This window comes from Carettochelys insculpta, chromosome 3 (genome assembly GCF_033958435.1).
Source record: "Carettochelys insculpta isolate YL-2023 chromosome 3, ASM3395843v1, whole genome shotgun sequence".
NCBI lineage: Eukaryota > Metazoa > Chordata > Testudines > Carettochelyidae > Carettochelys > Carettochelys insculpta.
This window is the reverse complement of record NC_134139.1, coordinates 199310721-199382809: the sequence shown is the minus strand read 5'-3', so window position 1 is coordinate 199382809 and position 72089 is coordinate 199310721. Positions and strand designations below refer to the sequence as shown.

At 43.7% G+C, this 72089-nt stretch overlaps 1 protein-coding gene across 1 annotated transcript; it reads right to left on the bottom strand.

The window, feature by feature from the left end:
• Window positions 1-12726: 12726 nt before the first annotated feature.
• TFAP2D (transcription factor AP-2 delta) lies at window positions 12727-70426 on the bottom strand. Its single transcript, XM_074989013.1, has 8 exons — window positions 70388-70426; window positions 69192-69689; window positions 66095-66155; window positions 53066-53231; window positions 49929-50047; window positions 40260-40401; window positions 30241-30354; window positions 12727-12946 (listed from the first exon to the last, which is right to left on the bottom strand). Exons 1-8 carry the CDS (start codon window positions 70424-70426, stop codon window positions 12727-12729), a joined length of 1359 nt encoding a protein of 452 aa, XP_074845114.1.
• Between the last annotated feature and the right edge of the window lie 1663 nt (window positions 70427-72089).

Here is a 72089-nt window from a genome sequence, read left to right as displayed (position 1 = left end):
GGAAGAGGGGTTTAGATTTCTTAGGAACGGGGGACACTTTTGGAGTAGGGGGAGCCTATACAGGAATGATGGGCTCCACCTAAATCAAGGTGGATCCAGACTGCTGGCATTAAACATTAAAAAGGTGATAGAGCAGTTTTTAAACTAAGAGGTGGGGGAAAGCTGATTGGTGCAGGGGAGCACGTGGATTGGATGGAGACTTCTCTTACACGAGGCTCCATAGATAGGGATTCCCTAGAAGTTAGTCAGATAGGGAACGTGGGAAATAATATATGGGCAAGATCAGATGTGAAACAATCGCATATAAAAAAATCCAAGGCGTCTGTGAAAGGCGGACATATAAATAGTGGTAGTTTTTTAAAGTGCTTTTACACAAATGCTAGGAGTCTGTCTAATAAGATGGGTGAACTGGAGTACCTCATATCAAAGGAGGAAGTTGACATAATAGGCATCACAGAAACATGGTGGAATGAGGACAATCAGTGGGACACTATCAGACCGGGATATAAATTATATCGGAAACACAGAAGAGGTCATGCGGGTGGCGGAGTGGTACTATATGTGAAGGATAATATAGAATCAAATGAAGCAAAAATCCTAAAGGAATCAAAATGTTCCATAGAATCATTATGGATAACAATTCATTCCTCTAATATGAATATGGCATTAGGAATATATTACCGACCACCTAACCAGGACAGTGATAGTGATGCTGAAATGTTAAGGGAGATTAGAGAGGCTATCAAAATAAAAAACACAGTAATAATAGGAGATTTCAATTATCCCCATATTGATTGGGTGCATGTCACCTCAGGACGGGATTCAGAGATTAAATTTCTTGATGCCTTAAATGACTGCTTCTTGGAGCAGCTAGTACAGGAACCCACAAGGGGAGAGTCAATTCTCGATCTAGTCCTGACTGGAATGCAGGATCTGGTCCAAGAGGTAACTGTTACTGGACCGCTTGGAAATAGTGACCACAATATAATAACTTTTAATATTCCTGTGTTGGGAAGAACACCGCAGCGGTCAAACACTCCGGCATTTAATTTCAAAAAGGGGAATTACACTAAAATGAGGAAGCTAGTTAAACAGAAACTAAAAGGTAGAGTAACTAAATTAAAATCCCTGGAAGCTGCATGGAAACTGTTTGAAGACACCATACTAGAGGCCCAACTTAAATGTATACCCCAAATAAAAAAAAAACAGTAAGAGACCTAACAAAGAACCACCATGGCTTAACAGGCATGTTAAAAAGGCAGTGAGAGAGAAAAGGGCAGCTTTTAAAAAGTGGAAGTCAAATCCTAGTGAGGAAAATAGAAAGGAACACAAACACTCCCAAATTAAGTGTCATAATGTAGTAAGAAAAGCCAAAAAAGATTTTGAGGAACAGCTAGCCAAAAATTCAAAAAATGATAGTAAAATGTTTTTTAAATACATTAGAAGCAGGAAGCCCGCTAAAAAAGCAGTGGGGCCCTTGGACGATAAAGATATAAAAGGAGCGATCAAGGAAGACAGTGCCATTGCGGAGCGATTAAATGATTTCTTTGCTTCAGTCTTCACGGCTGAGGATGTTACAGAGGTTCCTAAATCTGAGCCAGCCTTTTTAGGTGACAAATCTGAGGAACTCTCCCAGATTGAAGTGACATTAGAGGAGGTTTTGGAGTTAATTGATAAGCTGAATAGTGACAAGTCTCCAGGACCAGACGGTATTCACCCAAGGGTTCTGAAAGAACTCCAATGTGAAATTGCGGAGTTATTAACAGTGGTTTGTAACCTATCCTTTAAATCCGCTTCGGTACCCAATGACTGGAAGACGGCCAATATAACGCCAATATTTAAAAAAGCCTCTAGAGGAGACCCTGGCAATTATAGACTGATAAGTCTAACATCAGTACCAGGCAAATTAGTAGAAACAATAGTAAAGAATAAAATTGCAAGGCACGTAGAAGAGCACAAATTGTTGGGCAAAAGTCAGCATGGTTTCTGCAGAGGGAAGTCGTGTCTAACTAATCTATTAGAATTCTTTGAAGGGGTTAATAAACATGCGGACAAGGGGCACCCAGTGGACATAATATACCTAGATTTCCAGAAAGCCTTTGACACGGTCCCACACCAAAGGCTTTTATGTAAATTAGGCGGTCATGGGATAGGAGGAAAGATCCTTTCATGGATCGGGAATTGGTTAAAAGACAGAAAACAAAGGGTTGGAATAAATGGTAAATTTTCACAACGGAGGAGCGTAACTAGTGGTGTTCCCCAGGGGTCAGTCCTGGGACTGATCCTGTTCAACTTGTTCATCAATGATCTAGAAAATGAGGTAAGCAGTGAGGTGGCAAAGTTTGCAGATGACACCAAGTTGTTCAGGACAGTCAAAACCAAAAGGGATTGCGAAGAACTACAAAAAGATCTCAGCAAACTGAATGATTGGGCAGCAAAATGGCAAATGAAACTTAATGTGGGTAAGTGTAAGGTAATTCACATTGGAAAAAATAACCCAAATTTCACGTACAACATGATGGGTTCAAATTTAGCTACGACAGATCAGGAAAGGGATCTTGGAGTTATAGTGGATAGTTCTCTGAAGACATCCACGCAGTGTGCAGCGGCAGTTAGTAAAGCAAATAGGATGTTAGGAATTATTAAAAAAAGGATAGATAATAAGACAAAAGATATCATACTTCCCCTATATAAAACTATGGTATGCCCACATCTTGAGTACTGTGTGCAGATGTGGTCTCCTCACCTCAAAAAAGATATATTGGCTTTAGAAAAGGTTCAGAAAAGGGCGACTAAGATGATTAGGGGTTTGGAACGGGTCCCATATGGGGAGAGGCTAGAGAGACTGGGACTTTTCAGTCTGGAAAAGAGGCGATTGAGGGGCGATATGATAGAGGTATATAAAATCATGAATGGTGTGGAGAAAGTGAATATAGAAAAATTATTTACCTTTTCCCATAATACAAGAACTAGGGGACACCAAATGAAATTGATGGGTAGTAGGTTCAAAACTAATAAAAGGAAATTTTTCTTCACACAGCGCACAGTCAACCTGTGGAACTCCTTGCCGGAAGAGGCTGTGAAGGCCAGGACTCTATTAGGGTTTAAAAAAGAGCTCGATAAATTTTTGCAGGTTAGGTCCATAAATGGCTATTAGCCAGGGGTAAAGTATGGTGCCCTCGCCTTCAGTACAAGGGCAGGAGATGGATGGCAGGAGATAAATCACTTGATCATTGTCTTCTGTTCTCCTTCTCTGGGGCACCTGGCACTGGCCACTGTTGGCAGACAGGATACTGGGCTGGATGGACCTTTGGTCTGACCCAGTATGGCCATTCTTATGTTCTTATGTTCTAACCCTGATTGTAATGTCTTGGGCCCTTCCTTATCAGGCTCCTCCCGAGGACCGCCCAAACCCTAGGGGGCGCTACAAATATCATGGTGCAGAATGCATGATAAACACTGATCATCATCTAGTAGTCACCCAAATGGTATCGATGACCCATTGAGCAGCTAAGGCCTCTGTGGTGATGAAGTCTGACATTGACATAAAGTTTAGACAACAAGTTTTGTACTGCTATCAGCAACAGATTCTAGTCTCTAGAAGCAATGTCCAGGAAATGTCTTTGTAGAGCCTTTCCTTGTGAGATAGCTAGTGAAACTTTGCAGACCTAAGAACTCTAAATAATTCAGAGAAACTGCTAAGAGAGTGTTGAGCTGAACTAATATATCTGAGAAATTGGGATTTATATCTAGACATGCAATTTTTTACAACACTGGATCTGAACGTATCTCAGAACTCTGGACTTGAATCCAAACTGGAGTTTTGCAGTTTGTGCCCAGTACTAATCCAAACTGTTGATTATCTACCCCAAAGAGAATTTGAGTTTGAGACCTTCAGAGCTCCTCTCATAGGCTATGTCTACACTACAGAGATCTTTTCAGAGAAGCCCTTCTGGAAGATCTCTTATGAAAGAGTGAGTCCCTACACAAACAAGTGGATCAAAAGAGTGATCTGCTCTTTCTAAAGAGACCATCCACACAGCCCCCCACTCTTTTACAAAAACAGGCCAGGGATTGAAAATGAAGACTGTTCTTTTGAAAGAAGGGCCCAGCAGAGTGTCTGCACATGTTTGCTTTCAAAAGAAGATTTTGAAAAGGGGCACTCTTCCTGAAATGGGAAAGGAAGAGTGGTTTAGAAAGGCGTACCACATTCTTTCGGTTTACTTTTGAAAGAATGCTTTTTGTTTGTAGATGCTCCAAGGGCTTTTTCAAAAGTTCCCTCAAAAGAACTTGCTAGCGTAGATGCAGCCATAGACAAAGGACAGTTGTGTGCTCAAGGCATTGGTTTGGGACTCATGAGACCTGGATAAAGCTGATGGTATTGTCACAGACTTACAATATAACAAAGAGCAAACTGCTTAATCTCTCTAGGCCTCAGTTCTCCACCTGTGAAATGGGAATATAAAGCTCCTATTGTCTCACCTGTATGCTGTCTGTTTCATTTATCTAGACAGTCAACTCTTCAAGGCAAGTGTCATCTCTTAGTGTATGTATGTGTCCAGTAAAAGGGATCTCATTCTTAGCTGGGACATCCTGAATACCAGTACACTACAAACACATAATCTAATAATGCTGGTTGCTGTCACATGACCTGTCTTCATAGAGATAAATTTTTTTCCAGCACTAGATGTCGGGTTAAATCAACGTAGATTTTATTGCTGTGAAATGATCACTTGAATGAGGTTGTCATCCTCAGGGACTCATGTAAACCAGACAGGTCATATAGGAAATAGAAATACAAAATATTATGTTTTACCACTGAATTATAAATTAAATTAAATAGAAGAAGAAAACCAAAACCTAATCCCAAAACTATAAATAGGACATTGCTTGTTTGTGACCAAGTGCACAGTTGCATATAATACAATCACAACAGCTGCTGTACAGAATGGAATTCATCAGACAAATTAAATAACATTTTGAAAAAGAATAGCAATAAAAAGGTTGATTTTTTTCAGAGTAGCCTTCACTCAGCAAAGGTAAGTGAAATCATATTCTTCTCCCTCCCAATCAGCTATATGCCTTTTTTATTGAGGACAGAGGAGAAGATATGTTTATAATTACAATCCTGTATCATTAATGTCATTGATTTTCCTTTGTGTTGCATTGGTGTATTGTCCATCAATACAATCTTTTCTCTTCCTTTAAAGTAAATAATGCCAGCAGAGGTGTAGTCTTTGATGGATAAAAGAAAGTCAGATTCTCTGGTATTTAATCACCAGCCAGTTTGGATTGCTGATTTATAAGACCAAAACAAGTCTAATGTGATGAGAAGAAGCTTTCAGAGGCAACAAACTCTCAGGAAATCAAAATGCCATTTCATTAATTAAACACTAGCTTATCCAGGGAGTCCATTTCAAAACGAAGAGACAAGCCAGGGCTCTATTTACACCAAGTTGATGATCTGAGAAGACTATTCAGTGTGTTTGTTTGTGGTACCTTTTTGGAAAAATTGGAGAATAAACTTCAAGGAATGGGCGCCTTGTTGGGTTTGGAGAGCGGAAAGTCTTTTCCCCATGGATATTTGGATTTCACTTACAAGGGTGGGAGCTAGGGGTCAAATTCAATGGTGGTGTCACTCCATCTCCGCAAGGAGTTAGGTCCTAAAGCTGAACAAGGAGTAATGGTCAGAAGCTGAAGAGGGAAAGGTGTAGGTTAAATATTAGGAAAAACTACTTCACCAGGCGGGTGGTGAAGCATTGGAATGCATTGCGTAGAGAGGTGGTGGAGTCTCCATTCCTTGAGGTTTTTAAGTCCCAGCTGGACAAGGTCCTGGCTGGGATGACTTAGTAGGGGTTGATCCTGCTTGGACTAGATGACCTCCTGAGGTCCCTTCCAGCCCTGTGATTCTGTGATTCTGTGAAAGCTGAGGCAATATGCTTGTAAGTATCTCTGCAGTCTTAGAGCTTTAGCTGTTAGATTTGTAACCCACACACATATGTGGTTCACTATAGCCGGTAGTGGCACCTAGACCACTCCACAAAAAAACCCCAATGATTGTCCCCTACAGGCAGCTTTCTTTCAGCTCAAACTGCAGCAGCACCTGCATGAAACTCCAGAGGTTCCAGGTTGGAGTTTACCTGTGGGCAGTTACCTAGTCATGACCATCCATCTGCTGGGCTCACTCACTACAGCACATGTAAAGAAATTCCTCTAATTCTCTCCCTACAAGTGGGCTATGTCTACATTTGCCCCCTTCTTCAGATGGGAGCAAAGGTACTTCGAAGTGCTCACGGCTACGCTGCCTGCTGGCGCTTTGAAGTTTGACACTTTGAAGTTGCCACAGGGAAGAATTTGCCTAATGAATCACAGCATTTCATCACTCATCTCCCATCACCCTGATTATGATGTCCGCTTTGAAGAAGGGGACAAGTGTAAATATAGCCGTGGTGTAAAAAGCATATGTTAGTCCCTCCTTAATGCACATCTGTAGCTCTTAATAATATTGGGGTGCTCCATGTGATCACTGACAGCAGCGCTGAAAGTGCACACGAGGATTTTATTTTCACTTCTGCCACTGATTTACTGTCTGACCTTGGACAAGTGACTTAGGAACAGAGTCAGATCTCCTTACTCTGAAAGAATAATATCCTTAACTCTGTCAGCAAGGCCATCACTATTAGCCAATGGGACTACTCACGGAATAAGCTGCTACTGACTCAAAATAAGAATAGCAATATCTGGTCTTTAATCTCTGTGTCAAAGGGAAAATTAAACTCTTTTATTTGCTGTTTCCTGGATTTTTCAGACTTACTTAACAAAGCTTTGTAGAGCATGTTGGAAGGAAAATACCATGCAAGTACAAAGTATTCTTAATAGTATCATCACTGAGAGCAGATGCTATCAGTGCTACTGAAATGTCAAAGCATGGACAATCTGGTTCAATTAGAATAAGACCCATTCACCCAAAACTTGAGCTACAAATCTATTCTGGGACTTAAAATGTTGGTTCATTTTTTTGCCTCAATTTCAGCCATGAGAAAATGTTTCTAACCTGGGTAGATCAAGGAATTCATGGGTATCTCATGGGAGAGCTTGTTCTAACTTTTATTTCTAGATCAGAAAAGCACACATGTATTTGAGCATATTTTAGATTAAAATCTTCTTCAACTCTAACTTTGAATCATTGTCCACCAGTCAGTCTAATCTAATTTATTATGAATGGGATTGGCTTGTGTTTCACTGGTAGCAAGCTCAAAACAAACGGTAACCCTCAAAAAGCTAAACTGACAAGTAAATTTTGAACCAGTTTCAGGCTACGTCTACACTATGAGATAATATTGATTGTAAGTCATTTAGCCAGATTTTTCCAAGTGCCTGTCTTCACTGTAAATTCCATTAGCTTGATTCATGGAGCACTAAAATTGACATAATACTGATATCATAATATCGTAGTAACCTGACGACTAGAGTGTTCAGTTTGCATTTAAAATTCTGAATGAAGGGTGATGAAGAAGCACCATGTCTTTAAATGAAATTCATTAGCCCCTACATATGTCCTGTATGTGCCCCACAATGCCCCACAGTTCTCTGCTCTGGCCTCTTCCATCTCCACTGCTCTCAGGTGCGGAGGAATTAGGCAACAGGAAGACTGTTTCAATTTCGCACCTGGAAGCCCATGGCTATAGAGTCATGAGAGGCTGAAAAATCTTCGGTCCTTTTGTTTGCTAGTAGTGCAGCTGTGGGGTCTGTGGTTCTGTGTATACTCTGCTAGTTGCCTTTTATTTTCTGTGCTGCCTGGTGCCAGCCACTGCCCCCCGCCCACACCATGTGGCAGCTTGGCTGTGGGTGGGAGTCGTGCTTGTCTGATAGGATGAGAAACTTTTTTCAGCCATTTACATGTTGTCCTGCCCTCCACACCCCTTCCCTCCCCTTCCCAAGATGCACCACACATTCTGGAACTTTACCTCACCCACATCACATGGCACCCTGTCTGTGGGTGGGGCTTGTGCTTTGATGAGAAACTTCTTTTCAGACACTTACATTTTGTCCTGATCCCCACATCCCCTCCCTCGCCTCTCCCCGGAGGTGCCATGCAGCCTGGAACTTTCCTGCACCCAGCCGCATCACATGGCTTGACCCTGAACCAATAGAGGGACGTGCTGTGCAAGGTGCCAGGCAGCTTGTGCATGGTGAGGGTCCTGTAGCCAGCCAGGGGAAGCCTCCCTGGTCAGTCATGATTTTTGGGTAACTGAAGAAAATACTTTGTTACTAGCGTGGCTGTCCTCTGAGAGGAAATTTTTGGATGGCCTTTAGCCAAAGGGCTGGCTGTAGCCTGGGGTCTGTCTCTCGGTGGTCACAATTTTCTGGGCTGGCTGTAGTAAGTGTTCTTTCAGCATCCCGGGGTAAGTCTCCCTTGGTGGTCACAATTTTCAGTGCTGGTTGTAGCTGGGGTCTTTTAGCCACCCTGAGCCGTAACTGTTTCAGTGGTTCATTGCAGTTGCAGTGTAGCACCCGTGTCTACTTAAACATATTCTTCTTTTAAGGGTCTTCGTTCCAGGAGGTGTAAATCCAGATTCAGGTCCAAACCTAGATCCAGGCCTAGGCACACTATTAATAGGGGCAGGTGGTGGGTCTCCCTAGGCAGTCACACTTTTCGGCGCTGGCTGTAGGTGGGGGTCTTTTAGCTAGCTTCTTCTGAGGGTCTTTGCCAGGAGGTCTATATCCAGATCCAAGGCTGCAAACATCCAGTGCTTTTTCATCCTGCTTTCAAAAACCTGTCAGTTGGGAGAGGTTTACTACCCTTCCCTTCCCTCAATTACAAAGAGCACATCTCTTATACAGGCAAGCCAGACCTCCATCTGGAAAAAGGGACGTTTGTTTAACACAGCAGGGGAAAGAGGGGAATGAAATGTGGGAAGATGTCATCAGATACCTACATCTACTTGCAGGGCATGTTTCCCATGCTGCACCAGTGAAAATAGATAGAATGTTATGGGCCGCAGGGAACTGTGGGATAGGTTCCCACAATACACAGCTGCAGCACTTGATTTAAGCTACTTGTATGTGGCAGCAATATGTCGATTTTGTGGGGAACATATGGGAAGGTGAGGATGCTCAAAATTGAATTGATAAAACCCAGCACTAATAAATCTATTTTAATAAATTCAGTTTTAGCTCATAATGTAGATGCAGTTGCAGTGTATCTACATTAGGGGTTTGCATTGGAGTACCTAGCCTGATTTTAAATTGGTTCAGCTATGTTGGTTCAACTTTTCTATATTGACAAGGTCTGTAAAAAGATGAAAAAAGGGGAAATGTCTGTGCTCATGTGTGTGTATGTAGGTCAGGCTGGATGAGAATTTAGCCTGGGATTTTCAAGGAACTTAAGGGTGTGAAATCCAAGGTTTTTTGGCACCTAATTATCTTGATTTCTTAGAAAAGTCCAGCTATTTAAGCAATATTTAAAATATCCCCCCCCCCCAAAAGTAAACAAACGCATTGGAAAGACTGAGAGCAAATACGCACAGAGAACACATGAGCTTCAACTGGTTCCTACACTGCAGTTTGAAGTGTTTTGCTCTCAAAAGGTTTCAGGGGATCAAAGAAGAGAAAGAGGAGCATGAGCTGAGCAGTCAGAACCTGCGTGAAAAGCTGTCAGAGAAAAGAACATGTTTTGTGTCAGACCTTAAGAGATTCCTTTCAAAGAACTGCCAGTGGACAACAGAGCATAGGTGTGTTTAAGAAGCACAGAACTTCTATTACTGTTAAGTGAGTAGACGTGTAGTCCAAGATACAAGTAATAATCTCCACTGATAGCAGTGGCTGTGCTCCAAAAGCAAACGTAAGCGTTTAAAAAAGACAGTAATTGTAGAGGCATCGGAGTATATATTGAATACCATGTGCTTTGTAAAAACACACAGTCCTGTAGCACATCAAAGACTTATAAGTTTATTTATTAGGTAACAAACTGTCATGAGTAAGACCCGCTTGTTCATTACCTATTAAATAAAATTATTAGTTTTTAAGGTGGTAGAGGACTGCTTGTTTTTTGTGACACTACAGACTAATAAAGGTACCCCTCTGAGATGTATTAATTTAAACAGGATCATATGAGTATTATTTCTGGGCTTAGATATTGATCAACATTCTAACTGAATGCAATATCTGGGCAGCATTCATGACCACAGATATTTCAGAGTCTTTGTATGAGGGATTTCAAAATTAGAAACACAAATGGACAATGATGGGGAAAAACCAAGAATGTATTTGTGGATGGTCACCCCCTTCCATTTTGTAGAACAAGTTACATGGTTCATTGAAAAAATTCAGAATTCAAAACTTCAGTAGAACAATTGCAAAACTGTTGGCTGTTTCTTATTTGCCTCTCTCTCCCCAGCAGTCTAATATTAGTTTGCTCAAGTTTTTCAGAACTAGGGTATGTGCCTCTTTCTATATGTCAGCTGAATTTCATTACACTTTCATAACATGATCAGTCTGACAATATTTTTGAACAGAAAATTGACATTAGTGGGTTACCACCATTTTAAAAAAAAACCTGGACCAAATCCTGAGAAATACTGAGAACCTATATCAGAGGGGCAGCAGTGTTAATATGTATCCACAAAACCACCAAGAACCTATAGCTCCTAACAGTTTAGCAAAGTTGAGTTGATCATAAAATATACCTCTTTTTGTTCACTTTTTTTTTGTATTTTTTCAGTTTGGAAATGAAAATCAGAAAATTGATGACTACATTTCTGGTTTGCTTATAATCAGTAGCTAGTGAATTTCATTTTCTTATGTTCGAGCACAATCTGACTTGCAAATGCTGCATGAAAATATTGATCTTTCTAAACTATTTCTACAGCAATTATGTGTAAAAATATTCTGGGAAACTTTGCATGGGATTTAGACTTTATATATAAACATTGTTTCTACAAAGACTAAATATAGGTCAACATTTGACACAGTGTCGACTCTTTGACGGTTGGTAGTTTTTATTTTTATTTTTTTTTGAAACTCAATCCTCTCAATAATTTAGGAAATAGTGAGTAGAATCCTGCTCCCAAGGAAATGAATGAAGTGAATGCATGCGTCTGCGCAGCCCAGCCATTGAGTGTTCATTATTCCCGGAAGATAAAGAGTCATCTCTTTCACCTTTACAAGTTTCCATAACTGTCTCCTGATGGTCATCTGCTTGGGGCAGCTTGGTGGAACAAAGGAAGCACTCTTTCCATTTTATTCATTGCATGGACAAAGTCCTTCAGGAGGACCAGCACGGGGTCACAACTGGTGTACTTCCCCCAACACTTCAGTTCTTTCTGCAGGCTGATTTTTGGAATTCCAGCTTGGTTGAACTACCTACTTGCAGCCACATTTAAAAACATTTTTTCTTCCCTAACAGAGAGACCTGATGGAAACCAAAAACGAAGTGAGCTAATGAAGCTTCAGTGGCAGGAATTGGCTGGTTGCAACTAACACAAAGGAAGACAAAGCAGAATTGGACTGGAGATGCTTTTGGCTTAAGTGAGGTGAGCATAAAGGATCCTATCTATGACGGTCTCTATTTGGGATGTTGAGTGTGGCAGGTGGCAAAATGAAGCCTTTGAAACACATGAACAAGGCCTTTAAACGTCTAGCTGCTGTGGACAAGACCAATCTATCCCTAGACATCATTTTTTGTAATGGAATTTTTTTATTTGTTTTTAGAACCTCTGAGTGGGCATTTTTGGAACATCCCGAATCTCAGCTGTATTGCTAAGGGCAAAAAGCTGCAGAAGCAAGCCACTGAAGAGAAGAAAAACATCACAAAATCAAAAGAAAACAAAAAAGCTCTCAAACAACCTGCAATCATCCTTTTGAACACAGACACAGATATGGTCGCCTGCAGTTTTGAAATTTATCTGCCAATGCTAAGATCCAATAAGGACTATTATCAGAAGCCTATCATTTAATCTGACCTTCAATGATTAGAGTTACTGGGGTTTTGCTGAAATTATCAAGACTTTTGCATTTTAGATTGTGATGTCCTTCGCACTAGGGGACACACCAGGGCTGCTTCTTTAACAATCAGGAAAGTTCTCCAGAATGTTTTGGCACAAACCCAATGCAGTTTTACCATACGTTCTCACTTGGGCCTGTGCAGCCCAACCATTGAATGGTTCATTACTTCCAGGACATAAAGGTTCATCTCTTTCTCCTTTTGAAGCTTCCATAACTGTCCATAACTGATGGTTATTTGCTTGAGCCAGTGTGGTGGGGCAAAGGAGGCACTCTTCCCATTGTTTTCATTGCAAAGTTAAGGTGCCAGAGCTGCACATCGCATGACTCTGTTGCTTTCCCCTCCCCTCCCTATGCTGCTGGATAAGAAAGTGCTTCAGGATAGCCCCTGAGAAATCATGCATGCCACCTCATCTGAGTCCGGAAGAGCTTATAAAAAAACAGTGTTAGTGTATTATTGGGAATGATCAAACACTATGTGCACAAAAAAAAAAAAAACCCAAAAAAAAAGAAAGTTTAGCGTGACATAAAAAAAGTGACAATTTCATCACATGGTTACTGTACACTGTTTTTTGCAGGGTGCTTTTTATCTTTTCTGTTTTACCCCTCCCTTTTTTGGTCCACTGGAGATAAATCACCCACCATGATATATATATATATATATTTTAAAAAAGAAAAATATCAGCAGCAAGACTCTCTGGAAATAGATTCTGTTTGATGTAGCTAGTCTGTCTTTTCTGTTTTGCCCTCTTTCACAGCAGCCTCTGAAGTTTTCCGCAGGGGGACTTTCTCCGAGTTGGCGTGTCCTTGGCCGGATTCTGCTGCTCCTCCATTTTTGTGCGATGTGTGTTTTTCCAAGTAGTTCAGCATTTCACTGAGAACAGTTTGGAAAGTGCTTAGAGCAGCACATATGGCAGGAGTTCCAAAGCCATGAGTGATCAAACTATAAATAGGAGAGAGGCAGGGGAGACAGAAAGAAAAGAAATATTGAAGAGTTTACTGTACATTGATTCACTAGTAGTGAAATTCAAGGCTTTTCTTCTAAAATATTTATTGCCTTTGGGGGAACGAAATAAAAGAAAACCAGACTAGATACAACTTCAAAGGGGTATTCTTGCAATGGGAGGATCAGATTTGAAACACTTACAGCCATCTTCTTAGCTGATGTAGGACTAAAGACTGCAATGGGGCTACATTCAATTCACCCTCGCTGAGCCGGTCCTTTACACTAAGGCCATGGCTACATTAGCCTCCTCCTTTTCGAAGGGGCATGGAAATGGGCCACTTTGGCAGATGCTAATGAGGCGCTGCCATGAATATGCAGTGCCTTATTAGCATAATGGCTGCCTCGCATGATTCGAAAGTGCCGCTTTCGGAACGCACACCACCCCTGTAGAAAGGGACCTTTTGAAAGGATCCCTCAGACTTTGAAAACCCCTGCCTTCTCAAAACCAAATAGGAAGAAGGGGCTTTCCAAATCAGGGGGTCCTTTTTGAAAGGCCCCCGTCTACACAGGCGGTGTGCGTTATGAAAACAGCACTTTCGAAACGCACACGACCACCATTATGTTAATGAGGTGCTGCATATTCATGGCAAGGCCTCATTAGCATCTGCTGAAGTGGCTGATTACCATGCCTCTTCCGAAAGGATGGGGCTAGTGTAGCCATTGTCTAGCTGAAATAGCTGGGTTTGAATCACCATAGGGTTAACATCATCTTTCTGTGGTAGATTAAACACCATTCTATATAGTGTGCTGAGTCTTCCAGATGAGCCCATTAAAAACCAAGGGCCTGACAAGTATGCACAAACATTTTGCAGTGAAATCTCTGTTATCCGGTACCCCCGTGGAACTAAGGTGCCGGATAATCAAATGTGCTGGATACTGCAGCAAGGCCACTGGCCCTGATGCAGCCAGCCCCAGCTGGGCAACTGGCTCTGCGGGCCACAGCATGATGCTGTGCCTGTTATCGTCTGGGTGCCTGATAATCAAGATTTTACTGTAAATCATAAGGTAGTTTTAGTCCAACAAGGCCTTGCCTTAGTAGTACTGTAATGTTGACAAGCTTTATGGGTCAGGCTCAAACTTTGAACCTCTGAAGCTTAGTTTGGGAGCGAATACTGCAGGAGTGAGAAGGGAACCCCCAAAGAGTTAAGGCTATAGCAGATCATTAACCTCTAGTTGGTCTAGGTACCACTAGAGGGGGACAGTGCACCACAGCAAGAAGGAATGGATTATACCAGTACACAGTCTTTTCTCTTCTGCTGATCCTTCTCTGCCCCCCAGAAGTGGCTGCATTTAAGTGGTGCTGTGCAGATATAGTTGATCAAGTACTTTGAGATGAAAGGTGCAGCACTCTTGCATTGTTATCAAGCTATGGGCAAAATCCTGCTGGGGAACACTGAAGAGGCAGTATGTCATCGCTGATGTGTTTCTAGATAGTCTTTCCAGCTTTAGCTAAAGACCTGCACTTTGTATTCATGGCTGTAATATACATAGACAGACCAACAAATGCATTAGATTTGCTGCTTCTTGCTGCTCAGCTGTGGCTCCTCTGGCTGGGGAAGGAACTGCACTCAAAAGAACCAAAGAGACATGCATGAGATCCCTATAACTAAAAAGCACCTGGCTACCGGGGGATTTCCTGTGATGTGGCAATTGAAGAATGTGATTTAATGCACAGTTCTGTCAGGGAAGTACATGTCTGTAATCCGCCTGGCAAAGACGTCTCTCATCCACATTTTGGCTCTGCCGTCTGACCAAACAGCAAAGAGTGGGCCTGAAGAAGCTGGGATGAGCAGAGCTTGTTGACAGGGAGTTGCAGGAGTACCAGTTACCAGGTACTTGCATTTCAGACAAACTTAACCATTTGTCTCCCTTAGAAGCAGGAAGGGCCAGAAGTCCCAGAGGGTCAGAGTCTTTTGGGATAGTTGTTGGCAATGTCACAAGACCAGTAATTCCCACATTTTGGATATCTCAATGGTTAGAGCATTGGCCTAATAAACCCAGGTTATGAGTTCACCCTTGGAGAGGGCCTTTCAATGGCCTGCGGCAAGTTAGATTTAAAAACAAAAAAATCTCTCAGGTATGATGATAGGTCCTCCTGTGAGTGCAGGGAACTGGACTTGATGACCTTGTGACAGCCCTTCCAGCTCTGTGAGGTATGTACATCTCCATGTGCTATCGGGGAAAAGGATAGCTTAGTGGTTACAGGGCTGGTTTTATAAACCCAGACTTGAGAGTTCAAGCTGGAGGGAGTTTTCCAAGCCTGGGGCAGGGTTTAAATTAAAAAAAAAAAACTGCCAGGGTGGTTATGAGTTTTACTGTGAGGGCAGGGGACTGGACTCAATGATCTCTCAAGTCCCCTTTCAGTTCTCTGAAATACATACGTCTCCATGTTTCAAGTACCTACACATTGGAATTTGAATATCCAGTTCTTTGAGAGCATCTATCAACATTAATAGCACAATAACTAGGTCCCATAGAGCATGTTTCTGCCATACACTCCAAAGCATTTTTCAAGGGTGCTAAGCAGCATGATCCCCATCTTACACACAAGAAATAAGTAAACATTAACTATGACTACAGATTAGTAATACTGGGAGCCCAAGTGGGCATTTTATTTATAGTAAATGAGGCAAATATAATAATTTTCATCCTCTAGACAGGGTCAGGGACTTCTTTTATGTTTTGAAAATGCATGGAATATGGGACAGAAGATTATTATTTATATCAGTATCAACAGTGAATATGTTATTTGCTGTTTTTCTTAAGTCCAAGCTTCTAGAGTCATGTGATTACAGCGAATCTCAATTTACATTCTTAGGCTATGTCTACTCTACGAGATAAATTTGAATATAAGGCAGTTAGCCTGATATTACCATGTGACTGTCTTCATTGTAAATACCATTAGCTCAGTTTAGAGAGTACTAATATCGATATCACAATATCATTGTTACATGATGGCTTTAGCATCAAGCTCGAATTCAGAAGTTCAACTAAAGGCCAGCGTGGAAGTGCCACTTCTTAAAATTGAATTTATTAGCCTCCAGAGGTGTCCCGTATGTAACCCACAATGCCCCTCAGCGCTCCGCTCTGGCAGCTGCTCTCCCGGTGTGCAGGAATTAGGTAACAGGAAGACCATGAATTTCAAATCAGGACCAGGATGCCTGTGGGCGTGGGGTCATGTTTTTATGAGAGCCTGAGAAATGTCTTTCCTTCTTTGCTATTAGTGCTGTGAGTGCATCTAGCCATTATAATAAGCCCCAGCACAGAGTTCATTGTTCTGACTCTATACTTGGTATTTTTTTCTGCACTGCCTGGCACCAATCCCCAGTGCCCCTCTGCACCACATAGCAGTAATGCTGTTGTGGGGGTCATGCTTACGTAAGAGGCCGAGAAAATTTTTCTCAGTGGTTTATATTTGTGCGTGAACCCTCCTGCACCCCCCACAGGTGCCATGTAGTCGAGGTCTTTCCCACACTCAGCCACAGCACCTGGGTAGCCCCTGACCCAATTAAAGGACATGCCTGCTGTTCAGGGCTGACCATGCTGCCAGGAAGCACCATGTCCTGGATTGCATACAGTTAGGGCTCCAAGGGCAGAAAAAAACTCCAAATCTCAGGAGTGGGGCCTAATCTCACTTTTTTAAGCCACTGTCCTGATCTTTCAGGACCCAATTCATGATTTTGCAAAGGCCAGGGTTCCATATGCTGGAATACCCAAGAAATATTTGTAAGCTTTTATTCAAGTTAAAGTGGTGGATCTCCTTTTATAGTTACCACTACATATTGCCATTTTGTTTGTTTTACACTTGAGTACAGTAAATCTGAAGGCCCATGAATACGTGCCTGTGAAAAGGGTTGGATGCCCTACTCTGTTTTCAAACGTTCTGGTCATTGAGCCAGGGAGTAGAAAGTGCCATGTGACTAAGACAGCCTGTCACATCATGAAGAGCGAACATTATACTGACCACTACTAGGCTATGTCTACACAGCAGCCCTATTTCAAAATAAATTATTCCGGAATAGCTAATCTGAAATAACTATTTTGAAATAATGCTGCTACTCAGAGAAATATATTTCAAAATAGCACTTAGCTGTTTCAAAATACAGTATCTAAACAGATAGGCTGTGTCTATACTTACATCCCTCTTTTGAAAGAGGAATGCAAATGAGGGAAATCGAAAATGCAAATGACACAGAGATTTACATATGTTGCACTCATTTGCATAATCTCTTTTTGGGAGAGATTCTTTCGAAAGGAAAAAATCAGTGTAGATGGAACTCTTTCAAAAATAAACCCCATTTTCGAAAGATTTCCCTCATTTGCATTCCTCTGTTGAAGGAGGAATGCAAAAGTGGACGCAGCCATAGTTTTATTTTGAAATGGCTATTTTGCAATAGAATCATAGGAACATAGAATCATAGGGCTGGAAGGGACCTCAGGAGGTCATCTAGTCCAGCCCCCTGCTTCAAGCAGGATCGATCCCATCTAAATCATCCCAGGCAGGACCTTGTCAAGCCAGAATTTATAAATCTCTGGGGATGAAGAATCCACCATCTCTTTAGACAACGCATTCCCGTGCTTTACCACCCTCCTGGTGAAATAGTTTTTCCTAATATCAAACCTATACCTCTCCCCCTGTAACTTGAGACCATTGCTCCTTGTTCCGCCATCTGCCACCACTGAGAATAGTTTCTGTCCATCCTATTTAGAGCACCCCTTCAGAAAGTTGAAGGCTGCTATGACATCACCCATCAGTCTTCTCTTCTGTAAACTAAATAAGCCCAAATCCCTCAGCTTCTCCTCATAGGTCATGTGCTCCAGCCCCTTAATAATTTCTGTTGCCCTCCTCTGAAGCTAGCACATCCACAATCTTTTTATACTGGGGGGCCCAAAACAGGTGCATTTACGAGAGGGAATAGTGCTTATTTAGAAATAGCTATTTAGAAATAAATGCTGTCCTGCGTCTGAACAGCAACTATTTTAAAACAACTATTTCGAAATGGGCATTATTCCTCCTGCAAGGAGGTTTACATATTTTGACATAGCGCACCCACTATTTTGAATTTATTTCAAAATAGCGCATGCGTAGTGTAGACAACAACAATGGTATTTCAGAATAACTCCTGTTATTTCAGAGTAACTTTGCTGCATAGTCATAGCCTTAGGGAGGAGCTCACCCCAGCCCATAGGTGAACACAGAGGGACATATCTCAAATAACCAACAGAATGGTAAAACCATTCACAGGTTAGAAAATGGTCTATATGAATGGGCCAAACAAGTCATCATGACTAGAGCTAATTGGAAAATGGTTTCTTTGTCCATGGGAAAAGAAATCACATTTTCAATGAAAAATCAAAAAGCCAAATATTTTGATTCTGCCATACCACCCCAAGGCCTCACGGAGTGCCTCAGGCTCCCATTCTTCGCTATAGCCTGGGCTGTCTTATAGGACTGCATCTTCCCTTGTGCACCCTAGGCACATGACTGCCATTAAAAAGCACCTTCCCTTCCCTGAAAAGAAGACAATTTTTTGACCAGCTCCACTGTGTATAATTTATTCTCCCTGTACAATGAGGTTAAGTGACGATGTCCTTTATTCTTATCACAGTAGTTCACCTGCCCTCGCAATGTTTTTATCCCTTTGAAAGTGCTGGAAAACTTGGATAATCTTCCTTTAACAGTAACAATAAGTTTATGCCATTCAGAGGAGAAAGGATGGTCTTGTTTAAAGCACAGGTGTGGGAGACTGAATACTAGGGACAAACTATTAACAACAGGTCCATAATATCCACATTTAGGTATCAAAATAAAAGAGGCCTAGTTTTCAAGGGTGCCAAACTTCTACAGAAGTCAATATAACCTGAGGCAGCTCAACATTGGATCAAGTAACTTTTAATAAGGTGCCTAAACATCAACTGAGCAGCCTCCAATCAAGCAGTTCACTTTGGAATTCTTGGCCTTTGGTGTTTTCAAGTCTGCTGTCCTCCCCCTCATGTGAACTACAAGCAATTCTCTTCACCTTTCAAAACTGGGGGTAATAATATGACACAGGAAAATTGCAAGGCTAAATTGACTGCTTTGTGTATCTTGCATTGAGATCTTCCCATGGAAGATGTTATATAGCGTCAATATATTACAACTATTATGCTTTAGTATACTGGCACATATTCCTGCCTACAGGCATGCCTGGTGTTATGATGCAATTGTGGCTGCTCATGTTTTAATGATGTCCTGGCTTAAATTTAAATTGTGTGCTGGAAGGCTTGGACTCTAGTTTGGCAGCTACATTGAGCCCCCCTGTTCTCCTCAGGCAGGTGAAGCGTTATTGCATCGCAAAAAAAAAAACAAAAAACCCTACTCACCCTCCACAGGTGGTGTGATCTGCACCAATTTTAATAGCCTAATTAAAAAAGGAAAAACAAAACCAAGCACCCCCTGCCCAAGCTTTTTGGGAACATGAACATCTCTACAAAACATGTCCAAAATTTACAGTACACGGCAGAAGACTGGCAGTAACCAAACACAGCTCCTAGACAAGATCCCAGAAAATAAAAGAGAACTCAAATAGATTCTGATTTGCTTCCTCATGTCAAGTGGCATCTTACTCTGCCATGGCTCCCACTGACTTCAAGAGTCCATTTGTTTTTCATTTGCAGGTTGCCTGTAGGTTGATTCAGGTACCTTTTCTCAGGCTGAGCGGCATCAGGAATCCCTTGGGACTATTGCTGGAGTAAGAAGTCATATAGCATGAGTAAAGGTACCAGATACTGCATGGCTAGAGGGCCTACAAAACTATATGGATAGACTGTGGGGTGAGAGACAATACCCCAGCCAGTTCCCTTCATACACAAACACACTTTAGGAAAATGCCATTATAAAGGGCAAGGCTTTTCCTAACCATGGAGAGCAAGGGTGAATTCTGGTGGGACAATAAAGAGGGTTTGATAGTCTAGGGACCTCCACTGAAAACTATCTCCTCCTGTTCCACAGAGCTCATGTATTGTAACTGATTTCACCCATCTTGAGTGTCCATATGGAGAGACCGTATCCAAGGGAGCCAAGACTCAAACCATAAAATGTTTGTAACATAACTAAGGATACTTGAAATTTCACTTGAGAACAAATCAAAAGCTAATTCTTTCCATCCACTATAGTACAGTGTGCACTGTTAAGCCCTTGAGGAAGGTACTAAGTGTTCTTCAAGGATAGTCTTGAGAAGAGCACATTCTATGGCAGCTGTACAGGCTGGAGACTGTAAGGATCTGGATATCCATGTGGCAGTCTGGATGTGAAAGAGAAAAGTAATACACTTCTGGCTCACTGCAAGTGCGAAGCATTGTCCTGGGCACCCATTGCTCCTTGAGAATCCAGGTGCAATTTGAATCCTAAAAGAACTTCTAGGCTGCAAAGAGCTGTGAAAGAGGGTGGGCTCAAACAGAGCAACTGCCCCTCATGTTCTCCTTTCACCTGTGCTGGAACATCACGTCTGTGACAGACAAACCAGAGATGATAAACTGAAGAAGCTTTAGCAGTTCAGAACTATCCACACCCCTTCACAGGCCACCAGCACAGCAGAGGAACTGCACAGAAAGAGTCTGATGAAAAACAGGATTTAGACTGCTAACAGCATACTCATGGCAATGCAGTATTGCCAGGCTCCGGCCTCCAGAAATCACGAGCCAGGCCCCCAGAATCACAAGATTTGCTTAAAATGGTAAGATTTTTAAAATAATAATAATAATAGTAATAATAATAATAATAATAATAAATGTCAAGTTCTTTTCATTGACCTCCTGGGGTTTGAGCCTGAGGAGTAGTCACATTCCTCAGCTTTTCTCCAGAAGCACAAGGGCAAGGCACTTACTCACTGAGAGCAGATGGAATCACTTGACTCCCAGACATGTGGCTGTAAGGAACCATCAGATTATCACAAGTCTTCTAGTAAAATCACAAGAGCTGGCAACCCTGGGGTGCAGACCTCTCCACCTCAAATCTTCCATTCCCAATGGCCAAGGAGAAAGTGACTAAATGACGGTTACTTAAAGCTAGATAAAAGAGGCCTTGGGCAAGAAGATAAAGAAAATGCTAGTCAAAGGAACTCTATTGTTCACTGCCCTCTGAGCCTTTAGTATAGTCTATATTTTGTGATCTAGGTTGTCAAAGACAGCTAATAAGAACATGGGATCTATATGGACACCTTTTGACTGCACCTACGCTATCAAGGTCTTTCAGAAAATCAGGCTCTTTTTTGAAAGAACCCTCAGAGAGGCCACACACAAAATGTACTCTTTTGATCTGACATTGCAAGAATGCATTTCTCCTTTCAGAAGCCCTCTTCTGCCCCTGTATCAGGAGGAGCAAGTCCTTTCGAAAAAGCATCTGTAGATGGTCCACTGAAAGAGCAGTGCTCATGTCACCGGCTCATGGAACAGGAGCTGTGTGGATGGTCTCTATCAAACGAGCAGATTGATCTTTCAATCTGCTTTTTTGTGTGTGGACGTGCTCTTTTGAAAGAAGATCTTCAGGAACATCATCTTTCAAAAGATTACTGTAGTGTAGACGTGGCCTACGTCTCTTACCAGATCCTTGACCAGTGGAATCAATGCAGTATCTAGAGCATTATCAGGCCTAAAGCCATACTGAAAGAGGTCAGTGAAACTGGAAAGCTCTAGCATGCGCCAGAGTAACGTGACCTCAAACTTTTTAATGCACATGGCCTCTTCCAGTTCATGCACCTACACTGAAGGCTGCCATCAATAAGTGAGAGGAATGGAATCAAGAGAGCAGCTGATGCACAAGTAACAATGGGGCGATGGTTTAAATGGAGCAGGTGGGTGTGTAATCAAAACATCAATAGGACTCTTGAGTTTGGGTGTAATTCTGGAGTTTAAAGATCAGATGCATTTTAAAACTTGTTGTATTGATTTAATTTTTAATTTTCTAAAAAAAAGACATTACTGTAACCCTGCTCGTGACTTCTGTGCCTCTGGTTTCTAGCAAGTCACTTTCCTTGTCGGCATGTCAATACCATGCCAAACAGCCATAGGAAATTGGTAACCTCAGTCACAGACACTACCCAGAGATAAAAATACCAGCGGAAAGTTGCTTTGTATTATTCAGAGTGTTAGGTGGAAAATGATTTCATTCACAATTATGCTGAATATTTTATTGCATGTTTTCAACCTGTTATTTTATTTCTCCTTTTACTTAAGATCTCCAAAACTTTTCTTCTCACTTCTTTTGCCAGTTCCCTCTCCCTCTCTCACAAACACTACTTGCAAGAAAGTATTTCTAATGCCCCATCCTACTTTTCACGTCCCCTGGCTCCTGGAGCTGGAACTTTAAATAAAATGCCAATTATTGTAGGAGCAGCAGTAAAACTGCAGGGATTGGCAACACTGAATTTTTACAGACTGAAAGAATTGGGCTTGTTTAGTTTGGAAAAGAGAAGATTGAGGGGGGACATGATAGCAGTTTTCAGGTATCTAAAAGGGTGTCATAAGGCAGAGGGAGGGAACTTGTTCTTCCTTGCCTCTGAGGATAGAACAAGAGGCAATGGACTTAAATTGCAGCAGAGGAGGTTCAGGTTGGACATTAGGAAAAAGTTCCTAACTGTCAGGGTGATCAAACACTGGAACGAATTGCCATGGGAGGTGGTAGAATCTCCATCACTGGAGATATTTAAGAAGAGGTTAGATAGATGGCTTTCAGGGACGGTCTAGAAAGTGCTTGGTCCTGCCATGAGGGCAGGGGGCTGGACTCGAAGGCCTCTCGAGGTCCCTTCCAGTCCTACTCTTCTATCATTCTGTGATTCTATGAAGAGGAAGCTGCCTACCAATCTGGCAGACATAGATCTTACGGTTTAATAGGAGTTCTTGAACAAACAGATGGACACACAGACAGACTCACAGACAGACTCTCTTAAATATATGGTAGATGATCGGGAGGAGTCAGCTACTCCAGAGATGGCTAATGTATAAGCACCTTATATGCAAAAGATGCGTGGTTGTGATGCAAAGTATCGCAACTATCCTGTCATGTACCATTACCATGGGTAAGGTTTGTCATGGTAAGTTTATGTATAATCTGTGGCACAGGCATGGTAAAAATAGATAATGTCATGTGATAGTCCCAGCCATCATGCAGAGCCTGCTGCCATGTATTAACAGATGGTTAGTTTGCTTTGATCTAGTCCTCTTTGAAATGGAACTGGACCAAAGCAAACTAATGAATTATTCCCGTGGATCCAGCGGCAGCTCATTAACTGTTTGTTAGGTCATTTTGCTCCTCTTTGAAATAGGACTACATTAAAATAAATGAACCAACTGTAATATTGCTTAAGTATTTGTTTTACTTGGTCTTTGAAGAGAGTTAGAGGGCTGTTATATAGGTTGGTAAATGGTAGTTGAGAGTGGAGGCTTTTAGCATGGATTATGAGCTGTACTGGGCAGAGGAAGTGGGTTGAGTGAAATTTGTATTTAGTATTGTGACTTTAAGTCATGGTGAGGGGCCCAGAAAATGTACCTGCGTGGTTTTCACAGTTCTGTATCAAAAGATAATAAGAAATCAAATGGGAAAATGTTTACATACTTGACACACTGAAAAGTCAAATACAGCTGAAATCTTGGCTCCACTGATGTCAATCAGTAGGAATTTCACTATTGACTTTGATGGGTCTGAATTTCAGCAGACATTTTAAAAAAATTCTCTCGGTCTCAACAAGACCCGGGTCTACATTCCTTGTGCTGGTGCATGCGCACACACACACCTCCCACCTATGCTAATGGGAGTGCTAAAGGAGAAACAAATGTAAAGTTCGCTCTAAGCCAAGATTTCAAAAGTGACTAGTGATTTGGGGGCCAGTTTTGGGGTGTGTCAATTGAAGAGGCTTGATATTAAAAAATTACAGAGCCCCTGAATATCATTCCTCTTTCTTTCTTTCTTTCCATATTATTTTGAAAGCGGACACCTTTATGATATCTAGGACACAAACATCTGAAGCATATAAGGTTTGCTATCCTGATGTCAGCCTGGATTTTACTTAAATATCCTAAATAAGACAAGTATCAGGGAGTAGCCATGTTAGTCGGTATCCACAAAAACAATGAGAAGTCTTGTGGCACCTTTAGACTAACAGATTTATTGGAGTATGAGATTTCATGAGCAAAGATCCATTTAGCCAGATGAAAGCTTATGTTCCAATAAATCTGTTAGGCTGTGGTTACACTACAGCCATCTGTCAACAGAAGTCGCTGTCGGAAGAGAGTTCCCAACAAAACTTCTATCGACAGAGCACAGCCACACACAAAAGCCAATCAGAAAGCGTTTGGCTCTGTTGACAGAATGGCTGGACTACCCAGCCACTCTCTCGACAAAACAGGCACCTGGAAGCACAGCAGACAAGGCTAACTATTGTTCTGGATGACCTGTTTGTCAAGAGAAGCGGCCCCCCCCCCGCCCCCAGAGCATCCATACAACTTTCTTGTTGACAGAATCTGTTTTCAGTGGTGTTATGCCTCATATCTGAGAGGCAGAATGCTGCCGGCAGAAGTTCTGAATTTTGCTGACAAACTGTTGATAAAACACGTTTGTGTGTGGACATTCCACTAGTTTTGTTGACAAAACCCATGTTTTGTGTGCAAAACTCACTGTAGCCAAAGTCTGTAAGGTGCCACAGAACTTCTAAATAAGACATTTCATTTTTATGAGTGTTTTGGGAATAGCCAGGCTATGAAAGGCCCTGTGGAAAGATGGCCCACGTTCTTTCAGGCTACACAAGTCCTCTGTGTCCTTTTATTGTTAATATAATGTTGTGCTTAGAGAGATTTTTCTTTTTTATTGAGGATTCATGAAGTCATATTTGACACCAGGGAGCTCCTTCAGCAGGCTTGATGACAAAATGTGTGCAAGGGTAATTTGAACCTCATGACTGTGTGGTTACGAGTATAAATCTCGAACTTGGGATCTCTGTACCATGTTGCACAAGCCCACCACTACTTGAACTAAAAGGCAAAGATAATAGCAGATTCATATACTTCTATATGTGGCCTGGTCACTAGTATTGAACAAAAACCCACTGTGAAGTGGGCATCAATGTGATTTCACAAAGTCTGTGGACGACATTGAGTTCTTGCAGGATTTACACGTGGACTTTGTGAACTAAGTGGTGCAGTCTGCCCCAAGCTGTGCAAAAGTCCTGTCTATTTTTAAAGCTTTTCATCATGTTTATAGCCAGGCTATGGCTCATTAACTCCAAACCCAGATCACAGCCACATGCAACATGGAAACATATTTCCTAACCCTTGGCTGTACAATTGTACCCACATTTTCCTCATCCTTTAACTCAAACCTAGTGTAAGTGCCCACAGGCAGACTTGAATGTGGGACCTCTGGTGCTTAGTGCATGAGTCTCAACAGTTTGAGCTAAAAGCCACCTGGCTCTCAGCTAGGGCTGCAGAGAAGACTCATTCCTCCTTTGTGTATGTGGTCTAGGTGCCACCACAGGGGACAGTGAACCATACCTGTATGTGTGTGGATTACACTAGCATGATCCTTTTATAGTGTAGATCAGAAAACCTAACAGTGCTTCTGTAACCAAGTTTAGCACTTCTGCTTCCAAATTCTCTTTGAAGATGGCACCCTCAGGCTATGTCTACACTACAGTAGAAATTCGAATCTAAGGCACTTAACTCGATTTCTAAATTGTGACTGTACACACATCAAATACCATTACTTCAAACTGAGAGGGCGCTATGGCCAATAGTCTTACTCTGACAACCTGAGCGGGATTAACAGGAAGTTTGAACGTAAGAATTCGGATTAATGGTAGTGTGGAAACAGCTTCCATTTAAATCAGTTTTATTGGCCTCCAGAGGAGTCCCACATGTATCCCACGATGCCCCATAGCTGTCCGTTGTGTCTGGTTGCATCTCCAATGCTCTCCAGGTACACAGGAAATAAGGTAACAGAAAGACCGTGAATTTGAATTTGAATGGAATCTGAATTCATTTTCTTTCTGACCAGCCCCCCAACCCCCATGGCACAGATATTGGGAGCTGTCTGTTGCTGGAGGGGAAGTCTCCCCCCTGCGGCAAAGATTTCAGCAGTTGGCTGTCGACAGGGAGAATGAGGGCAATGCAATGCAGGAAGATGACATCACATACCTACAAACACTTGTGAGGCATTTTTTTCCCCATACGGCACCTGCAAAAATAACCCAGAATGCTATGGGGTGAGGGAACTATGGGCCAGGTTCCCATAATGCACTGCTGCAACAGTCCCTCTTTGGTGATTTAGTGTGGTAGCACTGACTCAAATTTGTGGGGAGTTGAGGATACTCAACTCTGAATTTATAAAACCCAGTGTTAGAAATTTGAATTTATCTCATAGCGTAGATGTTGTCTGGGAAGCCATTGAAAAGAAACTCTTGAAACATATGCCAAATGCTCTCTCCAGACTCACACAAGGTAGGATAATTGCTCACATTTTCCCTGAGTACTCTGATCCAAACCTGGCTAGTGAACACAATTAACGCACTGTACACCTGTAATGTAGAGCAGATGAAACAGTGTTTTCTGCAGTCACTTCAGATAGGCATGTCAGAAGCTAACCGCACAAATATGGGTGTATCACTTGTGTGGATGCGCCTATGGTTTATGACTATCTAGTAGGGTTGTGTGAAACTCAGCAGTTTTCAGGCTCACGGGATTTCTTTGAATTTTTTCTCGCTTTTGGTTTGCATGAGCTTTGCATCTGAGCAAACCTTGAAACTCTTACTCCTTCAGTTGGATTCCTCTCTTGATGAACTGGGATCTCCACAAGAAACACCACTGCTTGATTTGAGGTGAACAATTAAAACACTGGGACACAGGAATTCCCACACTCTGTCAGCCCCACGATCCACCTGGTTCAATGGCTGGTTCTTAGTGTCACATGCCAAAAATTGCAGCTGGCAGTTACAGAGTAAACTTATTCCTAGAGAAAAAATCCTTATACTCCACAAATAAAGGCTAGACTGTGCTCTTTGCACAAGAATTTATATGCTATCCAAAGCTCTTATTTATGTCCTGATATTTACTATTATAGCTCTGGACAGTTATGTTGCCTTTGTAACTGTGCAGGGTTGTTTTTCTGTTTTTGTTTTTTTCAATCCTCTTTTCCCAAAATGCTTTTCTTTTGACCCGTTTTATATTTGCTACCTACCCATTTCATTCCATATTACCTTGCTCTTGTCTTAAGAGAGAGAGTAAAAAGAAGTTTACAGTCCATTATCTCAATATTAAACCTACAGGAAACTAAAGCAGTTTTGCATGATGCAATTATCAGCTCCAGGGCCACCAACAGGGGACAGAGGGCAAAAGGGGGATCTGCCTCAGGGCCTGGTGATTTAAAAGGGACCAGGTCTCCTGGCCACTGCCACTGGTACCTTGGTAGTGGCATTGGCTGAAGCCCTAGGCCCTTTAAATCGCTGCCAGAGCCCAGGGCAGTGCAGAATGGGCAGTGCTGAATGGCTGGCAGCGGGGACCTCTTCTGCCCAAGTCCCCTCTCCTTCCAGGCACCCACAACTGGCCTCTCCTTCTTGCTTAGGGGTCTGAAGATTCCATCAGCACCCCAATCAGCTCACATCAGAGTGAGAGATACCAAGCAAAAGCCTAATACCTTTTTATGTTTGCCAAAATGTGTGAGAGCTTTCAGAACAGCTATTGCACGTTTTTGTAAGAAAGAGAAGAATAATACCTTGTCCAATGGGAGCAGCAGAAGCTAACAGTAGGGCCATTGTGCTGTAACTACCTATATCAGCACTGGAACAGAAACAAACCCAATCATCTGATTTTATTGGTCACCTAAGGGTTGTTGCTGTTCCAATCAGCGACCTCCATAGCACCACAGGGCCCCGTAGTAGCAAGCTGGGGACACAAGCTGACTTGGAGGAAGAGTATTGTGGCCCTTCCACTTATCTTGATCAAGTCACTTCCTAACCCTAGGGTAATTGGGCCATGTACTTCTCTGTATGAACAGTAGGTGGTGCAACAGCATCCTGGAATGTTAGTAGCCATGTGTCTGGCCTTGTCTATAGTTACCTGCATGATCCATCCACTTCAGGAACACAGAGGCTGCATTTACACTAGAGCGTTTTGTCAATAAAACCAGGGTTTTGTCCACAAAACTTATGGCGCATGCATACACAAAATGCATTTTGTCGACAGTCTGTCTACAGAATTCGGCACTTCTGCCGACCGTGTTCTGCCTCTCCACGATGAGGAATAAGGCCTTTGTTGACAGTTTCTGTTGACAAAAAAAACTGTGTAGTTGCTTCTGGCAGCCCTCAATCAACAGATTCGGCTTCTGGGTCACTGGGAAACCCTGTCTGCGATGCTTTCAGTTGTTCCTTCTGTTGAGAGAGTGTCTGGGCAGCCCAGCTGCTCTCTGAAGACAGAGTAGATTGGTCTTTCAATCTGCTTGTGCATGTAGATGCGATCTGTCAACAGAAGTTTTGCTGGGAGATCTCTTCTCACAGTAACTTCAGTCAACAGATTGCTGTAGTGTAGACACAGCGTAGCTGTAGTTGGCATACCTACTACATCATCTTGTATAGGCTGGTAAGGTTGACCAGGCTGCTGTCACTTCTGTACTGGCTACTCTTATTGTTTTTCTGGAGTATCTGCTTGATCCAGAGCGAGCTCAAAGATGAACATATTGTATCTACAGTAGATGTAGTAGATTGACAGCCATTTGCTGTCTTCCATGGAGTGGAAATGAGGCCTTAGTTTAAGATTTTGTCATGAGTATTTTTAGTGAAAGTCATGGGCAGGTTACAGGCAATAAATAAAAAAACCACAGAAGAGCATGAACTACCCCTGACTTTCACTAAAGTATCCCTGGCAAAATAGGGAGGGATGTTCCAGGGTCCCTCGTGCTGTGGTGAGTGGGAGCTCCTGCGTACCCACCCCCATGTTGGCTAAGCAGCTCTGAGAGGCCCCACTGCCCTCAGCAGCAGGTACCCTTGGGGGGTTCTCTGTCACCTGCGGTGAGAGGGAGCTCCAGAGAGTGCCCCACCACCTACCACGTCTGGGAATTATGCCCCACCACACATTGCCTGCTGTGGCTGGGTAGCTGTGAGGCGTTTCCCCTGTCTTCCCCTATGGCTGGGCAGCTTCAGAGTCCCTCTTCTAGTGGAGGGGTTGGGAATTGTATGGTGAGGTAATGGGGTGGATCTGCAGCCTCAGAGCACAAAATATTGGGGATATCAATGGAAGTGACATCCTCCATGTCTTCCATGACCTCCATGACATAACCATAGTCTGAACCATGTCTGAAATGTCTGGGATCTACATCTGGAAAATATTTCATTGAAAGATGAGTCCAAGCCCACCCCAACATTTCAGACTATTTCACTCCAGAAATGGGTTTGTCCCATCAGAGTTGCAAGAGCTACTCCCTAAATGGGGGAGTGTCTGGTTCAAACCTGTTTATCGTCCTAGATTTTTTTCCCTCTTGAATTCACCTGTTGACTGATGTAAATCCCATCGGTGCCAAAGCCAGTCAAGTCACCAGTGAAGGAAATTCTGCCCTTAGGCTCTGATTCAGCAAAGTCCTCAACCACATGCCCAAAGGTAAGCAACTGACTATCCCAATGAAGGCACATTGCAAAGTTCAGCATCCTCAAGGAAGGACATGCTGATAGCTGCGACTGAAGTCTTGGTGTAGCAGGCTACTGAATAGGGGGATGGAAATCTTGACTTTAGTATTGGTCCATTCCCCCATGTCCACTTTAAGTCCCATGGGATGTAATGGGAGAGGAAAGGTGACCTGGGGGCAGGTGGTAGGGGCAGGCAGAGGGGGCAGCAGCTGCAGGGGATCACCACCCCTCACCCCTCCAACACTTACCTTGTGGCACTCCACCTTGCCCTCCCAGCCCACTGAGACCCACTTCTCCTCGGGCAGCTGGGACTGGGAGGCTTCCAGCTGCTGCCACAGAAGATGGGGCTCAGCAGACCAAGAGGTCATAGTGGAGTGCCACATGTTGAGTGAGGTGGGAGGGAGGCCAGGTGGGCATCACCCTCCTGCGGCTGCCATTGCTGTCTGATGCCTGTCCCCTGACCCAGGCAATCCCAAGCCATGCTGGTCAGGGGGGAGCAGAGGCCAGGATGGGGGCAGAACTGGGGAAGTTAACCTCAGTCTCAATCATTCTTTGGGAAGCTGTACCACAAAACTACATCAAAGGCCATACCTGAAATGTGTTAAATGCCTCTGGATATCGAGGTCTAATATGGGAGTTGGTCTTGAGGATCCAAGGGGCGATCTGTCTTGACTCAGTAGGTCCTGGAATTCTTTACATATCTGTCTGAGAGGAAAGGGTAATCATTTAAAAAGGGATCCACGCAAGCTCTCTTCGAAGGCTGACATCCACACCAGACATCAAAACAATTCAACTTGATAGCATCTTGCAGACCAGCCTTAGCATGAAAATTGTTTAAATTGCATTGAGACATGACAGCAAAAACTGACCCAAAGTGTCAATAGACAGACATGGTCAACAGACACGTCACAAGCCTCTTTGGAAGACCCTGTATAGACTAAAGAAATAGATTGTGTTTCTAAACCAGGTTTGAAATATTGAACAGTTTTAACACCTTTAAAGATGTGTGACTTGGGCCAGCTAACACTCGTTCACAGAATTAAATTTGGTCTACGGAGGCAGGGTAGTTTCCAAAGCCTGTTAACATTTTAGGCACACTCTGTACGTGTCTGCAAAATTTGTACATGCACTGTACAGGCTGGCAAAATTATACTTGAATGTGCAAGCTGGCTAACTGTGTATAAAGTGCACAGTCCCCAGAGGTGACTCATGGTATCACTTGGGAGGAGAACCACTCATCTATGACCCTGCCAAATTTTAATTGCTCAATAGGGTATCCCCACATGCCCCCTCCCTGCCCCTCTGTGAAATTCTCCTGCCCGCCCCCTGGCTCCAGGCACCAGTCTCTCTTGCTAGAGCTCCACCCCACCACATCCAAGGTTCTGAAAACCTCACTTCTGCAATCAAATGTGGCAGTGGGAACTGTGGAGCAAAATGTTCCTAGAATGACTTGCCCACCCTGGTCCTCATTATTTCCATGTCATGACTACCTCCTATCATCTGCAGTGTTCTGGGCTCATGACCTATTCCAGCTCAACACAGACCTCTCTCTTAGGCTGACAAGAGGACAGAAATTCCATTTTGCAGCAACTTTTCAGAGGTTAAATTCTGGTTTTGTTCTATGTCAAAAGCTTTTGGATGTTCTTGATGAAATGGCGGCGTGTCATCGTGGTCCCTCCAGGTTTCAGTCTGAGCTTGGTGTCCATCTAGGCCTGATTCAGAGGAGAGATGTTCATCCCATTTGACTCTGACTGAGGCACAACAGGGATTGGAAGCAGGGTCTGTCATATCCCATCCAAACACCTCCACCATCAGGCTATAAAGAATAAGGAAGTTGTGCCTTTCTTTCCCTATTGCCTCGCCTGCCTCATTAAAACTTATTCAAAACCACTAAGTCTCCACAAACATTTGGACAAAAATATTCAGACCAGCTCTAACATCTCTATTCACGGTGTAAAAGAGTAACTCCACTAACTGGCAGCAGTAGCAAGCTGTTATCCTCTGGCAGAACAGACACTGGAGGGAAATGTGCCAGTGTACATTACACAACCCTGCTGGTAGAATAATCTCATTCTGCATGTTTGAGGCCTGTTAAAGTTTCAATCCTTTTGGATAAAACTTTTGTAATGAATCCCACACAAGAGTCATCTAGCAGGTTTGAACTCAGGATGTCCAATACCACATTCCCCTTCAGGAGGGGAGGGGGATGCAATCCCTGAAGCAAGTAGCTATACCAGGCTAGTAGCTTTTGTGATAGTCTGAGTTTACCCATCTTGCCTTTCGTAAATGGTTGCCGTGAATATGCATGAAAGAATTGCATCAGTGCTGACTTTTATCCTATTCAGCACTTTTTCTCATGAAATTACAGAGAAGTCTATGCATAAGGCATATACAGTTTTAATGAATCAGGTGCTTAGAGGGGAAGAAAGACCCATTTAACAACAGGAATCAGTCAAGCAATTTGGCTTATAAAGATCTAACAGACCTCAGATGCCTGTCACTTCTACCTCCAAGTTCTACTTGTTGGACGTCGTCAGCTTAAAAATTGTTAGGATTTTGACTACAGCAAGTGTAAGAGCTGAGCCAAATGCTCGGTTCTTGTCTCTTCCAGCTGAACATGTCAGAAATCATTAAACAGTGCTGAGGATTGAAGGGGCAGAAAAGCAGCTTTACGTTATCCATGAAAATTGACAGAGAGCCTCCTTTAGAGTGGCTGCCCGGGCAAGGAAGTGTCTCTGGAAAAGTGACTCAAAGGGGTTCCATAGTCACTCCACCCAGGACAGTGTGTGTGCTTCTGCTTCTGCTCTGCCAGAAGAGTGGGCCAATGGCACACTGTCTCAGCAGCTGAATGGGTGCATCAAAGAGGCACAGTGCCACCCATGCTCCAAGGGAATGCAAGTTACTACTACTCCTTTCCATGGTTCAGCATACTCATTGCTCTGCGTCCAGTCATCTACTCAGGCCAGGGAGCAAGTGGGTGGGGTCAGGGCCCTGCCACTGTTTATCCTTTCACCTCCCACTTGACTGCATCCCGAGCCAATGTTCTACCACTACCCACTGACCCCCTGTCCCTCCTCCCTTCCTTGCAGCCAGCTATGTCAGGCAAGATGCCCCAGCTCTCTTCCTCAGTCACAGCACTAAGCTGTAGCATAGTAAAAGAGACTAAATTCATTAACTGAATATGATGCTTTACTCCTACCATGGACAAATGAGGACTGTTAATGATTGAGGGGATACGTATCCAGAAGGGTTATTTCTTGCGCCGGGTACAAGTTGCACCCACAAAGTTTGCTCCTTTTTCCCCATTGCACACACTAATTTCAGACACCCCTTTTACACCTGCAGTTGAATGTGGGGTGCCAGTCGGATGGTGCAAGTGCTCAGCTGTCCACCACACTGTTCAAAATTGCAAACGCAAAAAAAGTCTGCACATGGGAAGCTGGGTATTTACCTTGCTACTGTTCGCTCCTTGGAGGCTCTACCACAAACCTGCTCTGCTGACGTATGAAAATGATGTTTCCTTCACTGCCAGGGATGGGCAAACCAATCCGTGAGATATTAGAACCCATCAGAAGTCATCCCCAGATTTCAGAACTGGCTGACCTGTTCTGAAGTTTAATGAAGTTTGACTCTCTTTATGGGCATATTAATGTCTTTTAGAGCTGACTTAAGATTTCACAGGAAACCAGTTCAGTCAATGAATTTAGCCTCATTTGCTACACCTGGAGCTGTGAGCAGATTGCTATTTTCTCACATTTTCTCTCAGTTCAGGGCCTCAATTCTGGTGTTGAACAACTGTAGCCAGACAAATGTTTCCCCATTATAGGCCAGTTTTGCCGCCCCTCTAAGGTGCCTCAGAGGGCACAGGGCACTAAATAACAGCAAACAGCACAGTCTTAGATGTCTGTCTAAGGGGCCCAGATGTGCTGGCTCATCGTGACCCTGAGGAACAGAAACATAGATAAGAGGGCTAGTAGGCTAACCGTTAACAAAGGGACCTCAAAAACTGCCTCCGGCTGGTACTGATAAGTGGTGCACTCACTCAGCCATCCCAGGAGAGAAATCCCCGCCCTAGCAAAAGAATGTCCTGTACTCCTAAATTACTTATCTATTCCTCTTACAAGTGCAAATTAAGCAGAAACCACCCTTGTCAGAACTGGTGTCACAAAGATGGACCAGTACGATCTGGCATTATATATAAGAAAGAGAATATGTGACCCAAGGGGTATAAAGATGGGGCCAGCAACACGCTGATTCTGAGTGCATATTCACCAACTAGCTGCTGGTCGGGTCAGGTGATTGCCTCCCGAGGTCAGCAACTGGGGATGCCCAACCTCGTATTCGGTCTTTCCGCGGAATTGAGAGACTGATCCTGCCTTGGCTACGCTGGTATCGAGAGACGCAAGGAGGGTAGGAAGCACCCACATTAAGGTCTCCTTTCTCTAGTGCGCACATTTGAAAATTAGAGCTCTATAAGTTGATATTGTTGTATTTGATTGTAACGTAACCTGTTAACACCTGTACTCTGCTAGCATATAAGAAGTAGACAATAGCCTTTTGTAATCACACACTTAAGATTATAGCTTAATAAACCTGTAACTAGTTAAGCATTTGAACCTGACTGTTGCTTCTCTTTGTTACTGTAACACAGCCGGCACTATCGAAAGAACCTTATAGCTGTTTGGCTATACTAGCCTGGCCATTGGTGAGAGCCTAGCGTGGAGTCATGCCGCCTCCATGGGGCAGACTCCTGGGGCGCCCGTAAGTCAATCCTGGCTGCCCACTGCAAAGGGATAGTTCGTCCTAGCAGTTAAAGTCTCGGGTGTGGAAAGGCTCTTAGTGCTACCATTGGGGCACCCGTCAGTCAATCTTGGCTGCCCACTGTGAAGGAGCTTCTCACTGTAGCAGTAAAAGACTTGGGTGTTTAGGACCCTGGGGCATCCATCAGCCTTGCCCAGGCTGCCCACTGTGAAGAAGCTTCTCGCTTTAGCAGTTAAAGACTCGGATGGTAACAAGGGCATAGTTGGTACCTCACCGCACATTACCCGGCCACCAGCTAACAACGACATATACTTAGTAATCTCTAATTACTGTCATAGCTGCATAAACAAAACCCCAGATACAGCAAGCAAGCAACTCACTCAAATGTTAATTACAGTTATATATCAATGAAACTAACGCTAATGCATCAAACACCAGAGTAGCTTAGTTCCATAGCTGTATTTTATGTCCTTCAATAAATGAGGACCATGCAATGGTGTGGAAGATATAAAGGTGATCACATGGCAGGATCCACCTGTTTTGTGCCAGAGGTGTGGTTGGTTAGCCTCTGTTCCCACTTTCCTCATGCAGTGGGTTACACTGGGGCAATTAGACATGCTTGGCCACAGAAGTACTGCCAATCTCAAAACACCCCCGTGAGTTGGGAAATTGCTGTTACCCTCATTTCACACATGGGGAACTGACCCAGAAAAAGACTGAATGAGTTGCTCAAGCTGTCTGTTGCAAAGGAAGGAATTCAGCCCAGTCTTGGCCAAGCACTCTAACCACTACACCATCTTTCCCACTTTCGGTAATAAGTTTCTGACTTGGAAAATAGATCTTCTAGTCCTACTTCATTATGCATCAGTTGAATAAGAGTCAAAGCCACCAGTACATTTCCCCTATGTTATAGCTTTGCTGAGTTAGATGTTTTGTAAGGGTTTTACACCTTCTTCTGCAATATGTGTCATTGTCCATTCTTGGTGATCAGAGGCTGGAGTATGGGGGTCATTGATCTATTGTCTCATAGCATTGTCTATTCTGGAATATAATCATGAAATGAGCCTGAGGATGCCCCCAGTCTGAGGTCTGAGAGGTAAGACAGAAGATGCTTCATGCAGTTTTACACAGGTAGCCATACCTGCAGTGCATCTGGCTTGTGTGAGTGCTAGGAAAAGAGGATACTTTGAAACAATGCGTGCATGTGAAGTAGGTGTGCACTATATTTATGTAAATAATTGATGTTTCCATGTGGACTTTGGGGCGCTGACAGAATAATTGTTTTTATGGCTCTTTGGGAAACTCAAAGTATTTATCGAGGACTGTCTGCCTCTGGTCTGTTTATAGATTTTCAGCATTTCTTTATATCTACAATGAATGCCAATAAAAAGTGGCACACTGTGTCACTCCACTTTATGTCAGCGGTATGATTTTTGAACTACTGCATGCAGAGGTTATGTGGCCTTTGAGCTTGTGACACTTTGATGTCCATTACATTCTCCACTCACCACATACGGCGAACAGGACACTATGGCGTGGCAAATACGGATTTCAAGCGGCTTGCCACTCCTGGAGCCTTTAAATGTGGCTCCTCCTCAGAGCCGCATGAGGGGTGTGCTGTCTGTCCACTCCATACACATGCTCCATTGCTTGGTTCTGGTGAGTTGCCGACATTAAATTAGAGCAGGGGGTTGGGGACAGCCTGGATCTTGGGGAGGTCATTCAGTGAGAGGAGTGGGAGGGGGAAGTGGGGGCATCTGGCTCTCAGGGAGGGGGAGGGATTTTATTTAGACAGGGACGCGAATGTGGTGAAAATGGAAAGATGACAACCATAAGTATAGTGATCTTTGAATTCCTATTGGACACCACTGCTCTAACACATCTGTGCTCACCAATAACTGTTGTGATTATCCCAGGACAGTGCACCACACCTTATTAGGGTATAAACTCCTTGGTTCAGAGAATTTTATTTTTTTGTTTGTCCATTGCCTGGTACAATGGGGTCCTGGCTCAGCAGTGATCATCCTAGGCATCATAACAATATAAATAATAAATAATAACAATTTGAAACTTTACAGAGTCAGTGAAGCTAGGAAGCTAACTTTACTGCTCCCCTTCAATTGGAACTAAAGAGTAATCTTCTGCAGCCTGCTAGTAACGTGTGCTAATGAAACACACAAAAATAGGGAAAATCAGTTTTGCTGATTTTTCAAACCTTCAAAATGTTGACAAGTCTATGACAGTTTTCAGTCATTAACAAATTTCTACGAGCTGATTGAATAACCTGAAAATGTTCCTTGGGAACTTTCTTGTTGACTCAAAATGCCAACAATCTCACCAGCTCTATGCATGTGATTAAGCAGTTATGATTCTATCCACTAGAGGGCAGTGCCCAGCAACCTTCCCACCAGTTGGTTTACTTCCTTTGTAAGGTAACTACACCTTTAATGGAGAGAGAAAATAACAAGGCAAAAGTAAGGCAGCTGCCATTGCAGGATGTACTAGAAAATATAATCAATGAAAGGAGGCTTGGGAGACTGAGACATTTTCACCATATGGAAGATGGGAGGCGTGTTGTATGGTAGGAGTAAGGCCAAGGAAGACCTGGCAGAAGACAGTGACAGATGAAATTGAATGCACTGATGTCGTGGGAAGAGGTATCATACCCAGCAAGCTACTGTAATCAGTGGAAGACTGGACTGTGCAGTGTATTAGTGGCACAGGATCTAAAGTAAGGTTAGATACAGCATATCCTTGAGGTTCCCAGGAATTTCAGTTTAATTTCTGATAGTGTAACTATCCAGAGCTTAATAGTTGTCACATCACAGTAGTTATGAACTTCTTGACAAAACCTAGACTAAAGCACAGATCCTCCAAGTCCATGATGACTGCTCAAGATACCTTGCAATAATGGAGAATGTTCATTATTAGGCTAGTTATGGATGTATTATTTATTATGGACCTTGTCATATTTGAGGTCACAAGATGGCACAGTTCAGTGTAGTTCTAATTCCATCCAGTAGAGGATATTGGTAACATACACCCCAGACAGTCCACTACATCAATTCCTCATACAATATGACACATAGAGGAAGCCGTGCTAGCCTATACACTATCAAAACAAAAAGCAGTCAAGTAGCACTTTAAAGACTAGCAAAATAGTTTATTAGGTGAGCTTTCGTGGGACAGACCCACTTCTTCAGACAATAGCCAGTCTGACTATGGTCTGAAGAAGTGGGTCTGTCCCACGAAACCTCACCTAATAGACTATTTTGCTAGTCTTTAAAGTGCTACTTGACTGCTTTTTGTTTTGAATATGACACATGATATCTTTACTTTAAAAAGCATGGCTAATGTTGACCAGCTACCTACCAATTTTAGCTAGTGGAGGGGCAATATGGCACTTCTGTCCCAGACAACATGATTGCATCATGGCAGCAATGGCTGCATTAAGGATCAGGGAGCACTTCCATTTTAAACTGCTATTTAATTCTCTCTTTATTTATTTCTTCTATGGCAGTGTCTCATGTATACAGAATGAAATGAGTAAGGGCTAAGTTATGACTTGGACTGTGCATCAGGGCTGGGTAGATGGTAGCTAAGATAACCTCTTTAGGCCTCCGGTTGGACTGGCTAGATTTTGGGTCCGAAAATGCAGAAGTCAATGGACTTTATATGCCCAATACTCCTCACTCTGGCTACGTCTACACTAGCCCCAAACTTCGAAATGGCCACGCAAATGGCCATTTCGAAGTTTACTAATGAAGCGCTGAAATGCATATTCAGCTCTTCATTAGCATGCGGGCGGCCGCGGCACTTCGAAATTGACGCGCCTCGCCGCCGCGCGGCTCGTCCCAATGGGGCTCCTTTTTGAAAGGACCCTGCCTACTTCGAAGTCCCCTTATTCCCATGAGCTGATGGGAATAAGGGGACTTTGAAGTGGGTGGGGTCCTTTCGAAAAGGAGCCCCGTCGGGATGAGCCGCGTGGCGGCGAGGCGCGTCAATTTCGAAGTGCCGCGGCCGCCCGCATGCTAATGAAGAGCTGAATATGCATTTTAGTGCTTCATTAGTAAACTTCGAAATGGCCATTTGCGTGGCCATTTCGAAGTTTGGGGCTAGTGTAGACACGGCCTCTGTGTGAGCAGGTGGCTAGCAAACTGAGAAAGGGAATTAGCAGGCCTGCCCCCAATGGACCAGCTGGCAGAGCTGAACCAGCCTGGGGAGAATGACAATTTGTTGGTGGCATAAGCCAGAGGCAATTTACTATCTCCTGAGGGCAAGGAGAGAGAATAGATGAAGTTGTGCCTTGGAGGGGTGTTGTTGGCTCACCGTGTCTCCTGGGATATCCCAGGGGTGGTGCAGCTTACACATGCCACCCCCTTGCTTCAGGCTATGCCTGGAGGTACAATCAAGCCCTAAATACTTGATGGTTGACCCAGAAACATCAACTCACACTGAGCCAAAAGGGTGTTTTAGCACCTCCTTGGTTATTTACTGATCCCTACATCTCTAAAACACATTAGACAGCTGATATATGCGAGGAAAGAACGTCAGTATAATAGTAACAATGCTTTGCAGTCTCCTCTTCCCTTGTATCTGATCTTCTCAAAGGTCTGTAGCAGCATGAATGCAGAAGAATTCACACCAAGCCAATGATGCAAAGTCCATGCATAGTCTAAGTCATGCGTTATTCTCACACCGCACATGGAACATTCATTTCCCTCAGTAGGAATCCCATATGCAGAGCACTAGATTTCATAGCCCATCCATGGTGTGCTTTACTGCTTAGAACTCAAAGTCTTGACTTTGACTCACATACAGTGTTGGATATACAAACAACACAATTGCAGCAAATGTCTGCTCTAAATGGACAAAGAAACTTGTGGCCCAACTATACATGAAAAATTGTGACTTTTGGTGGATATTGTCTTGGTTCAAATGGTCTGCATACATTATTCCCAGCAAATCTTTTTTCATGAGTTATATTCTGGCATTGTTTGTTCCCGTTTATTTCTGCCACCAAAGAGTCAGGGTCATCTTGTGAACTGGGAATTCAATCTGTCACAGCCTTCCAAGTATGATGTTGGCCAACTCACTTAGGCCCTGATCTTTAGAGGCATTGCTTTGCTCAGCATGACAATGTCGAAGGCAGGTAGGAGCCTAAATCTCATTTGCAAAAGGATTTAGGAATTTAGGAGTGCAAATTCCATCAGTAGCTGAGATCTAGACTCCCCAGCAGCTAACGCCCTTTTGAAAATTGGCTGGCCCCCAGATCACTTAGGAGTGGTGATGCTGAGCGCAGCAGGGCCTAATTGTTTTAAAAATCATCTCTCCATTGCAGATCCCCTGGGGTGGCAGGGAGGGGTGGTAATTTGCATAACTCCATGGGCTTTTGTGGAGCTGTGACTCTTGTATCAGCTCATGATCAATCTCCAGTGGCTCAGTTCCTGCACTGTACTTTGGGAATAATTATTGTTTATTAATTGTATTATGATAGCAGATTTGAGCATTTCATGGAACAGGATTCCACTGTGCTGGACTCTGTATAAACATAGAACGCCTAGAGATGGCCTCTTTCCCAAAGAGCCTATATGTTAACAATATTCCCTTTCTGTACGTGCCCCAATCCTGCAAAGATCTATCCACATGCTAAACTTCATGCACTCTGAGCAGTCCCACTGTACACCCTTTGGGTTAAAAGCTGTCTCTTACTGTGTTTTGACAGCACTTGGAGCAAAGGGGCCCTGATCTCCAGCGTGGCCTCTAACGCAACTAATAATAAACCTCCCATGTTCCAAATGAAAAGCTCCTGGACACATTTCTTGTGTTTAATGATTTTTCTTGCTTACTTTGTCGCTAGGATCATCTTTTTCCTTGCCGTCTGTTCCTTCTGTTCCATATGCTGTCTGGCAAGATGTTCTCCGACTGCCTTGGCTGGGAACTCTGTTTCACAGGTGTAGCCAAAATCCCTGGCCAAATGTAAGGCTTCCCCTGCAGGCAGACAGAACAGGTCAGTCAGGTTATATGAGAGGTTTTATTTACAAAAAGACTTTTTTTCAGCTGTTTTTAGAAAAATAAGAACGGAAGGGCTGTGTCTACACTCGCATTCCTCTTTCGAAAAAGGCATGCAAATGAGGGAAATTGAAAATGCAAATGAGGTGCAGATTTACATATCTGGTGTCTCATTTGCATTTTCTTCTTTCGAAAGAAGCTCTTTCGAAAGAAGAAAAGCAGCTGGGCCCTCTGGGCACCACTGCAATATAAACAACAGCCCTGATTCAGCCAAGTCTTTAAGGCCATCATGTAGCCTTAAGCATGTGATTCAGCCCAGCGGCTGCTTACATAATGAGTCACATCTGCGTGAGATCAACAGAAGGGGTAAATGCTCAAGGATTAAAGACTTCTAGGCATAAGGTGGCTATGGCAGAAAATCTTGAGAGTTAGGACTGTGGGTATATCCAGTGCAGCCAACAGCCACTGCAGGCCCAGGGGCACAGTGGGATGGAGGCCCGGGTCCCCACACCAGAAGGGGTGGGACCAAGGGTGGAAGGGCATGGCTTAGGACAGGCAGCCCTGACCCCTCCCACATTCCCTCAAAGCTGCATGCACAGCAGCAGAATAGTGCTGCTGTGGCATCTCAAAGGATAGGCATTTACTTCAGCAATGGTGGCAGCTGAGGCTCTGGGCCCCTTTGAAAGGCCAGGCCCTAGGGCAAGTGCCCCCTTTGCCACCCTCTGTTGATGGGCCTGGGTATGTCTACACTGCAGTGTAAATCCATGTTTGAGCTGGGGTACAAAGCTAATCCCCTCACTTCTACACTGCAACCTCACCAACACAGGGTTTGAACCCAGGTTTCCATGAGGTCAAAACCTCCATCAAGCCAGGTCCTAGGGTTTGAGCCCTATTGCTTTGCAGTGTAGCTGCAGCCCTGTTTGACTCAGGTCCCAGGAGTCACCTGAAAGAGAGCCACAGTGCCATGATACAACTTCCTTAGTCCTCTCTGTCCTGACAATCCAAAATCCATGGCACTGAAAGCAAAAGCCTCCTTGCCCCTCACTAGGCAGACAGCTATAGCTCAGGCCAAAATTAACCTATTCCATTCTGGTCACCTATTTGCATGCATGCAGTGAGGCAGCAAGCCTCCTGGGTCTGCAATGGAGAGAAATTGAACCAAATCCTTTGCAAAGTGAGCTGCTTCCTCGTAAAATGCATGGGGGACAGTAAAGATTTCCCACCGTGAAACATAGTCCTAGGGCTAGAGCAGCCACGTTGCAGGGCAGGAACTCAGTATATGCTGGGATATGGTTACTTTGACTCAGATCTATGCATTGCAGTGTGGTGTGAGAATCCTGGGCTCAAGCAGGTCTCAGAACATGTTATGGTTAAAATATAATGTATATGATCATGGCAGGGTTTGGTGACAGGGATCAGCTGACTTGAATCCTACTAACCTCAGGTTTATTTTGCCATGCAGGAGAAAGGAAAGCAAATGTGAGTACAGTTGTAAGTACTGTGCACCAGTGGACTGAACATATACTGCCCTCTGCTGACACTTCTGCCTAGGGGATTATTAATTTTGAATTTTGTCTCTTGCGTAGATATCTTGAGTAATTTCTCCAGCTCTGCCTGGGTGCTACTTAAGTACAAATTAGGTGTAATAACATCTCTCTCTCTCTCTTAAAGGATACGTCTACACATGCCCCTCCCTTTTGGAAGGGACATATAAATAAAGCAGATTGAAAATGCTAATGAGTCGCTGGTATGAATATTCAGCACCTCATTTGTATAATGGCAACCACCCAGAGCGTCAAAAGTGTTGCTTTCGAATTGCAAACTAGCCATGTAGATGGGGTTCCTTCAAAAAGAAACCCCGATTTTGAAAGCACCTTTGTTCCCAATTTCAATGCTCTGGGTGGCTGCCATTATGCAAATAGGGCACTGAATAGTCATATTCAGTACCTCATTAGCATTTTCGACCCACTTCATTTACATGTTCCTTCCAAAAGGGAGGGGCATGTGTAGACATAACCAAACTGCTTGACTACTTCTAAACTACAGCAATCTTTCAAAAGAAGTCCTTCCAGAAAATCTCTTCTGAAAGAACTTCGTTCAAAAGAGTGCATCCACATGCAAAAAGTGGATCAGAAGAGTGATCTGCTCTTTCGAAAGAGAGCATCCACATGACCCCTGCTCCTTTGAAAGAATGAGCCAGGGATCAAAAAAATCAGGTGCCACGAGGTCTGCTCTTTCATAGGCCGTGTCTACACGTGCCCCAAACTTCGAAATGGCCACGCAAATGGCCATTTCGAAGTTTACTAATGAAGCGCTAAAATACATATTCAGCTCTTCATTAGCATGCGGGCGGCCGCGGCACTTCGAAATTGACGCGCCTCGCCGCCACGCGGCTCATCCCGACGGGGCTCCTTTTCGAAAGGACCCCACACACTTCAAAGTCCCCTTATTCCCATCAGCTCATGGGAATAAGGGGACTTCGAAGTAGGCGGGATCCTTTTGAAAAGGAGCCCCGTCTGGACGAGACGCGCAGCAGCAATCCGCGTCAATTTCGAAGTGCCGCTGCCGCCCGCATGCTAACGAAGTGCTGAATATGCATTTCAGTGCTTCATTAGTAAACTTCGAAATGGCCATTTGCGTGGCCATTTTGAAGTTTGGGGCTAGTTTAGACGTAGCCATAGAATCACAGAATCATAGAATACTAGGACTGGAAGGGACCTCGAGAGGCCATCAAGTCCAGCCCCCTGTCCTCATGGCAGGACCAATAACTGTCTAAACCATCCCTGGTAGTTTCGAAAAAGGGGTCTGCGGATTGTCTACATGTTTTCTTTCGAAAGACATTTCAAAAGAAGTAACTCTTCCTAAAACAGGAATGGACCAGTGCTTTTGAAAGGAGCACTGCATTCTTTCGATTTAATTTTGAAATAACACTTTTTGGTGTGTAGATGCTCCACTGGATATTTTGAAAGAGCCCCTTCGTTCAAAAAATATTTCAAAAGAACTTGCTAGTGTATAGCTGTCTGTGTATGTTGGGTGCATGTATCTGTACATACTCAAACAAACACATTTGCTGAAAATTACACATTCGCTGGAAAGAGAAAATGGATACAGATTTCATATAGTGCTTTGCTAAGATGCACCTTGTGAAAAAAATGTTCTATGTTATGATTTCAGATTCTAAACGCTTCAGCCTATAGGGTATAATTCTATATGCACTCTCATTGTTAAGCAAACCCGAGAGTTGACCCCAATGCCAGCACATTGTTTATTTAGATGTAGCTGTTATTATGTCTTTATCTACATGCCAGTGTTGCACATTCTTTAGTTTATTGATTGGTGGAATTCTTAACTGTATGTAGGTTGGAAAAAAATTGTCACAAAACTAGAGACTGGAAAATGAATGGCAGTTTGGGAAATGTTGAGGAGCTGTATCAGGTCTTGTTTTGGATGTCTGCTTATGATTTTGATGATTGCACTTTGTTTTTTAACTTCCCTGGATTATTATTGCTGATTTTGTGGCAGGCTAGTCTCTCCGTAGTAAAGATGAATGCTAGCTTCCCCTTAGCAGCCCCACATTTTCCAATAAATCACCCCATTTAAACTCAAAAAATGACTTTGCTGCTAATAGCCAGAGCTTTTCCCTGAGTGGGAGACAAAAGACAAAGTCAGGGATCATTTGTTATTTTCCATTAAATCAGGGCTCTGCCTTGTTTACAGCTCTAGACAGCACTGAATGGTAACATGTCCCTGTAACATTTGGCAATTGACCGGGAAGATTTGCATGATTGAAAGAGACAGTTCTTGAGGCTGAGCTGGCATAAGCCGCTCTGGAAAGCCCCACTGGTGGGACCAGGCCGTGCACCTTGACAGGCTTCTGATGGCAGGTGCAAGGAGCAGCGTGAAGCTCTCCTGGGTCTAGCTGAGATGGAGGAATGCTCTTATGCAGAGTGAAGGCAAGGGGCAGCGTCCCAGGAGGGGAACATTATAGATCTGAGCCTCTTCTCCCCCTTGGCTTTCCCTCCATCAGATGGGACTATCCTGCAGAGCTCCCATACAAGGAGTGGAGGTGGAGGCGGATGTTGTCTTTCCCTCCCCATATGGGAAGGAAGGAAAGAGGCATGTGGGAAAAAAAAAGGCTGGGATGGGAAAGGGTTATGTCATTGAAGACAAAAGAGTTGCTTTGCCTGTTGACCTATTTACCAGGCAGCATAGTGCTTGGGATCCCACCAGGAGGGGTACTGAAGAAATTATCATTGATAAAGTATGTGTAGGGTGAAGTAAAACAGGTCTGTCCATGGGTGGTTTGGCAGAAAAAAGCCTGGCTTGTCTTTTTCCTACACACTGGATTTTCAAACCAGTGACACGTTGGGATTTTACACCTTGTGAAATCACGGTGTGGCTGGGGAGCAGCTTCTCCAAGCAAATGAGATCTTTGCACTCCTGCCTTCTGCTTTCAGCCCATCCTGGATCGTGACCCGGGGACATTGGCTGTCAGAGGATAACTTGCTGTTTTGTGAGTTAACAGAGTGGCTCTGCTAATTGGGTGTTGCAGCTGACTCATAAACCTCTTATGCATCAGCCCCTGCAAGGGGAGAAAGGGCCACATTCTGGCACTGGCTGCACTGTAATGAAGTGTTAAGGCAATGGGAGATTCAGCCTTTGCAGCAGCAGAGCTAGGTGTGGATTTTACTCCTCCTGAAATCCATCACATTCAGCCACCTTGGTCAGGTCCATTGCCCCAGGGCCTGGTATTTCAAAAGGGTACAGAGCAAAGGCCACCACCGCTACTTCAGCATCAGTGGCAGCTGGAGCTGCAGGCCCCTTTGAAATGACACAGAGCGCAGCTCTGCATTGCTATGGGGAGCCCAGTACTGCCATCCCAGCAGCACTAAGGGCTGACTGCCTTAGCCTTGTCCCTTCTGCCCTGGGCTCCCCCCTTTCTTGGGATGTGGAGCAGAGACCCCATCGCACTTTGCCCTAGGGCCTGCAGCGGCCCTCAGCCCTGCTGACCTTGGTTTATTTGTTTCCATTTCAGCAAGCCCACGTGAGAAGAACTCCTGGCTCTAAATGCCTTGACAGACAAGAGAAAATACAATCCGATGAATCACCAGCCAGCCTCCCGCCTCTGCACAAAACAGGCCACAAAAACCATCGTTTCTCTACTTCCACTTCCACAAAAACCACAACCTCACCCATGAAATGCAGAGAACTTCTACTGTGAGAGGAGTTGCAAGGCTGGCCCCAGAGACCAACAGATTACAGGAAATTCAGAGCCCAGGAAGGGGAAGACTGAATTCCAAAAGACTTCATGGAGAATTTCCTGCTAGTGGCTTCTTCTGTTGTGTACCCTGGACACTGTCTCACACACCTCTCCTCTTCTCTTGTAGGGCTGGTTTCACGTCAGTACTTTGCCTCATTTCTTAGGGCATGTCTACAGAGAAAAGTTATTCTGAAATAGCAGCTGCTGTTTTGAAATCATGATGTGAGTGTCTACACAATGCAGTTGTTATTCTGAAATAATTTTGAAATAGCAGTTGCCTTACTTCAAAATAGGGAAGCTTCATTCTACAAGGAATAGCACCTATTTCAAAATAGGAGCTCTGTAGACAGGGAATAAAGCCTATTTTGAAATCAACAGTAGTGCGCCTAATGGCTCTATTTCAAAATAGACTCTATTGCGTGTAGATGTTGTATTTCGAAATAGCTGAGCATTATTTCAAAAGTATTTTGTGTGTAGCTGTGCTATTTTGGAATAAACGATTCTGGAATATCTTTTCTGGAATAGTTTATTCAGGAATAACACTGCTGTGTAGACGTAGCCTTAGTGGGCATAACTGGGAAGGTGAATGGAAGAAAAAGTGGTTCATAGGGGCTTGACAAACTGTACACTGGAGTCAGGATCTCTGCCCTAGTTAAGATAATCAGCCACACCTTGATGATGGGGGCTACAGACAATATAAACCTGGGATGTAAAGATCAGGTTCCACGTGACTAGCACATGGATGGAGCATGCTGCTCAGGAATTGGCTCCTGCAGAGTAACCAAACCATCCCAAAACCATACGATTTAGTGTACAACACATGCAACGGGATGTGTAAATGTACATAATGGAGGAGGTTGCCGGTGTAACTTTGTGTGGGGTGTCTTATGACCACTCCTGCCCTTGAGTCTCATCAACTCAGTCTAGCTTTGCTATGTGCCAAATGAAGGTAGCGGAGTGAGGAAATTCAGAGCTGAAGGGAGCGTTCAGGATCTCAGGGAATTAGAAGTGTCTACTCAGAACTGTGATAGATGTTCTGGATAAGCTGAGTTGAAAAGGTTTTGGAGGGAATCTCAACTCCCCTATAGCATCACGAGAGAGCCAGTCTCTCAAGTAGGTTCATCTCAAGCTAATATTGGCTATATAGTCATGATCATCATCTTAAACTCCACCTGGAACTAAGAGGCAGCCAGGGCAAATCCTGGAGCACTGAAGTAGAGTGTTGGCTCCACAAGCAGGCTGCCACCTTCTGTCCCGCTTCCAAGTTGGTTTAAGTTGTGCCTGCGTGTAATGCACATTCTAATAATTTAATATGAAAGAGGGGCAGGGAGGCCCAAGATTTAACTGGTAGCTGGAGACCAAGGTTCAATTCCTTGCTTTCCTACAGATGCCCATTGTGACCTTGGGGAAGTCTTTCTACAGTTTGGTTCCCCACCTACGAAGTAAGGGTAATAGCACTTCCTTCTATTTGGAGGTGTAGTGAAGGTAAATGGATTAAAGCTTCTGAGATACTACAGTAAAGGGCACCAGGTTAATACAATAGATACGCCAAAAACATGAATAATGGCTGTGTGGTCTAGATCATCCTGTGGGAAGTTTAAGGAGACACCTAGGTTTTTACCTTTGCTGTCAAATGGTGGCCATTATGATCCTTCCCAATTCCAGTGTATGTGTGAGCTGTTTCCAAAGAGGTCTTCAGGACAGCTCACCAGAAGCATAAATAGATTTAATTGTAAAAGGCAAAATAGGGCCTTTTGTGCTAATACACGTTCAATATACTGCTCCAGCACTCTCTTGTCTGGCAACATGTGTAATCCAGCATGATTTTAGTTAGCCAGATGTCCTTTTATAATAGGTGTGGCCAGGTATCCCATGGTCCCATCAAGTTTGTTTCTAGCCACCAGTCCTGGCTGTCAATGGCTATGCCTACATGAGCATTTTGTCGACAAAGCCTGCTGAGCATCCCCATTCCCAAGGCGTTCTGTCAACAGAACATGGCACTTCTCTCGATGGTGTTCTCCCGCTCCCCCATGAGGCAGAATGCCACTGTCAACAGATTCTGTTGACAGAAGGCTGGTCTGGATGTTCCGAGTGGCCCTCTGTCAACAGACAGGGCTTCCGGGACACAAGACAGCCCTGTTGGCTGTGCTTCCAGTTGGCTGTTTTGTCGAGAGAGTGGCCAGGCAGTCTGGACACTCTCTGTCACCAGGGTGGATCACTCTCTCGATCCACTTGGCAGTCTGTGTCCATGATCTCTCAACAGAAATTTTGTCAGAAGGTATCTTACTACAGAAACTTCTGTCGAAAGGTTGCTCTAGTGTAGACATAACCGATATTTTGTGCTGTTATTTAGCTATAATTCACCCCTAAATGTCTTCTAAGAGTCCAGTAAGCAGTGGAATTGTTGGTAATACTGCTAGATAATATTGATCCTGTGTGGTCTGGCAAATTCTCTCATTCGGCATCAGTCACGTCCCAAGGGTGCCAGACGAGAGAGGTTCAACCTGTATAGCATACGGGGACATGCAGGAGTGTGACATATGTGCCAACAGAGCCAGGTGAGTATCTTAAAATATTTCTCAGGAATATTTGTTCAGACAGAAAGTTGGGGACACTTTGGCTTTGTTCCTACCCCTTTGGTGTTCCTTTGTTATCCGTTTTCTTGCAAATCAGTTGAATACCAGGAATGCTCAGGCAAACAGGTTATTTTAAGTAGGCACTGGATGACCATGAAGTTTGCTTCACGCAGGAGTATTCATTCTGAAAGGCTGATTCTAAGAGGCCCACGTTCTTCCAGCATCAGAATAAAAACACTAGTGGCTTTGTCACTAGCCCTGAATAAAGGGCAGGGGGGTACTCACACTGACTCATGCAACCCTCTGCCTATTTCCCCCTTAACTGTAGGAGATAAGAAATCAGCTACTGACTTTCCTGTTTTCTGCCATCCCATGACCAGCTGTGCTGGCCAGGAAATTAGGGTAGAAGTAGGATGTAAGTGAGGCTCTGTCAACATCCTGGGCCTCTCAGCTCAGCCCTTTTCCATCTACCAAGTAAGTGTCCATGTAGCTCTGATTACTCCATTGTGCCAGGACCTATGGTCTGAGTAGTCCATGAAGGTATGTAAGGGGTGGGATGGTTCTTACTCCCCTTCACAGGTTTACAGTCTAAGGCATTGTCCACAGTGGGAATCTAGCATGGTTACAGTCAGCTGTGCGCTGGGCAGACCTGCAATGCAGACAAGGCCTAAGTCACAGTCTAGTCAGATGGGCTTGTTGCATGGATAGGTTGCTCCTGCTGGGTGCTACATGTTCTCCTCCCCCCACAGTCATGCTGACCCCTCCATATGCCCATTTGCCAGTTCGAGTCACCTAATTTACGTCTGAATGAACATATAAGGTATGTTCCTCTCAGGTGCTGAGCTCTCTCCACCTCAGTGGAGTCCTCAGCACCTAGGAGGGTGAGTTCCTGGTGCACAGAGCTGCTCACAGCCAAGCTCCAGGCCAGCAATAGTCAGCAGGGAGTGTTTGTTGAATGCCTTTTCACCATCAGATAAATCCTAGGACATCTTTTAAGCTGCTAGTGGGCAATTCTAGATTTGAAAAAAGATTATTTTTCCTCATAAAATGTCTTTCAAAAATGTCTCCCTGTTTTTGAGAAAATTTTCAATATTTTGAGCCAGTTCTAGGCAATTCATGAAGAGACACACAAGAAAATGACACTTTTAAATAATCCCAGCTGTAGAATGGGTACAAAATCCTCATCTATCTCACAACAGCATTGTAAGACTGCTTTGGTTCCTGTGTGAGAGAATACACTGGTCAAGAAACCTCATGCAAATGTGAAGGGAAGCATGGTTTAATGAATAAACTACTGGAATCAGAAACAGGAGACCTGAGCTTCAGTTCCTGTCACATCCAGTGATTTCCTCGTGGACGTTGTCAAGTCACTGACCCTCTTTATATAAAATGGGGATGGAGACATTTAAACCTTGGGATGGAGGGTGACATATCAATGTAAATTATTACATATAAAAAGGTGGGGAGGGCATCATCTTTTGTTGGGCCAATTTTCGTTGGTGAAAGAGAGATTTCAAGTTACTTGGAGCACCAACAAAAGTTGGTCCAATAAAAGGCTTAATCTTACCCACCTTGTCTCTTTAACATCCTGGAACCAACATGGCTGCCACCACACTGCGCAGACATTATTTCATAGCAGTAATATTACCGTGCAATATTAAAAAGCCTACCTTCAACCAAGGAAGTCAGAAGAGTGACATTTGCTGCTTTCCTTCTTCCTGCAGGCAAATTCAGCCCCAGCCTGTCCAATTTTTCTCTCAAGCAGCGCCCTCCATTCTTGGATTTTGCTCTGTCAGAAGAGAATGGAATTTAAAAATATCCCACCTTGACCTTATTCATAGGTTCAATGATTACAATACCGGATATTCCCATTGTGGTCAACCACCTTCTAATCTTGTGTATAACACAAGCTATACAACTTCTCCAAAATCATTCCTGAAGATTTGTGTGTTCATTTTTCTTGCTTGTTTATTCCATGTCAATCTACATTTTCCATTCACTCTTTTTCCTAATCTAGAATCTATCCTACTATTGCTGATATCAATGAAAAATTTCATCAGGCACACATTCTTATTCCCTTATTGATGACAGCTACAGTTACAGTACAGCGCTCTGTCAACAGAAGTCACTGTCAGATGAGATTTCCCAACAGAGCTTCTGTCCACAGAGTGCAGCCATACGCAAAAGCCAATTGGGAAAGCGCTCCTGTCCCTCAACAGAGCAGCTGGACTCCCCTGCTGCTCTTTCGACAAAACAGGCACCCAGAAGCACAGCAGGCAGGGCTACCCATTGTTGTGGATGCCCTGTATTTTGTGAGGAGGCCCCCCCAAAGAGCAGCCACACAGTTTTTTTGTCAACGGAATCTGTCAACAGCAGTGTTATGCCTCAAGGCTACATCTACAGTACAGCAATCTGTCGACAGAAGTCACTGTCGAAAGAGATCTACCAGCAAAACTTCTGTCGATAGGTTGAGTTTACACATGAAAGCAGACTGAAAGAGCAATCCAATCTGTCCACAGAGAGCAGCCAGGCTGCTCAGCCCTCTCTCAACAGAATGGCTGACGAGAAGCTCTGCAAACAGGGCTGCCCAGTGAACTGGAAGCCCTATCTGTCAACGAAAGTGTCCCAGAGCTTCTACACTGAACTTTTGTCAACAGAACTCTGTCGGCAGAAGTCATTTCCTCAATGTGGAGAGGGATAACAGTGTAGGGGAAAGTGCTCTGTTTTGTCGAGACTCTGTCAAAAGGGTGCATTTTGTGTGTGTATGTTACCTGAGTTTGGTCAACAAAAGCTCAGTTTTGTTGACAAGCCCCTGTAGCGTAGACACGGCCCATGGCTGAGAGGCAGAATGCTGCTGGCAAAAGTACTGAGTTTTGTTGATAAACTGTCAACAAAACGCATTTTGTATGTGGCCGTTCCACCAGATTTGTCAACAGAACCAGGGTTTTGTCGGGAATAGCTAGTGTAACTTTAGCCAGTGAATAGTGACTTAATCAAAAAGCAATCCCTTTGACTTGCCATTTGCATAAGGTGATATTTAGCACTTGTATGGTGATCAAACATCAAGCTTTAAATGACTCCAGACTGTGACTTTCAGCAGAGACCTGAGCACAGGTTTTCACATAAGCTGTGCCACTCTGAAAGTATCTTCATGAACAGAGCTAGGCATAATTTGTCAGTTGAAAGTTGTTCTGGTGCAAAATGCATTTTGGGCAACACTGAAATGTTTTGTGGATTCATGTTGATTCCAACAAACTGTTATTTTGGAAACATGTCCAACTCTCAGAAAATCCAAACCAATAGAACCATTTGTTTTGACGTTTTCTATGTGAAAATGTTTCATTTTTTTATTTTGAAACAACTTTTTAAAAATATTTTAATATTTTGAAAAATTCAAAATGATTTTAAAATGGTCAATATTGAAACACAGCATTCAATGCTGTCAAATTTATTTCATCCTGAAACTAAAATTCTCTTTGACTTTTTGCTTCACTCAAAATTAAAAAAAATTGCTCTGATCAGAAAACAAGATTTTCCTGAACTTTTCAAAATCCCCATCAAATTAATAAACAATCAAATAAACAAACAGTCACCCAGCTGTGCTCAAGACTGAGTATGTCTGTACTGCTTTGTAAACCTGGAGCTGTGGGACCCCAGAAGAGGGACTCTGTTTCCAGCCCTGCATTTGAGTGTCCATGCTACATTGTAAACCTGGGCTTATACTTACTCTCCTCAGGTCTCACATCTGTAGCAATGTGTCCCTGCTTCAGTATACAAACTTGCTTGGGTATGTGCATTCATATTGCAAAAGGCCAGGGCTTAGACTTAGATCTGATGTACCTCACTAGCAGAGACCTAGAAGCCATGTATGGGAACATACTGATTTGCATGTAGATACAAGGATAATTGGTCTTAAAGCTGACACACCACCAATGTTTCTCGAATCTTTTCCATCCACGTGTGGATTATTTTTACATCCATGTGCAGAATAAAATTTATGTACACTGAGGCAAGTATGAATGTGAACCACCAGTAAAGAGGAACCCTATCCTGGGGCACTCTGCTAATCGGCTGGGAGGTCCTGGAATTTCTCCGGAGCAGTTGCACAAGCCCACAGACTGCAGGAAACCCTGGTCACCACTTGGGTTTCATATGGAGTTCTGATTTATCCCTTACAAACAAACCTCTTAATCACAATCTCCTCACATTTCCCTCCTTGCTGTGTGAGAGGTGTAATAGGTGGTAGAAGCTCAACTCAAGTCCTTTTAAACACCTCAGCAGCTCATCTGGCTGGTTAGAGGAAAGACAAGACCCTGGCCACTGCCTCCTTCTTTCTTCCCCTCAGTCCCACAGTTGGGAGAATCAGGCAAATAGTCTCCGCTAACTCCATCATGGCTAGAGCCAAAATCTGAGCAACGCTGAGCAGGGGGCCTTCCTCACTTGAGTTCCCTTATGCATCTATGTAAGGGCAGTGACTAGGACTTGAAGAAAAATCTTCCATCAAAATCCCTGTTCCACAGGAAATGTAGGTTTTCGAATGAATGACATTTTCCACACAAAGCATCTACTTTCCACAGAACATCTGGCCTTGCTGAGAAAAATCTAATTCTTTTTAATGAAAAGTATTTCTTCTGCAGCAAATGTTGATGAAAACATATTTTTCTTTGTTTTCTTTAAAATTTGCCTTTGATCTTGCCCTACACCCTGCATTTTCTGATCTACTCTACCTGTGATGATCTAGGCACATGGTTATAAGCAACAGAATTACAGTACTACCTTGCCTCTGCTGCACCTGATTTTGGCTTACCTTCTCAAAATGCCTCCCAAGAGTGATGCATTGAGGCATTCAGGAGGAGAGAGGCGCCTCTTCACCTCTGCGATGGTCACTTTGTATTTAGAAGTGGAGCTGAGTAGAGATAAGCGCCCAGGTACAGAACAAAAAAGATCTGTGGGATTAACAACACAGGTACCACCTGCAAAACAGAAGGAATATGCTTTAGGTTGGAAGGCAGAATCAATGTATCATCTCCCAGGCTGTGTCTAGACTAGAGGGTTTTGACAATAAAACTGTTGTTTTTTTTGGTCAAACCCAGTGAGCGTCCAGATTGCCAAGGCATTCTGTTGACAGTAAATCAACAGAACACAGCAGTTTTGCTCACAGTCTTATCCTGCTCCCCACGAGGCATAAGGCTGGTCAAGACATTCCAGGGTGACCCTCTGTTGACAGACAGGGATTTTGGGACACCAAGCAGCCCTGTCTGCTGTGCTTCCAGTTGGCCGTTTTGTCAAGAGAGTGGCCAGGCAGCCCAGCTGTTCTCTGTCGACAGAGTGGATCACTCTTGCCCTGTGTCTACATGTGCCCCTTCCTTTCGAAAGGGTCATGTTAATGAGTGGGTTCGAAAGATGCTAATGAGGTGCTGCAATGAATATGCAGTGCCTCATTATTATAATGGTGGCCATGGTGATTCGAAAGTGTGGCTTTTCGAATTGCGCGCTGCCTGTGGAGACAGGACCTTCCAAAAAGACCCCTCCCCAGTTTTTGAAAGCCCTTCTTCCTATCTGGTGATTGGAAGAAGGGCTTTTGAAAACTGAGGGGGTCCTTTCGGAAGGTCCATCTCCATGGGCGCTGCATGATTCGAAAAGCCGCACTTTCGAATCGCCGCGGCTGCCATTATAATAATGATGTGCTGCATATTCATTGCAGTGCCTCATTAGCATCTTTCAAACCTGCTCATTAACATGCCCCTTTCGAAAGGAAGGGGCACATGTAGACCCAGCCTTGCAGTCTTCTTGGCAGTTTGGCTTCATTCTGTTGACAGTTTTGTCAGAAGACATCTTCCCACAAAAACTTCTGTCAATATAACACTGTAGACTAGACATAGCCTGAGATGTTTTCCTTTGCTTTGACAAATACAAGCACAATGGTGATTTGTTTTCTTTCTTTCTTCACTCTACAGACTTTTGAGAATACCTGCTAAATTGAAATCTAATAGTGGGGGGGTGGGGAAAAATGAACCATTTAAAAATAATTAATGTTAAAGCCAGAAGACACTGCTATGATTATCCAGACTGATGTGCCCAACACTGGACATGGAATGTCAGCCAGTGATTCCTACATCTAGCATGACAAAAGCTTATGGCTGAACTAAAACATTTGCTTTAGACACTTGGTTGAAGTTTAGAAACTCATCAATTGATGGAGAATTTACCACACCCCTGGGTGATCTGTTCCAATGATAAATTGTCACCACTGCTAAAACCCTGTATGTTAACATTCACAACATTGTAAAAGACAATTCAGGAACATTGGTGCCCCTTTAGTTTGGGGGAAATGGCCATGTTATAATTATGGGCTGGTTTTTATCTGAATGGTTCCAGAGATCCCAGAACCCTCAACTACTCTTGTGTTCCATTATGCCAGCTCTTCAGCTGGTGTTCACCAGAACTCAACTGAAAACACTAGAACTACACTGGTTTATCCCTGGATGAGTTCTGGACCAATTTATTCCTTGCAGTTAACCTCTGTTTGGTCATCTAGAAAACCACCAAAAGCCCAGGGATGATTAATGTGATCAACAGCTCTGCTCCTCAGGCACAATGAAACTTTCCACCATAAGAAAAAAGCCAATCTGTGCAGGAGAACTCCAGCTTAACTAAGGGCTAAGTATCACCTTCTGCTGCAAGTGCAAAGTGTATTTCTGTGATCCAATGTGCACGTGCTGGTGCACAAGACCCCAAATCTGAGCAAGCATCTAGGAGTTTGTACAAATAAGTCAAGCACAGTGCATGGCTATCAAAACCCTCTAGTGTAGACATGCATGCAGAGGAGTTTTTGCATGTGCAAGTCAGGGTTATGCAAAAGTCAATGCACATTTTTGCACAAGCATTTTAAAATGTGTGGTCTCCAATGTACAGTTGCAAACTTCAATATAAATTTAGTGATGGCTTTGGAGGTTTATTTGACCTTTCTTTCTGCCCTGTTTAATTTCATTATAATCTCACTATATGAGTGTAATGTATTTATACATATACATGTGTTAAAGTATAGAGGGACCAATAGATAGACAACTACTTATTTCAATACAAGAAGCAAATGCCTTGTATGTTTTATAAACAATGCAATTGTAATGAAATATTAATATATTTCTCCCTCTTAAATTAAACCCATATGTGCACAAGCAATTTTCCCTGAATAAATAATTGTTCATTGAATTGTGACAGTGTTTTGTGCCCACCTTGGACTTCCTTCCCTGATTTGCAATTAGTTAAACCTTGGCATTAATCTCCAGCTGTAAGTACTTTACAACTATTTTTTTTAAAAACACATTTACCATGCAAGGCAATCCCATCAAAAACAATACAGATGGGCAACCTGTATGGAAAAAGAGTGTTCTTTTCTTCAAAATAAAAATTAAAAACAGCTAAATTGATTTTTATAGAAATACTGAAAACAGGATGCAAATCAGAAGATGATAAAATCTGTTGCATATAATTATTGTACTATATTAATTATTCATTGATGCTGCACCACAAAGAAGAGTGGAGTTTAACAAAGATCGCTCCAAAAAGAGGCCTCAAGGAGCAGTAATGTTTGCATTCCTTACTCACATGAATACTCGCACTGGGGAAATAGGGAATAAGGACTGTGCGACTGGCCCCTAAACCCCAAAGAAGAGACCAAGGAGCGGCCATAAACAAAGGGAGCGTAGGTACAGACAGAAAGGGAAGGAAGGGTATAACAAATCACAGAATCGTAGAATACTAGGACTGGAAGGGACCTTAAGAGGCCACCGAGTCCAGCCCCCTACCCCAATGGCAGGACCAAGTATTGTCTAAACCATCCCTGATAGATATCTGTCTAACCTGTTCTTAAATATCTCCAGCAATGGAGATTCCACAACCTCCCTTGGCAATTTATTCCACTGCTTGACCACCCTGACAGTTAGGAACTTTTTCCTAATGTCCAAACTAAACCTCCCTTGCTGCAGTTTGAGTCCATTGCCTCTTGTTCTATCCTCAGAGGCCAAAAAGAACAAGTTTTCCCCCTCCTCCTTATGACTCCCTTTTAGATACCTGAAAACCACTATCATGTCTCCCCTCAATCTTCTCTTTTCCAAACTAAACAAGCCCAATTGTTTCAGCCTTTCTTCATAGGTCACGTTCTCTAGACCTTTGATCATTCTTGTCGCTCTTTTCTGGACCGTCTCTAATTTCTCCACATCTTTCTTGAACTGCGGTGCCCAGAACTGGACACAATACTCCAGCTGAGGCCTAACCAGCACAGAGTAGAGCAGAAGAATGACTTCTCGTGTCTTGTTCACAACATACCTGTTAAAGCATCCCAGAATCATCTTTGATTTTTTTTTGCAACAGCATCATACTGTTGACTCACATTTAGCATGTGGTCCACTGTAACACTAATGGTCACTAATGATAGTGAAAGAACACAGGTTATGCTTCCTACCACGTGCACATACTTCTAGCTTCCTGTTCTTTTTAAGTTAATATATTAAAATGAATAGCAATGACAGCAACTAGCCTGGCTCATTGCTCACCTGTAGAAAGTTTTGGGCAAAAAGGAATCCTAGCTGATATCCAACCCCAGCCAGCAGGAAACAGCAGAAATAACATAGGACCGTGGACAAAAATCTAAGTCTGTCAGGAGTCAAATGTCTGATCCTAGAAACCCTTGGTTGCATGAATATTTTTCACTCGCTTTAGTAGTTGTTGTTTACCATATGCTGCCACTAGTATTCATTCTGACTAATACCTTACACCTGAAAAGTTACTATTCTACAGGAGTGAAGTGACAGACTGTGAGTCACTTACACACACTGGTGTGCAATTATTCACATGAGTAGTCCCAGTGAGATCCTGAAAGGGTGCGAGTGGGGCTACCCCTGCTAGACAAACGCTGACATAAATATTTTTTGTATGGCTCAGACCATTCACTAGATAAATGACCCTTCAGACCTTTCCTTCCTTATGCAAATGAACCTGTTGACTGCCATGGCACCATTCTCAAGATAAAGCATTATGGATGTGGTGAAGTTTTTGTAGGAACATCCAGCCACCACTGTGGAATGTGTCCATAAATGTGATTGTCTTTCCTTGGCACACGATTTTGTCCTCCTGTATGTCATCCTCAGGACTATTTCCACAAATACAGCTGAACAGAGGAAAGAAGAAAGTTATCTGTAATTTGGGGAACAGAAAACCCAACAGAGGAACACAGGATTCCGGGCCCAATCATCCAATGTATGAAGTGCCTTCAACTACCATGAACACTTCTCTGGGAGATGAGGCTTCTGTGGAGAATCTATTGGTAAGATTGTGTGCTTTAATAGGGAAAGATTTTTTTTAATTGCTGTCATATTTTGAGGTCCAATCCTGTTGCCACGAAAGGTAAAGAGGAAAATATCTTCATATTAACTTAAATAAGAGCAAAACTGGCTCCTTTGTGGTGGACTCTGCTTTGACTTTGTTCCCTTAACCCTGATCTGACTATCACTTCCTGAAATACAATTATCAAGCGTTGTGGTAAAAAGCCAACAGATTAGCATTATAAGGAAGGGCATATCACATTTGGGAGAGTATTGGTATTTTATTCTCCTCTTTTTATCAAATGAACCATTTGAATGCAAGAGATATCTGTTAGGGATGGTGATAGGTCCTGCTAAGAGTGCAGGGGACTGGACTCATTGACCTCTCGAGGTCCCTTCCAGTTTTATGAGATGTACATATCTCCATGTTTCAAGACAGTAGCCACCAATGAAGATAAATGCATCAAATAATAATGGCAGGAATGGCAGTGGAGCCTACTAACTTGCAAAAACACAGGTCAGGCCTGTCAACACCAGGAAAGTGTCAGTAAACTAAGGTGTAAAGATAGGATGGGAAATGTTGGTTTTAATTTTTCACTTTGATTATAATAGAAATGTAAATGATAATATCATGTGCTGGCAAATAATTTAGATCCTATTTCATTTACACACATGTTTAACTTCAAATATCACTGGAATTCTTAAAATTAAGCATACGATTATGTGCTCTATTGAATATGGCTCATGTGTGTCCATTTATCAATAGATCTATGTTCTCAAATCTTTTCTCCCATTAGTTAAAATGCTGAACATTAATTATTTGTATTTTAATAGAAAACTGTTCTATTGTTTTGTCAGAAATGTATATTTGTCAGATATATATTTTTACTGCTCTCAGAGCATTACGATTGCATACGTTTCTGGTCTGTAGCAAACAACATGTGCATATGGACATAATAACGATATTACTTAATATTTGTTGGTAATAGCACCCACAATATAGTTAACAATTTCCAGGCATTTAAGATAAGACAGTGGTCACCTCAGGTTAAATAGAGACAAACAGAGGTTATAGAAAGAAAATAAGAAAAGAGCTTTTTAGTTAGAAGTAACGTAATCCACTAGAAAAAAAAAGCAGCTGAAATGTATCATTTTATCAACTAACAAAATGATTTATTTGGTGATGAGCTCTCTTGGGACAGACTTACTTCCACTAGAGTCATCCTTGCAAAAATGGGTTTTACGGATGTCTATCTATCTATCAGAGAGGCTACAATGTATCTGATATAAGTTATTAACAGCAGGTTCTGTTCTTCTATTATTATAGTATTTATACCTACAAATGCCTTTAAAATGAATTTCTGGGTTCCAATTCATGACACCTTCCAGAACTTATTTTTTTATACTGAGTTCTAAAATCTGGCAAATATACAGTTTATTGTAAAATGGAGAAATGGAAATCCTTGCTATGTTAAATAACAGTGGAGCTGACAAATCACTAATGAGGAGTCATTTATTTGACACATTTTACCTCTTTTTGGCTTATGAGTCATTGTAGAAAATTTAGAATTTTCTCAGAATTGCTCATCAAATTAGTCAGCAATTAATTTCTGTAGATGACGGCTGCTTTGTAGTTTATTTGGGAGCAGTTCATTGTAAAAGTTAAAAATGTCAAACTTGAGCTGTGTTGGTTATTTGTGACAGGACATACTGAACACATTTAACCTTTGGGATCATACTTGTCTACATGTATGACTTCCAACTTTGTGACTATCATTTAAAATGTACTTTTCCATATACATTCATGTAATAAATTCATTTCCCGGAATACTGCTTTTCACAAAACACTATATATATATATGCCTTTGGAAGTCAAAAAAGGTAGGAATAGGCCTTAATTGGGTAATTAAGAGCCGGGATTTTTGGTAAGAAAATCTTAACCTAAGAAGTTAATTCAGATGAAGTAAGCATAGGCAGCTAGTGCCTACTGGGGGAGGAGATGCAGTGAGGTCCACCCAGAGGGGCAGGGAGGGATCATGTGAAGGTAACTAATTTGGTAATTAAAATTTTGACTGGGGTAGAATGAGGCAGAGAACCTCCCAAGTGCTACCAGGAGTCTCCTATGGATGTAAGAATACCACTATGACAACTGCAATACAAAATAAAGGGACAAGCGGGGTTTTGTTTGTTTTGTTGTTCTTTGTTCTCCTCTTTCCAGATTCCAGAAATACAACTGTAAAGATTTCTACAAACATGCACAAAGGGCAGAGATTCAGTGGGAACAGGATAGGCACTTCATCAATCATCCTGCAATAACATTGAAGGGTTTTGAAAAGTAAAAATCTAAATATCATTTTAATGATGGGGGGTCCAAATCACAGCGTTCAGAGATCAGTCAGTCTCTTCCTCTTCCACACCATCACTCCTAAGCAATGTTAGAATTGGATTTGCTAATTTCACCTGTCTCCCTAACCATGGAATGTTTCAGAAAGGGGCAGAAGTTGCCTAAAAGAACTCCCAAGACATGAAGATTATTTTTGAAAGCAGAAGTTCCCATGTAACTGTCTTCGAGCAGATGTTCCCATACTTCATCCAGGCAGAGATTTGGGGAAATGTAGGCGTTTTTTTGGTGGTGGGGGTAAGGGGAGGCGGAGTTGTTTGTGTGTGGCATGTTTATTATCTAAGTTGCCAAGCTGTGTTGTGTGTATGCGGAATAATGGGACTTTGTCACTCTGTGTTGTGCTTTGTGGCGTTCTGCGTGTGTGCTCTCCCGATGGATGGATGTGTGTGACGATGAGACGCTGGAGTGCCGTGTTATGTTTTGTGTTCTATGTGCTGTGCTTGCTCTGTGTGTGTCTGCCGGTGAGACTTGGGCACGCTGTGCGATTTATTTGATGTTCGCTGTGCTGTACCCTGTGCTTTTGTGTTCCGCTGTGCTGTCTTTGGCACTCTGTGCGGCTAGTTTGGGTTGCGTGCTGCTGGGCGTTGTGCTACTGTTTTGGGCAATCTTCTGAGCGCTGTACTCGCTGGGTGTGTGGCGTGAGATGTGCGATCCTGTTCCCTGACCGCTGTGTGGCTTACTTTCTGTGTGTGCTGCTGTGTGTTGTGTTGTTGTTCTGTCCGTTGCGCGCAGGTCTACCTGCGGGACGGTTCAGCTTCGTGGAGCGCGGGGCGAGGTGTGCATTGTGGTTCGCGCCCTGTCCCAGGCAACGCTAGGCAAGTTCCGTTTGTGTTACTTGCACCCTCTGTGTGTGGGTCCGTGCGGAACGGACTCGCCTGCCCACGAGGGAGCCGTGGCACGTCCAGAAGGAAGCCACGGTTCCATGCAGATCTGGGGGAAACCAGACGTTTGCTTCCTACCCCGTTTGGCAGGAAACCCGCTGCCCCCACAGCGACTGCTTTGTGGCACTTTGCTACACCCCTCGCGGCACAATTTTGCAGGCAAACAACATCCACTTCCTGCCAACCTAACCAGGTGTTTGCAGTTCCCATGCAGACAAAGCGAGCTGCTGCTGGTGCTGAAGGTGATGGTGATGATGGTGATGCACCCAATCAATACAAAGGCCCAGCTCCCCGGGTGGCAGCCCCTTCCTTCTAGCGCGATAGAACCGACTTTGGCTGCTGTCGGTCTGAGATGAGCTCTGCTGGGAACCGCGAAGCCTATTAATTAAACGGGTTATTAGGACCTAATGCCATTCACATGGGCGCTTGGAAAAAAGGCAGCGGTGTTAATTACAGCGCGTTAGGACTCGGGACACAATTATGCCTATTACAGGATTATCAAACCTATTGTATGGTTCTTCTTCAACTGATCAGCGCTGGCGGGGGAAAGGGGCGGGGCCTGGGAACGACACAAGGAGGAAAAATAATTAAGTGAAAGATTAAATCGCCTTCCTTCAGGTGCTATATTTGTCTACAGTCCGGACTTCGCGGCTAGCTCCATTTTGCTCTTAATTACCTGGGGCAAATAAGCTTTCTTTTAGCCTGAAGTTTCACAATATAATTGTGGAAGGATGTAATTTAAGACAGAGTTCTGTTCTTTCGGGTTCCTGCGTATATATTTCATTTTGGATGCAACAGCATACTTCTTAGTACAGTCCTGGAGACATAAAGGACTTGGCATATGAGGTTAGGACAGACAGACATGCAATAAAGCTACCTATCTCGACACAGGGAAGAGTTAGCAAAATTAGCTGGTGTTTGCAAATTAAATGAAAGCAAAGGAATAAAAGAGATGGCATTCCTGTATCTTCCCAGGTTTCAGTCACGCAACTGGTTGAATTGTAGAAAGAGTATCTGAGAAACACTCTTTCCACCAAGATCTTCAAGATCCGGACTGGATGGCCTCCTGAGGTCCCTTCCAGCCGAAGGATGCTACGATTCTATGATCTTGTCATAGGGAGAGATGCCTTTATTGTGCAGTTTCTTTTGTGTTACCATTCCAGAGTGGCCCCCCACCCCCCATTTAAACTCTCACGCTGCGCTCTTTGGTCATTAAGTGCCTGGACTTAAAATTGGAGGTCGGGGAAGTGATTAAGCCAGCCCGAGTTCCTTTCAAATCGGAGGCAGCTCCAGAAGTCAACAAGCTGAAAAGGCAGAAGGGGAAGCGTCTTTCCCAGGATTTTATTGGCAGACTTTTTGGTGACTGATGCTCGTGCTTTTAAGATTTTTTTTTCCGTAATCAAATAAGATCTGACAGAGTTCTTGGGTAGGCAGTAATGCATGTCAGTCACCTCTAAGCGATTTGACAAACTCCAGCGCTCTGCAAACGCGAAGAGTTCAGATCATATTAATTCCCCAAAAATGTTTTGATTCAAAGTAGTTTGTATTTTATGTTGCCCAGGGCAATCGAAAAAGAGCGATTGCCGATAGCCTGGCCCCTCTCTCTTCCTGGCCCACAGGCGATAGCAGCATTTAAGCTTCTTGAAATTAGCCTGGGGCAGGAATGATGCATGATCACAAAGCGAAACAAGCGCTTTTTTTTTTTTTTTTTTTTTTTTTTTGGAGTTTGCCAGCTCGGTTTCATAAAACGACCGGGACCGAATGTCCCCGCGTTGTCTTTGTCGTCCAGCTATTCGGTGGGGAGCTCTCCCCTCCCCAAACGGTGAACGCAGGGGTTGGGAAGTGGGGTGCTGAGCAAACAACCCCCCCCCCATCAAACCAAGAGAAGGCTCGGATGCTTTACAATGGCAACCTAGCGAGGAAGGGAGCAAGGGCAGAAGTCGATGAGTATGAGAGCCAGAGAAGTGCAAGCGGGGAGGGGAGGGCGCGGGTTGGGGTTTTGTTGTTGTTTGGGTCTGTTCTAACGAGTCGAAAAAACAGAAAAAAATCCCACAGATGACTCCTGTAAATAGAAGCTCGGTTCTTCGAGTGATTTCTTTTGAAACAGGCGATCTGAATATTCAACTTTAAGGCCAAGCAGCGCTCAGTGCGTACAATATTAATATGATCTCTGCAGAATTCGGTGCTCAGAAATATTAACATATCAAAGCAGCTGCCCGAGGCTAGAGAAGCTATCGATACGCGAGCAGTAGGTAAAGTAAAGATTATTGGTTCTGATGGGGAGAGGGCCGGGGCTCCGGGCTGTAGCCGGCACACCAGTAAATGAAAGTGATAGCATGGGGATCTCTGCCTCGGAACTGGGGGCAAATATTTTATCTAGCTGGTAATTATCTCGCCACCACATTAAAGCACAGAAATTCATTGCACGAAACAACATTCCGGCCAGCCAGGAGGTGTAATGGCAGACCTGTAGTCGAAGTTGAATACAGGCGAGGACTTTGTTGGCTGTGGTTATGGTTTATTTGGATTTATTACCATTGTTATTCAAGCCGATAAAATAAAGTGCATTGTCTTTTAGATCCCCTTCTCTCCAGAACAATAGAATGCCGTTTTTTTCCAAGAAGAAATTACATGATTATAATTTCATTGTTTTAAATTTATTTTGCTTTCTTTCTTTCATCAAACCAAACCCAGCCCGCAACCTCGTTTTTAAACTCTGTGTATCTACTAACAAGCAAAAAAAGCTGACACGATAATTTAAAATATTAGGGAAGCCCCGAATTAGCCTGTTCTTATTGATGTATCGCTAAAAAAGAAGCCCGGTTTATTTACATGAGACATTTTGCAGCGCAGAATGTTTTGATCGCTATTAACACCCATCGCTTTTTTCTGAAGTTGGACAAAATATCATTATGCATTTTTCATACGCCTCTGAAAGGTACAGACTCGTCTCTGAGTTGTACCCCTGCCCTCCTTCTCGGGCGGAGCAGCGGCTGAGCATTAGACCTGTGGAGGAACAACCTTACATTTCCAGGCTGGTTTTCCTTTCCTATCAACCTTAAAACCTGCAACCACTTGAGCTCTTTGAAAGACAGACTCTTGACTGCCACGAGCCATGCAGACAACTGGAAGCTCCTTCACCGGGAGGCGGCAATTGAATAAAGAGAACAGAACAGACACATGAATCCTCTTTCCAGCCTAATTGTAGGGTCATCCGCCCCAGCTGACTGGTGCTCATTCACTCCCGATCTCTCTCTGCTAAGGAGTCAGTCCCACAGTGGCTCAGAAGCGAAATCCCTGGCTAAGATGTAATTCATATCAGCTGCGTTGCAAGGAGAAGGGACCCCGGGAGACACCCAAGCGCGTGCACCCTTCTCAGGGACAGGCTGCAGGGACAGGAATCGCCACCACGCTCCTTTGCTTAGCCGTGAAGTTTCAAACCGTCAGTCCTGGCCGGCGCTATTGCAAATCCAACAGTGTTGTGGGAGGGGAGGGTCCCCACGACTTCCCTCTCCGCCCCTCTCCCACACGTTGTGCCCCACTTCCGCACGGTTTGGGAAATAAGCATGAACTCTGAGCCGTTCGGCGTGGGGTAGGGTTTCAACGAGGGGAACTATACAATATCAATAGACACCCGAGAGGCCACCGCGGAAGAGGAGCAGCCAGTACCGCCGGGAGAAATTGCAATTAGTGGAGCTGTTCTTTCAGCACCACCCGTATTAATGACCGCCCTATCGTTCATCTACCTCTACAGAGCAAAGTTATTTCGGAATAACGCTGCTGTGTAGACGTTTAATTCTGCCTCTCACCCGGCTTTTAGTTCTTTCCGCTGCCGCGTCAATACCACGAGGCCCACGCGTGCTCATGGGACAGGGTTGGTTTGCTGAATTTTATAACAGTGTTGCAATATCCATTAAGCAAATCGATCTTGTTTAAAATGTAAAGAGGCTCAGTTATTGTTCCCCTGACCCCGCACCTTTTATTTTGGGCTAATTCTCCTCTCCTCTACTCACTGGGTCAAGATTTCCAATGTTCCTTGCCAGCGATTTAAACCCAGGCCAACAAGTTGGAACCAGTTCACCCGGCTGTGTAGCCTGCCAATCTATGTTTAAGACCGAAAATTATATTTTAAATGCAATTTCAATGGCATTTCTCATTAAAATGTTTATTTAAATATATACTTTCTCCCTGGTAATAGAGAGGTAACCCTGTTTGTCTGTAGTCTAACAAAACAAACCAGCAGTCATGTAGCATTTTAAAGACTAACAAAATGATTTATTGAGTGATGAGCTTTCGTGGGACAGACCCACTTCATCAGATGAGATCAGGTCTGTCCCACGAAAGCTCATCACCTCATAAATCATGTTGCTATTTTTTAAACTGCTACACTACTTTCTCCCTGGATCTGAGCAAAACAACCGGTTTTATTCTGTTTAAATAATACGGCACCTAATAGTGTAATGATGAGAATGGACTTTGCTAAACAGGAAACTGCCTAATCGAGGGGAAAGAATATTTCCAAATCTTTAGCAAGTTCCTCCTATTGGGTGTATTCTGAATAAATATATTAACAATAAGCATTGTTCTGGGCTGCCGTGTGCGTCTATATTGGCGTTGAATACACGGGCCTCTTGGTCTAGACATTACAGCCTGTTTTCGTTTCTCTTAAGCAAAACAATATTTTTCACTAATAGTCCTAAGCAAGATATTCAGTAAAGAGAAGAGAAACTTCGGGCTAACTTGGATTTCAGCTATTTTCAGTAGCAGATGGCATTAAGGACCTCTTTATCCAGACAATTAACTACTTGGGCAACCAGGGTTTTTTCCGCCCCTCTGTAACACTTGAATTATTTGTCGCATTATTTCCCAAACTCTCCCACTTTCCATAAGAGATCAGACTGCAAATACAACACACATATTGTTAACTCGAAACAAGAACTCTACCTGATAAGGGGAGAAATGATCAATCAATCAAACAAACAAATCTACAGAAACCTCGATTCACCTTTCATCTCGGAAAGTTGCCCGGAAATATTTGTAAATCACTGATGCACTGTAGAACTAGCAAGACGCTACATTAGTTTTAATGTGCACCTCTTTACATAGAAATCCTCCCGAGTGTTTGCAATACTCCTGCAATATGCTACACAACAGAGACAGAGCAGACATAGAGTTGTTTTTGTTTTCTTTTTAAAGAAGGAAACTATAGGAAAATATTTTAACCCGCTTACCTCTCCTTATCACCCCACCTTGGCTGTTCAGGACGAGCCCACACTGGGCCTCCACCGACCCCTTAAATCATGGAAAAAATAAGCAAAATCAGACACACGCGCATGAAAACTCTTTAAAGAAAGCAGCATTCGGTTTAACACGGAGCTCGGCCGATAAGGACAGCGAAGGCAAGCGTTCGCTTCTAACACGCTTCTAACCCGGGATTCCAACTGCCTGACAGCTCCGTACAGCAGCAGGGTAATCCCTTGATCTTCCACCCTCCTAGGAAAGGGATTTATCGTAGACCCAGTCTGAGGTTCTTTGGTCTTTAGATGTAATTGCTGCCTAGCTGGCTAGTTTTGAGAAGTTTGTGTGCAAGTGTGTAAACACGCTGTCTCTCTGTGTACATGCTGCAGCGCGTGCCTTGTGTGTGTGTGGTTTATACACAACCCCCCAATATCTATTTAACTTAACAACAAATAAATCGAAGTAACAATGCGACTATCAAGAATTCTATGCCATGTCTATGCATATAGAAACACCCTGTGTGTATGCATGGGTTTACACACACAGTGTATATATAACAAGGCCACTCACTCACACAGTTCAAGAAAATATGTGTGTGTGTGTCTTGAGGGATCAGAGCTGTGTATTTCTACACATCTCTCCCTTATCCTTGCCCATTTCTCTTTGATTTTAGGCCCAGTCCCTCTTTTCTACACATTTGGGGTGAGACTGATGCAAAGTTGACCAGGTTTTGTTATACCGGGGGGAAGCTCCCACTTTTGCCCGGTGGAAAAGTGGCCAAGACGCGTTTTCTTTTCCAAACACTCGAGCTATTTGACATGAAAGAGCCCTTTAAGGGTGTTAACCTACTCAACAGCCCGTGAACAGTTAAGTCAATGCGGAGGGAGCGGCGGCGCATAATAAAAAACCCACTTGACAAAACAACCTTACAGTCCCATATTGGCGCTGGCCTGTAAGACCCTCCTTTGGCGAGGCTCTTTCTTATTTTAAGTGTTCTGCTTTCAAGTGATTATGAAATCAATATGAAGAAAAACCTCGGCGACTGCGCATAAATTAAAGCGGTGACGGGAAAAGGTGTGACAGTTCCCTTTGTTGTCCATGGAAAATCTTTTTAGGGGCCTGAAAGATGCCACTCCAGCCCCAAGACCGTTTGCATCTGTTCGGCTGACTTAAACCGCCCTCTCAACTATTGGACTTTCACTTAACATTCTGCGCAGGGGGAAGTATATTTACATTTGTTGCATTGGAAATGAGGCATATGCTGATGACCGGTTTGGAAAGAAAGGCGAGGAAGGGGAGATTGCTTAGATCCCAGTTTGCGGGGGTTAGGACTCGGGTCAGCTCGGGTGCGGGCTGCCACCTCGCAGTGAACAAGGTGAAATTAACAAGCCTGCAAGGGTGTTTTGAAGCAACTAAATATATCGATGCGCCTTTTCCATAGCTCAGGGCATTTTCCTTTGCTCTCTGCAGAGAGAGAGGGTGACGAATAAACGAAAGGGAGGGGGTCAAGATACAAAGGGGGGGAATTTGGATCGAATGATGAACGTAGTCAGTCCCCTGTTCTTTCCGAGGTAGTTTTTTAAATGTTATTTCAAGTTGTTATGTTTCTTTTTAGGCTGTTAATAAAAATGAATCGGGACCTGCTATCTTAACCGAATCTTATCAGTTCTATGTGGTTATTCTTCGCCAGGGGAACATGTTGTTTGGTCGGATGACACTGCATAAATCGCCAGCTGAATGGCACTAAGTCGAAAATTGGATAAACTATGGTGCTCTTTTGCTCGGGATTTAGGCATTGTCCACGGCCTTGCAAACGTGCTTAATCCGCTCTTTTGAAAGATACGAGGCTTTGTGCCCGGCAAAGAAAAAAAATTTGTACAGATACAAAAAAAGAAAAAAAAAATCAGCAGCAGACGTGGTTATAAAAAGAAGTAAATAGGTTCGAGTTGGGCTAAGAAGTGAATGGCAGATTTTTTTGGTGGGGGGGGGGTGGACATAAGGAGAGCCTTATGGGAAACATAAAAAAAAGCTCAGTGAATATACAATTCTGTAGTGAATTTACATGGCGAGATTCAAGCTGGGCCGAGTTTCTCCTCCAAACGGATCGAACAGATAGCTCTCTTCGGTTGCTGCCATTTTTTCGCTAAATAATCCCTCGCCCCGAGTTAAATAGGGAGAAAAGGCTTTTTAAAGCTCTTCTTTGCTCTCCAAGCTACCGGGTGTTTTAGAGCAGCTGATCCCTCTGTGGATGGGGGAGAGGGGAGCATATGGGAATGGAAGCGTGGCTGGAGGGAAAACAAGTACAGTAAAGACGCTCAAAGCCGTCTCAGCCTGGCTCCTTCGCGATCTTTACATTTGATCTTTAAAATCTGCACAGTTATTAATGGCAGTTTGAAAAAATGACATCGCAGCTCGGGACAGAGGGAGATGAATGCGAAGTTAACGGTAGCGGATATTTAATTGACTCTAGGCTATTCTCCACCTAGGTAGAGAGATATAGTGAGGAGACAGTCAACGGGCAGGTAGGTAAATAGATTGATTTGCCCCCACATCTTACAGACCTCAGGACCTTCGTTATTTTACTGTCATATTTTATTTTATTTTACTGTCTTGCTCTGACAGCCCATCTATCGCCTCTAACGTACAGAACAGCCACAGGGCAGCCACGGGAGTTTGTTAAAACCATCTCTTGGCAGAGGTTTATTTTTGGGGCGTTTCTTCTTACTCCTGCCCCGGCGGTTGCGGGTTTTAGGTGTGTTCTGTTGGGGAAACACACACGTTCTCTGCAAAAGTTAGGGAAGGGGAAAAGAGAGATTTAAAGCGGGGTGGACGGAGCCGGGTCGAGAAGGTCTCTGCTTTGGACAGGGGTCCCACAGCGGTCCCCCGATTAATTGGCCAAACCGCGCGGATTTAAACGCCGCCACCTAACGCGTTAATCCGGGGTAAGGGTCTTTATCCAGCTCAGGATCTGCACGTGCCCAGCTAAGGATCTAAACCTGGGGCCGGGAGGGAGGGCTCCTCCCTGGGTATGTGATGCGTGTGAGAGCGATCCTGAGGCGCACCAGGGACAGCCCGTTGCATGCTAGTTACCTGCAAATCGTCTGCTCCCGAGGCTGCAAGCCCGAGGCTCGGTCCTGGCAGGAGTCTTTGCTCGGGGTGCATCCCATATTGGGACCCATGGCTCATAAGAGAGAGGTCGTGGCGGCGGTAAGCGTCTAAGCAGCCCAGCTCTCGCCTCTGCTCGTCCAAGCAGGAGGATTTGAGCGCCCGGGCGTTGTGCAGGTTAATAAAATCGGTGGGTTCCGCATGGTGGATCTGCTGGTAGTACTGCTGCGAGTGGTGGAGGGAATTCAAGGAGTAGGCGTCGGGGTTGACGGCCGGGTGGCTGTGTTGGAACTCGTAGTGGAAGGACTGGTGGTGCAGGGGGGTGTACTGGTGGTTAGTGGAGAAGTACGGGGAGGCGAACTCGGTGCCGGTGGTGGAGTAAGTGAGAGGCGAAGAGGAGGAATAGGCGACGGTAGAGTTGGCCACAGACTCCAGGCAGCCCAGCTGCATCAGACGGTAGCTGTTTGATCCGTCATGACGTATCTGAAAGGAAGAAGGGAAAAGGAGACCCCAAATCGAGAGGTTTGTCATTTAAAACACCGGGCGCCCCTCTTCCGAGCCCCTCAAGCCGGCCCCGCTTCCCCCCACGAAAGGCGCCTAGTTTGGGGCTGGTGTCAAACAGGTCTGTTAAAAAAATCCCCCCCCCCAAAAAAACCAACAACAACAACAACAACCCGCCGCCTGGCAGTCGAGCCAAACGAGCCCACCGCACTGAAATGTACAACACAAAGCGGGGTAAGCGCACCGCGAAAGTAACGCGGGTGGCAGCTCTGCAGGCTGGGAGGGCGAGCTGGCCATTGTGTTCCCTGGCAGCAGCTGGCTATTGTCTTTGGAGCCTGGCTTGCTAACGAATGCGGTCCGGCTTCGCCCCTCCGATAGCCCTAGATTTAGGAGCTGCCCCATCACTGCCACCTCTTCCCCTTGCTGGCGATTTGCTAATTATTTTCCCCCAACTTCATTCTGTTCTTAGGGGTCTGACTCTGGCTTCCTGCTGGCGATTGTTTAAAACGAGTCGGTCTCGTTGGTGACAGATGTCATAACGAATTTTCGCCCTATACTTCTTTAAATTATCTCCGAAGCCAGATTTGCATTAAATGTAACGGTCCAATATGGATTTAAAAGATGGAAACAGCCACAGAGGCACACACGCTCGCACACACAGACACACAGGCACAAAATACCTCTGCTTCGTGGACTAGTCCTGGAAATGTAGTTGACATTTTGGGGTCTTCGGAAAAAAAAGGCGCAGGATGAAATGTCCTCTCAAAAATAAAATAAAATGAAAATAAATCAACATCCAAACTGCTGGTGTCCCCCACCCGATTTGCAAAAAATCTATATCTACGAGAGACTTTTCAGTATGCCTGCATAGATTAAACCATGCACCACCTTAAAAACCTGGAGGAACAAATTTTTCCCTCTGCACAAAAGCAGCTCCCTGGATCAGATTTTGTACTTGCTGGGTATTTCTTTGGCTGATGTCGTAGGTCCCTTGGTAATATAGAAGTTTTGAAAATTAAGCATCAGCACTGAGAACTGGGAGGACAATAGATAGAGGAGCTTCATCCCAGGAGACAAGGAATAAATATTGTATCTTCGCCTAATAAGGAACTGTAGGCTCTTTCAACATTTTTCTACAGTTTTTCCTCCACTTTTTAGAATGTTTTTTTCCCCTTACACAGGCTTATAGGGGAGCTAATCTGACGGAAAGGGGCATTTTAAACACATTTTATCGGGAGGCTCTAAAGCTAATAGAGTAATCTATATTATTTAAAGCGTCGTTTTAAATCGGTAAGTCCGCTCCTTCCTGATGGGTCTACTGCTTTTAAATACTGACCAAGAGAAGACTGCACATTTTGGGGGTATCTCTTTAGCTGTATTTTTTCCAAATTAAAACAGTGTTGTTGGGCTTGGGTTCCCCCCCCCTTTGATTTATATCGAATTGAAATCCATCCCACACCCCAATTTTATTTTCCCCCCAAAAAGGCTAGTTGACAAGCTTAGGAGTTTTGTTTTTTTTTAAATATACCTTTTCAGATAAATAGCTAGTCTGAAATCTTCAAGTATTGGTGCAGTTGCATATATACATATATGAATGAAATATAAAGGAAAATATGACTGCAAGGAAGGTGGATCTTTTCCCAATTACATTATTTTTTTCAATCAGTGCTGATACAGTTCATTCGTGGAAAATTAATTGAGGTTGGGTACCAATGTATTGCACGTATAAAGGTTTTGCAAACGACAGTTTTATATCTCTATCTTTATCTGTATCTATATCTATCTATCTGTCTGTTTCTATATACATGACTGACATTGGTCGTAAGAATTTTCAAACTGGTCGGGGTCTGAAACACGAGAAGAAGAAGGAGAAGAATCGGGCTATTTGGAACGGGAAGTGTCGGAATAGACACGAACGTTCTCAATCGAGCACAACCCTGGAAAGTTGCAGAGACTTCGACAAAGGTTCCCGGCCAAATGGCCGTTCCTGCCGCTGCTTGTCCGCTGCTGGCTAGTTCCCACGAATTGCAACCCCGGAGTGCAGAGCGGGTGTAACTCTCTTTTAATTGCCTTTTCATTTGGGTTGCTTTCAAGTGTTTTAGCTGCGAAGGTGTCTTAATAATAACCCGCAGGCAAATAGGCATGTGGCTTTTTTAAAGGTCTCGGTTTCGGGGAGGGCTTTCCTGGTATCTGATCATGCCGGCTAACAGGACCTGTCAGTCAGCCCTCTTTGCTTTATGCGACCGGACAAAGGCACACGCCTAGAACTGAAGTGCATTGTCTGAGATGGAAAAGTGCGATTATGCGGGCGTGCACAGGGGTCAGCAGAAAACACTTTCCAGCACGCCAAGGTTTTATTAGCGTGTTCCTGCTGGCGGAGTT

Excerpts from the sequence above, each read along its gene's own strand:
- TFAP2D (XM_074989013.1), bottom strand. The coding sequence starts at position 70,426 with ATGTCAACTACATTTCCAGGACTAGTCCACGAAGCAGAG. Across the intron at positions 53,232-66,094 it reads AGGTGGGGTGATAAGGAGAG|GTGGTACCTGTGTTGTTAAT; the intron begins GTAAGCGGGTTA and ends TCTGTTTTGCAG. Across the intron at positions 50,048-53,065 it reads TTGGGAGGCATTTTGAGAAG|AGCAAAATCCAAGAATGGAG; the intron begins GTAAGCCAAAAT and ends CTCTTCTGACAG.